General features: G+C 39.6%; 3 protein-coding genes across 3 annotated transcripts; 1 reads left to right on the top strand and 2 right to left on the bottom strand.

Annotated features, from left to right (window-relative positions):
* Positions 1 to 4,240: 4,240 nt before the first annotated feature.
* On the bottom strand, positions 4,241 to 5,185 carry LOC112584401 (olfactory receptor 2AP1). The gene has a single exon (XM_025282519.3). It carries the CDS (start codon positions 5,183 to 5,185, stop codon positions 4,241 to 4,243), a length of 945 nt encoding a protein of 314 aa, XP_025138304.3.
* A 33,966-nt stretch (positions 5,186 to 39,151) lies between these two features.
* LOC112584348 (olfactory receptor 6C2-like) lies at positions 39,152 to 40,420 on the top strand. The gene has a single exon (XM_045165199.1). It carries the CDS (start codon positions 39,363 to 39,365, stop codon positions 40,296 to 40,298), a length of 936 nt encoding a protein of 311 aa, XP_045021134.1. The 5' UTR covers positions 39,152 to 39,362; the 3' UTR covers positions 40,299 to 40,420.
* Positions 40,421 to 60,913: 20,493 nt separating this feature from the next.
* Positions 60,914 to 62,237, bottom strand: LOC112584347 (olfactory receptor 6C4). Its single transcript, XM_025282452.3, has one exon. It carries the CDS (start codon positions 61,838 to 61,840, stop codon positions 60,914 to 60,916), a length of 927 nt encoding a protein of 308 aa, XP_025138237.3. The 5' UTR covers positions 61,841 to 62,237.
* Positions 62,238 to 62,500: the final 263 nt, after the last annotated feature.

Below are 62,500 nucleotides of genomic sequence, written 5' to 3'. Positions count from 1 at the left end.
TCAACTTCCTAAAGAGATTCACTTCCTAAAGGCTTCTAATGAAAGCTTGTTGAAAGCTTGGAGGAAGCCGAAATCCAAAGCTACTTAAAATACTTAGAAACACTTAGAAGAGTGGACTTTAGTTAGAGTGGGTGGAAGGTTGTACTACTCAGAAGTTCAGCAGGTGGACTCTGGCATCAGACATATTTAGTATTTAAGTCTAACGCAGGCACTCAGCTGTGTGACCCTGCACCACTTATTTCACCTCTTTAATCTTCCATTCCCTCATTTGTAAAATAGAGAGGAATTTCCAGGCAGATCTAAGTCATCCATATGAGGCATGCCTTGCTAATTCATTGCTCTCAGTACATAAACTCTCAAAGGTTTGAGGTTCTTCACTTAAAAAGATTCAGTTCTGGGCTCCCTCATTCATTTGTTCACCCACCCACCCATCTACTCATCCATTATTCATTTATCCATTCAACTATGAATTATTGAACACCTATCACTGGTTGATATTGTAGATGGAACTGTGATCAAAAATATTAACTCTGAATTTTGCAATCTTACAGACAAGAAGAGAATGTAGTTTAATATAACCATTTTTATGATGTATACTGTGATATACTGTGTACTGTGAAAGCATAGATACTAGTAGTGAGAAATGATAGGGAGCACAACTTGGAGGTTGTTTTTATTTTCATTTCTCCACTCTTGACATTCCATTTTACAATTCCTAAATTTTTAGCTTTTACCCACCAGTATCCCACTATAGTCAGACTTCTTCCTGTCCCATCCTCAAATTCCACGTTTTTGAAGATGGTTATGATCAATAAGAACACCATAATTAACAACTAATCTCAAAAATATACAAGCAACTCCTACAGCTCAATTCCAGAAAAATAAATGACTCAATCAAAAAATGGGCCAAAGACCTAAATAGACATTTCTCCAAAGAAGACATACAGATGGCTAACAAACACATGAAAAGATGCTCAACATCACTCATTATCCGAGAAATGCAAATCAAAACCACTATGAGGTACCATTTCATGCCAGTCAGAATGGCTGCGATCCAAAAGTCTACAAGCAATAAATGCTGGAGAGGGTGTGGAGAAAAGGGAACCCTCTTACACTGTTGGTGGGAATGCAAACTAGTACAGCCACTGTGGAGAACAGTGTGGAGATTCCTTAAAAAACTGGAAATAGACCTGCCTTATGACCCAGCAATCCCACTGGGATTGTATACACACTGAGAAAACCAGAACTGAAAGAGACACGTGTACCCCAATGTTCATCACAGCACTGTTTATAATAGCCAGGACATGGAAGCAACCTAGATGTCCATCAGTAGATGAATGGATAATAAAGCAGTGGTACATATACACAATGGAGTATTACTCAGCCATTAAAAAGAATACATTTGAATCAGTTCTAATGAGGTGGATGAAACTGGAGCCTATTATACAGAGTGAAGTAAGCCAGAAAGAAAAACACCAATACAGTATACTAATGCATATATATGGAATTTAGAAAGATGGTAACAATAACCCTGAATGCGAGACAGCAAAAGAGACACAGATGTATAGAATAGTCTTTTGGACTCTGTGTGGGGGGGGATGATTTGGGAGAATGGCATTGAAACCTGTATAATATCATATAAGAAATGAGTTGCCAGTCCAGGTTCGATGCAGGGTACTGGATACTTGGGGCTGGTGCACTGGGACCATCCAGAAGGATGGTACGGGGAGGGAGGAGGGTGGAGGGTTCAGGATGGGGAACACGTGTATACCTGTGGTGGATTCATGTTGATATATGGCAAAACCAATACAATATTGTAAAGTTAAAAAATTAAAAAAAAAAAGAAAAAAAGAACACCCTAATTGTCATAATGTCATTCTTCATATTAATTGGTTTCTGCAGCATTTCACTTTGCCAACTATCTATATTTCTTGAAACATTCTCTTCCCATGAATTCCACAGATATATTGACTTCTTTTTTTTTATTTAAAAATTTTATTTTTGGCTGTGCTGGGTCCTTGTTCCTGCTCAGGCTTTTTCTAGTTGCTGAAAACAGGGGCTACTCTTCATTGTGGTGGCGTCTTCTGTTGCAGAGCACTGGCTCTAGGCAAGTGGGCTCAGTAGTTGCAGTACATGGGTTTAGTTGCTCAGCAGCATGTGGGATATTCCTGGCCCAGGGCTTAAAACTTTGTCCCCTCCATTGGCAGGTGGATTCTTAACCACTGGACCACCAGGGAACTCCTCTATTGACTTCTTATCATCTTCTCTGCATCTTCTGCTCACCTTCTTTTATTCATGACACCCTCAATTTTCACATCAATTTCTATTTCAATAGCTATGGATTGCTAAATCCATAAAAAAGAAGTAAAAGTGTTAGTCTCTTAGTCATGTACAACTCTTTGCGATCCCATAGGATTCTTCAGGCAAGAATACTGGAGTGGGTAGCTATTCCCTTCTCCAGGGGATCTTCCTGACCCAGGGAAGATCTTCCTGAACTCCTGTCTCCTACATTGAAGGTGAATACTTTACCATCTGAGCAAAAATCTTGTCCCCAATCCAAATGACTCTACATTATGAGCACTTAATTTACTTAAAATGGGATTTAACTTAAATCAAAACTAAAATATATTATCTCCTCAACTCTCTCCTTCTCCTTTTTATTTCACTGAAATGAATGACAACGTTTACTCAGTCTTGTAGGACAGAAATTTGGTATTCCTACCAACAATAGCCAAAGGCCAAAGCCTTTGACTGTGTGGATCACAATAAACTGGAAAATTCTGAAAGAGATGGGAATACCAGACCACCTGACCTGCCTTTTGAGAAATCTATATGCAGGTCAGGAAGCAACAGTTAGAACTGGACATGGAACAACAGATTGGGTCCAAATTGGAAAAGGAGTACGTCAACGCTGTATATTGTCACCCTGCTGATTTAATTTATATGCAGAGTACATCATGAGAAATGCTGGACTGGAAGAAACACAAGCTGGAATCAAGATTGCCGGGAGAAATATCAATAACCTCAGATATGCAGATGACACCACCCTTATGGCAGAAAGTGAATAGGAACTAAAAAGCCTCCTGATGAAAGTGAAAGTGGAGAGTGAAAAAGTTGGCTTAAAGCTCAACATTCAGAAAACGAAGATCATGGCATCCGGTCCCATCACTTCATGGGAAATAGATGGGGAAACAGTGGAAACAGTGTCAGACTTTATTTTTTTGGGCTCCAAAATCACTGCAGATGGTGACTGCAGCCATGAAATTAAAAGACGCTTACTCCTTGGAAGGAAAGTTATGACCAACCTAGATAGCATATTAAAAAGCAGAGACATTACTTTGCCAACAAAGGTCCGTCTAGTCAAGGCTATGGTTTTTCCTGTGGTCATGTATGGATGTGAGAGTTGGACTGTGAAGAAGGCTGAGCGCCGAAGAATTGATGCTTTTGAACTGTGGTGTTGGAGAAGACTCTTTAGAGTCCCTTGGACTGCAAGGACATCCAACCAGTCCATTCTGAAGGAGATCAGCCCTGGGATTTCTTTGGAAGGAATGATGCTAAAGCTGAAACTTCAGTACTTTGGCCACCTCCTGTGAAGAGTCGACTCATTGGAAAAGACTCTGATGCTGGGAGGGATTGGGGGCAGGAGGAGAAGTAGACGACAGAGGATGAGATGGCTGGATGGCATCACTGACTCGATGGACGTGAGTCTGGGTGAACTCCGGGAGTTGGTGATGGACAGGGAGGCCTGGTGTGCTGTGATTCATGGAGTGGCAAAGAGTCAGATATGACTGAGTGACTGAACTGAACTGAACTGAACCAACAGTATTCTTTCTACTCAAGTTTCTTCCTCTTATTTTTACTTGCTTGACCTATTCCTACTTGTTAAGACTGAATTCAAATGGCACTCCCTCTGAAAACATTTATCAACTCACTAATTCAGGTGGAACTTCTTTTTCATCGATAAAGCCTTATCGTTTCTTAAGTGAAGGTGAAGTCGCTCAGTCGTGTCCGACTCTTTGCCACCCCATGGACTGCAGCCCACCAGGCTCCTCTGACCATGGGATTTTCCAGGCAAGAGTACTGGAGTGGGGTGCCATCGTCTTCTCCATATATGAACACTTACAGGTTATTATTTATTTATTTTCCAGTCTTTCTCACTGGCCTGAAGTTTAACTGTGTATTGGAAGCCTAGTAATTGGCAGAGAGTTTGGTACATAGTAAGGACTCATCCATTAAGGCTTTAATTCTGAAATTCTTTAAGATTCACGAGCTTCCGGACTGTATCCTTGAAGGCTTGTTTTACCTGTTGATTCCTTAGGGTGTAAATGAAGGGGTTCAGCAAAGGTGCAGCTGAGGTACTGAGCAGAGCTACTCCCTTGTTGAATGTGTCCACTTCTTTTGCTGTGGGCTTAACATAAATGAAGAAGCAGCTTCCATAAGAGAGAGAAATGACAACCAAGTGGGAAGAACAGGTGGAAAAGGCTTTTGTCCTTTGATGGGCAGAGGGGAGTTTCAGAATAGTCCTGATAATGGACGTGTAGGAGAGAATGACTAGCACCAGCGTGACCACCAGGGTCACCGATGCCACAAGAAAGACCACCTTCTCTATGAGGTTTGTGTCTGAACAGGAGAGCTCCCGAAGGGGCTCATAGTCACAGAAATAATGATTCAGCCGATTGGATTCACAGAAGTCCTGCTGACTCATCAGAGTGATTGGTGGTATAATAACCATTAGCCCAGCCAGCCAAGAGCAGAGCACAAGTTGGGTGCAGACTTTGCTGCTCATGGTGGTTGTGTAATGCAAAGGTTTGCATACGGCCACATAGCGGTCATAGGACATGGCAGCCAGGAGGTAAAACTCTGTGGCCCCCAGGAATATGGCAAAGAAATACTGAGCAAAGCAGCCAGCAAAGCTGATGCTCTTGTTCCCTGTTGTGATGCTGATCAGGACCCTGGGAATGAAGATGCTTGTGAAGGAAATTTCTAAGAAGGAGAAGTTTCGGAGAAAGAAATACATGGGGGTCTGAAGATGAGAGTCCAGCAAGGTGAGGATGAGGATTGTTAGATTTCCAATGATGCTGAGTAAATAGGTGAGGAACAGAAAGATGAAAACCATCACCTGGAGTCCAGGGACATCTGTTAGACCCAGCAGGATGAACTCAGTCAACACAGTTTTATTTTTCATTGCTGAAAAAGTTTATCTCAATGTAGAAAAGTGATAGTGATGAAAGGTGATAAAGGAAGGGGAGCTCTGAAATGGGCAGATGGAATCTGAAAAAAACAAAAGGAGATGAACTTTTCCTCTGATAATATGACCCAGCCCAGTGGCCCAGCTGAACGGTGTTGGGTCCTTGCCAGTCTCTTTTGCCCTGCATAGAAAAGTTGTCATTATTTTCCTACATGGTACTCTCCCCAGTGCCAATATGAAATAAATACATGCCTCATAGATGATGTTTAAATAGCTTTGGAATGAGTTATTAAAGGAATGCTTCCAGCAGCTGCCTCTGAACTTCTAGAATAGTTCATAATTTTCTTTCTTCTATATTCTCTTTTCTTTCTTTCTACTGATTCCATTAATTGCTCTATGTCATTTGTCTAACTTTTCTCAGATTAGCTGTTTTCCTTACTCTTCCCTGCCATTTTTGCTTTTATTTTTCATGTGACTATAGCAGTCTCTCATTTTCCTTCTTGTTCAACTCCCTTGGATTCCCTTGGTGTCAAAAAGTACCAGCTCTTCACTTCTTTCCAGTGGACCCTCCATGCTTCTCTCTTTGCCTGTCCATTAGAATTCAAAGGTCCCTGTATTAGGATTATGTCATTCTGTTCTCTGAACCATTCCATATACTTGTCTGCTGCTGCTGCTGCTAAGTTGCTTCAGTCGTGTCCGACTCTGTGCGACCCCATAGACAGCAGCCCACCAGGCTCCCCCGTCCCTGGGATTCTCCAGGCAAGAACACTGGAGTGGGTTGCCATTTCCTTCTCCAATGCATGAAAGTGAAAAGTGAAAGTGAAGTCGCTCAGTTGTGTCTGACTCTTAGAGACCCCATGGTCTGCAGCCTACCAGACTCCTCCGTTCATGAGATTTTCCAGGCAAGAGTACTGGAGTGGGGTGCCATTGCCTTCTCCCATATGCCTGTCTAGGATTCAGTAAATATTCAGTCCAGTCCAGTTCAGTCACTCCGTCGTGTCCTACTCTTTGCGACCCCAAGAACCTCAGCACGCCAGGCCTCTCTATCCATCACCAACTCCTGGAGTTTACCCAAACTCATGTACATTGAGTCAGTGTTAGATTAGAATAAAAATTTGCATTTACTTACATAAGCACATTCAGAATATTTAGATCTAGAATTTTGCTTCCCCATAAGCACAAGGAGATTTTATTATTTTCTAAGAAAAATTAAGGAGCTTAAAAATATTTAAAGTAGGATTTCTAAACAATTCTAGATTGAATTTTCCATCTCTATGAATCCACTAAATCATGTATAAAGCATTTTTGACTTGTGAATATGGAAATTTTATGGGGAAAGTATATAAAAACTGTGATCCAAGGTTTTCTAGGAGATTTCATGTTTAAGCACTTCAAAAGCATTTCAAATCTCTCCTGTTATTAAAGAATCACATTATTTGAGAATGTCCTTATTGATTTACAATTTTTTTCCTATATGTTGTTTTATACGGCAGCCATTTTCAAGCATTTTTTGAGTATTCTACATTTTAGAAATTTTCTGGTAAGTACATCTATATCTAACATAAATAAGAGTTCTATAGAACACTCCTTCCTTACTGCATGTGATACAACCAGGTATTTTTTATTTTATTTTATTCTATTATTTTTTTTTCAAATACTGATTGCAACCCATTAAATTGATTCCATAAACTGCTAGTGGGTTGCAGTTCACAGTAGGCATCAGAGATCAAGTAAAGTTACACAATGCTCTGGATGCCCCTGCCCTCTAGGTTACCAACCTGAAAATTTCAGGGAAAGGTTGAATAGTCACATCTGTATCACTTTCAGGCTTCCCAATCACAGAGAAGTGAAGTCAATGTAGTGGTGAACAAAGAATATTCTTCCTCACTTGGCTATCCAAATGGCTTATAGTGGGATTTTAGTCCTAGATATTCTTAGAGGTGCATGAAAATTGTAAGGCAGTGCCATTACAAAATCATATAAAATGTATTGCATTTTCTACATTATCAGCCACCAAGTCCTATCCTGCGTTTCACAGGAATAATAAAAACTTCCGGGGGCTTCTCTTAGTAACAAATAGTCTTTTCCTGTCCCTTATCAGGTTAACGGGGACTTGCCCATTTCTGTTTTTCCACTAATTCAGATTGGAGCTGAATCAGAGTCTTTGGATGTCCTCTTAAAAGTGAAGTGGATATAGGAGGTTAAAAGAAGGACTTTGAGGAGCAGATTAGTCCTAGGTTTTTCTGTCCTAGGAAAAATGAGGTTGATGATCTCAGAAGATAGAATATAAACTCCACCTCCCAATCCAGGTTATACTTAACCCAAAGTGACACAGGTTATATTTGTTCTATTGAGAGCATGCACTGGGGAATTAATCGAGTGAAGAGGCGTAAGTTGCCCTGGGGATTCTTGTTGGAGCAGGCTAAAGACGGTCCTCTGTTGACAACTCTGGGAACAAATTTTAAACATATGGCTGTTGGATGAGGGTCCAGAGAGACTAGCTTGGAGGTGAGGTGGGTGTGGGGGTGCCATAGCATAAGAGCATCAGCTTTAGGGAAGAGGGAGGCTATGGAGTCATGGCATTTGACTTTCCAATTGGGTGGGCATAGTGGACTTGGCCATGGACAACCAGCCTAGTTGGAACCATTTGCAAGACATGAATGTCCTGAAAACTCACACTTTCTAAGCACCAACAGCCTGGTTGTAATTAGCCTAGTTATAGACACTACTGGCTGAAGACAATAAGCAGTAATTTTCATTTTTTGGAGTGTATGCATAAACCAAATGTAAAACAGATAAAAATGGAGTGCTCAGACTGAGGGAGAGCAGAGCCCACATTGACCTGTGGGCTGCTTCTGAGAACACACTTGCAAATGTCCAGTTTAAGGAGAGGAACTTGGGAAAATATGTATATATTACCTGGGAGGGCTAAACCTTTGCCACCCAAAGACACCTTCATAGCAGTTAATTCATCAGATTAATCACTTATTAATATCAGTATACAAAGAGGGAGGCCTGGTGTGCTGCGATTCATGGGGTCGCAAAGAGTCAGACACGACTGAGTGACTGAACTGAACTGAACAAACACCAGAAAAAACAAAGCTAGCCTTGGGAACAAAATGCCAGAATTAGGGACAAGTTACCCATTACACATATGTTTTACACATGGCTGCTTGTATTGGGTTGTGTATAATTCTCACAAAACTGTGGGGCCAAGGGAAGGAATGTGGTCTCACGAACTCTAACACAATAATCAACTCAATCTTGATTATTAATAATCAACATAAGAAACTTCATTCTCTGATTCTCACTTTCCTCTACTATAAAATGGGGATCATAAAGCCCATTAAATAGGACGATCATTGTTAAGTGTCTGTTACATAGTATTTGTTCAGTCCCTAAGTTGTGTCTGACTATTTGCAACTCCATGGACTGCAGCATGCCAGGTTTTCTCATCCTTCACCATCTCCCAGAGTCTGCTCAAACTCAGGTCCATTGAGTCTGTGATGCTATCCAACCATATTACATAGTATGTCTCACATATGGCCTTCCCTAGAAGCTCAGATGGTAAAGCATCCTCCTACAATGCAAGAGACCTTGGTTCAATCCCTCTGAGGGGAAGATCCCCTGGAGAAGGAAATGGTAACCCACTCCAGTATTCTTGCCTAGAGAATCCCATGGACAGAGGAGCCTGGTGGCTCACAGTCCATGGGGTCGCAAAGAGTCGGAGTGACAAAACACACGCACACATGTCTCATGAATATTTCCCATTTTCTTTTCTCTGATGAGGGAATTACTAAATAACTCTATTTGGAAACAGTTCAGTTGCTTCTTTCAAATGTGTTTAAAGAGAAGAAATCCAAAGTTATCGTTGGAAACTCATTGGACCTGACAGATTTCAAATACTCTTAGATTAGAGGGAATCTCTTTCCTAGGGGAGTTTAGGGGAGAATGGATACATGTACATGTATGGCTGAGTCCCTTCTGCAGTTCACCTGAAACTGTTGCCACACTGTTAACTGGCTATACTCCAATACAAAATAAAAAGTTAAAAAAAATAAGAAAGGAATCTCTTCCCTAGATATTCATTCTTAGCTAGAAAGCAGAGGGAGCGGAAGTTAAGCTGAGGGACAGGTTCTAGCTCATCGACGTGTCAGTCTAGGCTGCAGATTGTGCAGGCTTGGGATTTGAGAACAACAATCAGCATAAAGTAAGACAAGGAGAGCAAGAGGTGGAAATCTGCTTGGGAAGTGATCCATGGAGGAAATTATTCGATAATGAATTATTTGGAAATGCTACACTTCTTTCTTAAGTTTCAGATGTACCTAGATTGTGTGATAAAGAAGTGATTGAGGTAAATGTGACTGATGGAAGACAGTTATTTTGGAAATGATAACTTTTTTTCAGGAAGCATTTTAATGTCAGAAGTTTCTGTTTGCATGAGAAGCTGTAAGAAGAATCAAAACATTTGGTCATTTCTAACTTGATGTTGGAATATTTCAGCTCATAGTGTAACTAAGCATTTAAAGCTTTTGAACTTAAAGTGATTAGTGCCTTGTATCTTAAAGAACAGATCTCAATAGATAATAAGCTAACCCTTTATTCATTCAACAAATATTTATTGAGTACTTACCATGTCAGTTAGTTCAGTAGCTCAGTTGTGTCCGACTTTTTGCAATCCCATGAACTTAAGCGTGCCAAGCTTCCCTGTCCTTCACCAACTCCCTGAGCTTGCTCAAACTCATGTTCATCAAGTTGATGATGCCATCCAACCATTTCACCCTCTGTCCTCCCCTTCTCCTCCTGCCTTCAATCTTTCCCAGCATCAGGGTCTTTTCCAATGAGTCAGTTCTTTGCATCAGGTGGCCAAAGTATTGGAGCTGCAGCTTCAATACCATGTGCAACTAACATTTTAGGCACTGGATATACAGCTATCATGAAGAAGGAAATCACAACCCACTCCAGTATTCTTGCTTGGGAAATTCCAAGGACAGAGGAGCCTTGTAGGCTATAATCCTTGGGTTCACAAAGAGTTAGATATGACTTAGCTACTAAACAACAACAACAACAACAACATACAGCTATCAACAAAGCCACTGAAGTCCCTCCTAGATGTAGCATAGGGACAATAAATGAATCCACAGGTAAATATAAAATAAGTGAAAGTGAAAGTCACTCAGTCATGTCTGACTCTTTGCAATCCCATGGACTGTAGCCCACCAGGCTCCTCTGTCTATGGAATTCCCCAGGCAAGAACACTGGAGTGGGTAGCCTTTCCCTTCTCCAGTGGATCTTTTGAACCCAGGGATTGAACCCAGGTCTTCTGCATTGCAAGCAGATTCTTTATCATCTGAGCCACCAGGACGCCCATAAAATAAGTGAGATGATGATAAATGCAATAATAAATAAAGCAAGGTGGATTGGTGGATTGATTTCTGGTGGATTGATGCTTTTATCATTATGTAATTTCCCTTTACTTCCCATTTGCAATTTTATTTGCTTCTACTTTACCTAATATTAATATAGCCATGCCAGTTTTTCCTTAATTTTTTCATGAGATATTTTTCTTTATCCTTTACTTTCAACCTACGCATATTATTGAGTTTCTAATAACATTACATATTTGGGTAATTTTTAGGAATAAATCCACTCTGCCAATTTCTTCCTTTCAAGTGATGTATTTAAACCATTTATATTTAAGATAATTATGTATTCAGATTTATCTGTCTTTTATTTGTTTCTGTTTATTTCCTTTGCTTCTTGTTTGTCTTTTTCTGCACTTATCTAGATTGTTTGAACACATTTTAAGATTCAATTTTGACTAATTCAAGATTTTTGATCATATCATTTTGTATAATTTTCTCAGTGGTTACTTTGGGTATTACAATACACATATGTTACTTATGACAATCTACTGGTATCAAGGGCTTCCCTGGTGGCTCAATGGTAAAAGAATCTGCCTGCCAGTATCAGGTCTTACATTTAGGTCTTTAATCCATTTTGAATTTACTTTTGTGCATGATATTAGGGAGTGTTTCAATATCATTCTTCTTCATGTACCTGTCCGCTTTTCCCAAGCACCATTTATTGAAGAGACTGTCTTTTCTCCATGGAATTCTTATTTTTATTCTTGAACTGAGTTTGTTACTATTATATTATGCTTTTCTCTCTACAGAAATTATCCTCATTGGTGCTTAGCTTGGGATATTTTTTGGCAGAGTAACTTATATTTTAAATTCACTCGAGTGAATTCACTAGTGCTTTGAGTCAGGGCCTCTAAGGACTTTTTTATTTAGTTGTTTTATGCACTCCTGTTGCTGATGAAGGAAATAAAAGAGTAACTTGTTTGTCCAGTGACAATCAGAGTGCCCATTTTTGCAGAGCAAGAGAGGCTTCTTAACTCCTCCTTGCTCTTTGAACTTTAGCATCCTTTCAGCTACCTACAATGCACAGAAATATATCCAAGTTTTAAAATAGGATGGTATTTCTTTATAATTTTAGAAAGATGTGTCTATACAGTGAGTTTAGGTTCTGGGGGTAAGGGACTAGGAATGCATTTAGATGACCCTACTAGTATGTTTTTGTTAAACCATGAAGTTCACAAATATCATTGTGGCATAGCTTTCTGGTGAAACAATGAAGAATATCAAAGTTAAGTACTGGGATGTTTTCAAGCCAGGCATGTTTCTATGGGTAATTTATAGAGAAGATGCTTGTGATTATTTATATAGTAAAAAAAAAAGTAATTACTAGTTCAGTATTTGTTTCTGATATGTTATTAAGAGAACTAGTTATTTCCGGGATTATCTATAGAATTCATGAACTTTTCCCAATTGAAAATGTGGGCAGGGTTCATTTATGCTTCACTGAGTTGGTGCAGTCCCATATACAATGATTTGATTGACACATGGGGAAAACTTCCTAATTTCTCTCTCTCTACTTCTCCTCTCTCTTTGTCTGTCTCCCATTTATCTATATGTTTAAATGTGTCTTTCTATATGTTTAAATAATTTATCTCAATTACTACTGGTAAACACTCCATTTAAAAAAATATCTTCCCTCTTCCAGTGCCTGTGTCATCTATTTTCACTATTTGCTTCATAAATCCAGGTTAATGTTCTTTTTTCCTGTTATGATATCTGGCAATGCATGCCAGCAAATCTGTATTTGGTGAAAGTTGATATTATTCACTTCACAGAGACTAAAAAGAGCTTCATTTTCTCAGACTCAGGGAGCATACACTTCAAACATAGTTGAGGGTTTTATTGAAAAGAGAGTGGAAGACGTTTAGAAAACAAATTAATTTGTCTCATGAGTAGCTCTTTTTTTTTTTTTTAACAGTTCCCCAATGTGAAAAAATTTGAAAACCTAAAACAGTACAGTGCAACAAAAATTTATGTGAGCCACATTTGTAATTTAAAAATTTCTGGTTGTACCATTAAGAATATAAAAACAGACAGGTGAACTTAATTTTTATAATGTATTTTATTTAACTCCATATATCAGAAATATTAACATTTAAACATGCATTCAGTATAAAATAGAAGGAGTATATTTTACCTATTTTTTTTTCTAAGTCTTGAAATCTGATGTGCATTTTACAGCTATGGCACAACTCAGTTTGGACTAACCACATCTCAAGTGGTCAATGGCCATACGTGGCTGGTGGCTACTCTATTGGGTAGTGGAGGCCTGGAACATTAAATGAAGATGAATAGCTGAATAGACCAATATAACTATTAGGTTATTTCAAGAACAACTATTTAGTATGGCTATTTCCCAGACCCTGAGTGGCCATGTAATACTTGGGCATTGGTCTTAATATTGCATTGAAAGAAAAGCTGAGTAAAAATAGAAATGGTGTTAATAAAAAGAGGGTAAATTATCTGCTTGGCAGATATGATATTTTATTTTTAAATATGTATATTTACATGTTTCTTAAAGTCAAAACTATATAAAGAGTATACTGATGGAAGTGGCACTCCTTAATAATACTTTTACTTTTTTTTTAAAATATAGGAGAATACCAGAAAATATTTTTATGCTCATGAAATAAATCTAGAAAAGTGGAAGAAACTGATGATTCACAGATGGTCTGTGAGTGTGAGAGAGCGAGAGATGCTTCTTGTAGAGCAATGTGCCTTCTTGAGATGAGAGAGATTCAGAAATTAAAAAAAAAGTCAAATATGTATAATATTAATTATATGAAAATTACAATTATAATATAAATATAAAATTAATTATATTAAATTATTAATTATGCAAATATATGTATAATATTAATTCATGTTTGATTGCTAGAATTTTGTTAAGGATTTTTACAAAAAACCTCAAATAGCCAAAGCAATCTTGAGAAAGAATAATGGAACTGGAGGAATCAACCTGCCTGACTTCAGGCTCTACTACAAAGCCACAGTCATCAAGACAGTATGGTACTGGCACAAAGACAGAAATATAGATCAATGGAACAAGAAAGCCCAGAGATAAACCCACGCACCTATGGACACTTTATCTTTGACAAAGGAGGCAAGACTATACAATGGATTAAAGACAATCTCTTTAACAAGTGGTGCTGGGAAAACTGGTCAACCACTTGTAAAAGAATGAAACTAGAACACTTTCTAACACCATACACAAAAATAAACTCAAAATGGATTAAAGATCTCAACGTAAGACCAGAAACTATAAAACTCCTAGAGGAGAATATAGGCAAAACACTCTCCGACATATATCACAGCAGGATCCTCTATGACCCACCTCCCAGAATATTGGAAAGAAAAGCAAAAATAAACAAATGGGACCTAATTAACCTTAAAGGCTTCTGCACAACAAAGGAAAGTATAAGCAAGGTGAAAAGACAGCCTTCAGAATGGGAGAAAATAATGGCAAATTAAGCAACTGAGAAACAACTAATCTCAAAAATATACAAGCAACTTCTGCAGCTCAATTCCAGAAAAATAAATGACCCAATCAAAAATGGGCCAAAGACCTAAATAGACATTTCTCCAAAGAAGACATACAGATGGCTAACAAACACATGAAAAGATGCTCAACATCACTCATTATCCGAGAAATGCAAATCAAAACCACTATGAGGTACCATTTCACACCAGTCAGAATGGCTGCGATCCAAAAGTCTACAAGCAATAAATGCTGGAGAGGGTGTGGAGAAAAGGGAACCCTCTTACACTGTTGGTGGGAATGCAAACTAGTACAGCCACTGTGGAGAACAGTGTGGAGATTCCTTAAAAAACTGGAAATAGAACTGCCTTATGACCCAGCAATCCCACTGCTGGGCATACACACTGAGGAAACCAGAACTGAAAGAGACACGTGTACCCCAATGTTCATCGCAGCACTGTTTATAATAGCCAGGACATGGAAGCAACCTAGATGTCCATCAGCAGATGAATGGATAAGAAAGCTGTGGTATATATACACAATGGAGTATTACTCAGCCATTAAAAAGAATACATTTGAATCAGTTCTAATGAGGTGGATGAAACTGGAGCCTGTTATACAGAGTGAAGGAAGCCAGAAAGAAAAACACCAATACAGTATACTAATGCATATGTATGGAATTTAGAAAGATGGTAACAATGGCCCTGTATACGAGACAGAAAAAGACATCTACACTGATGTATAGAACAGTTTTTTGGACTCTGTGGGAGAGGGAGAGGGTGGAATGATTTGGGAGAATGGCATTGAAACATGTATAATATCATATAAGAAACGAGTCACCAGTCCAGGTTCAATGCACGATACTGGATGCTTGGGGCTGGTGCACTGGGACGACCCAGAGGGATGGTACAGGGAGGGAGGAGGGAAGAGGGTACAGGATGGGGAACGTGTGTATACCTGTGGTGGATTCATGTTGATATATGGCAAAACCAATACAATATTGTAAAGTTAAAAAATTAAAAAAAAAAAAGAACCACATTCTTATATATCAAAACAATCAAGGAAATTCTCAATATGTAAGAAAAAATATGGCGTGTGAAAGACTCTAAATACTTTGCTTGGAACCAAGGAGTTCCAACCCCATGGATTAACTTTAGATTTGCCACTGAAGGACACTCTTTGCCATCTCAACTCTTCCACATAATGATAGTTGATGGGCTTATTCAGGTTCAGTGGACACAGCTTTAGAAATACTATAAATAACTTGTGATCATTCCAACTAAAATTACAGATTCTTTGTACTTCATGTACAATGAGTTTACTATGTATGAATTGAAATATAAAATATTCTTTAAAACGTCAAATATATGTATAATATTAATTATATGAAAATTACAATTATAATACAATTATAAAATTAATTATATTAAACTATTAATTATACAAATACATGTATAATATGAATCATGTGAAAAAAATTAAATTAATAGTCAGTCATGTCTGACTCTTTATGACCCCGTGGACTGTAGCTTGCCAGGCTCCTCTGTCCATGGGATTCCCCAGGTGAGGATATTGGGGTAGGCTTCCACTTCCTTCTCCAGGGATTCTCCGAACCCAGGGATTGAACCAGGATTCTCCACATTGCAGACAAATTCTTTACCCTCTGAACCACCAGGGAAGCCCAATTATGTGCTAAGTGCTATTGTAAACATGTTGCATAGTTTATCTCATTTAACCTTACAGTAGGGATTCCCTCGTAGCTCAGTTGGTAAAGAATCTGCCTGTCATGCAGGAGATCCGAGTTTGATTCCTGGGTTGGGAAGATTACCTGGAGAAGAAAATGGCAATCTACTCCAGTATTCTTGCCTGGGAAATCCCATGGACAGAGGAGACTGCCCATGGGGTCGCAAGAGTCGGACATGACTTAGCGACTAAAAGCAACCTTATAGTATGCCTATGATGTAGTAATTTCTGTTGACTCTACTTTAGAAATTAGTTTAGTTAATTAAATAATATTTGTTGCACTGTCTTCATTGCTGCATTTGATCTTTCTGTAGTTGCAGTGAGGGCTACCCTTAGTTGTGGTGTGTGGGCTTCTAGTTGTGATGGCTACTTTTGTTGTAGAGCAGAGGCTCTAGAGCTCATGGGGTCAGTAATTGTGCTGCAGGAGCTTAGTTGCCTGGTGGCAAGTGGATCTTCCCAGACCATGGATGGAACCCTGTCCCCTGCATTGCCAGGCAGATTCTTAACCACTGGACCACCAGGGAGGTGTTACTTTACACATTAGGAGACAGGGAGTACAGAGAAATTAAATGACTTGCCCAAGGTCACTCAGCTAGTAGATGAGAGAGCTATGACTTGATGCCAGACAAGCTGTTCCAAGGTCCATACACTTATGCCCTGGGCATTACTAAAACATGTATCACATCCTGTTGTCATGAATGGGGGAAAACAAAGTGTGTCTTCATATCCTTCAGTTATTTAAACTTTTACCCCATGTTTTTCCAATTATATTAAAATAATCATATATTAAAGACTTCTCTCCTGAGAACAGAAATGGAAAATAAGGGAAGAATAGAGGAAGTCAGGAGAAATGAATGACAATTTTCTGGTGGAAATCTAACTTGATCTCTAAAGAGTAAATGCTTAGTTCACTGGAGGTGGGATGTGGAGAGATTATGCACCTATGGCATAATCACCATCCTTCATGTATTTGCATTTTATCATGGACCACAACTTTAAGCACAGGAATTTTAGAATTTAATCTTTCAGTACTGGTGTTTTGGAATAAGGAGAATCTATGATGCATCAATAAATTCTCCTTATTCCAAAACACCTGTATTGAAAAGTTAGATTCTAAAATTCCTGTGCTTAAAGTTGTGGTCCATGATGCATCAAGGAGAAAGCAATGGCAACCCACTCCAGTACTCTTGCCTGGAAAATCCCGTGGATGGAGGAGCCTGGTAGGCTGTAGTCTGTGGGTCGCTAAGAGTCGGACACGACTGAGCGACTTCACTTTTCACTTTCCACTTTCATGCATTGGAGAAGGAAATGGCAACCCACTCCAGTGTTCTTGCCTGGAGAATCCCAGGGACGGGGGAGCCTGGTGGGCTGCCGTCTGTGAGGTTGCACAGAGTCGGACATGACTGAAACGACTTAGCAGCAGCAGCAGCAGCGTGACACATCAAAGTATAGCTCAAAAGTGGCCAACTCTCGATCCAATAGGAGTAATCCCAACTAAAGAACAGACTTGAAAAAAAGTGAATTGAAAACAGTTACAAGACCTTCTAGAACTAACACTAAAATAAGATGTCCTTTTCATCATAGGGGACTGGAATGCAAAAGTAGGAAGCCAAGAGAAACCTGGAGTAACAGGCAAGTTTGGTTTTAGAGTACAAAATGAAATAGGACAAAGGCTAACAGAGTTTTGCCAAGAAAACGCACTGGTCATAGCAAACACCCTTGTTCAACAACACAAGAGATGACTATACACATGGATATCACCAGATGGTAAATACTGAAATCAGGTTGATTATATTCTTTGCAGCTGAAGATGGAGAAGCTCTATACAGTCAACAAACACAAGACTGGGAGCTGACGGTTGCTCAGATCATGAACTCCTTATTGCAAAATTCAGAGTTAAATTGAAGAAAGTAGGGAAAACCACTAGACCATTCAGGTATGACCTAAATCAAATCCCTTATGATTATAGAGAGGAAGTGACAAATAGATTCAAGGGATTCGATCTGAGAGACAGAGTGACTGAAGAACTATGGATGGAGGTTCGTAGCTTTGTATAGGAGGCTGTGATCAAAACCATCTCCAAGAAAAAGAAATGCAAAGAGGCAAAATGGTTGTCTGAGGAGGTCTTACAAATAGCTGAGAAAAGAAGAGAAGTGAAAGGCAAAGGAGAAAAGAAAAGATACCCATTTGAATGCAGAGTTCCAAAGAATAGTTAGGCGAGTTAAGAAAGCCTTCCGCAGTGATCAATGCAAAGAAATAGAGGAAAACAATAGAATAGGAAAGATTAGAGATCTCTTCAAGAACATTAGAGATACCAAGGGAACATTTCATGCAAAGATGGACACAATAAAGGACAGAAATGGTATGATCTGACAGAAGCAAAAGATATGAAGAAGAGGCAAGAATACATAGAAGATCTTAATACAAAAAAGATCTTCATGACCCAGATAACCATGATGGTGTGATCACTCACCTAGAGCCAGACATCTTGGAGTGCAAAGTCAAGTGGGCCTTAGGAAGCATCACCACGAACAAAGCTAGTGGAGGTGATAGAATTCCAGTTGAGCTATCTCAAATCCTAAAAGATGATGCTGTTAAAGTGCTGCACTCAACATGTTAGCAAAATTGGAAGACTCAGTAGTGGCCACAGGACTGGAAAAAGTCAGTTTTCATTCCAATCCCAAAGAAAGGCAATGCCAAAGAATGTTCAAACTACTGCACAATGTACTTATCTGACACGCTAGCAAAATAATGCTCAAAATTCTCCTAGCAAGGTTCACCAGTACGTGAACTGAGAATTTCCAAATGTTCAAGGTGGAACCAGAGATCAAATTGCCAACATGCATTGGATCATAGAAAAAGCAATAGAATTCCAGAAAAACATCTACAGCTTTATTGACTACGTTAAAGACTTTGTGTGGATTACAACAAACTGTGGAAAGTTCTTCAAGAGATGAGAATACCAGGCTGTCTTATCTGCTCCTGAGAAATCTGTATGTGGGTCAAGAAGCAACAGTTAGATTTGGACTGGAACAGCAGACTGGTTCAAAATTGGAAAAGAAGTATGTCAAGGCTGTATATTGTTACCTTGGTTATTTAACTTATATGCAGAGTACATCATGTGAAATGCTGGGCTGGATGAAGCACAAGCAGGAGTCAAGATTGCTGGGAGAAATATCAATAACCTCAGATATGCAGATGACATCACCCTAATGATAGAAAGCAAAGAGCCTCTTCTTGATGAAGGTGAAAGAACAGAGTGAAAAAGCTGGCTTAGAAACTCAGTATTCAAAAAACTAATATCATGGTATCCGGTCCCATCACTTTATGGCAAATAGATGGGGAAAAAGTGGAAATGGTGACAGACTTAATTTTCTTGGGCTCTAAAATCACTGTAGACACTGACTGCAGACATGCAATTTAAAGACGCTTGCTCCTTGGAATTATGACAAACCTAAACAGTGTATTAAAAAGCAGAGACATCACTTTGCTGACAAAGGTCTGTCTAGTCAAAGTTAAGGTTTTTCCAGTAGTCATGTATGGATGTGAGAGTTGGACCCAAAAGAAAGCTGAGCACAGAAGAATCGATGCTTTTGAACTGTGGTGCTGAAGAAGTCTCTTGAGAGTCCCTTGGACTGCAGGGAGACCAAATTAGTCATTCCTAAAGGAAGTCAACCCTGAATATTCATTGAAAGGACTGTTGCTGAAGCTGAAACTCCAATACTTTGGCCACCTGATGTGAAGAGCTGACTCATTTGAAAAGACCCTGATGCTGGGAAAGATTGAAGGCAGGAGGAGAAGGGGACAACAGAGGATGAGATGGTTGGATGGCATCACTAACTCAATGGACATGAGTTTGAGCAAACTCCAGGAGAGATGAAGGACAGGAAAGCCTGGTGTGCTGCAGTTCATGGGGTTGCAAAGAGTTGGACACGACTGAGCGACTGGAAAACAGCAGCAACAAAACCCTCTTGGTTCCTCTTCCGGTGATATATGTGACACTGTGACGTACATCTTTGAGTTTTTCTGCAGCAACTAAGCCCCTCCCCTCATCCCTCTCAGGGGGGATCATTTCTACATGCCGAGCACAAGTGTGCAGACCCCAGACTGGCTGGAACTAGGAGTCTGAGGATCAAGATTCTGAAACATTAGCATGTTACCTCACCAAAAATAGTCAGAAGAAAGTCCATGAACTTCAGCCCTCACCCCTATGTGACCTTTAAAAGTCTTTCACTGAAGTCATTCTTGCCTTGAGAACCCCATGAACAGTATGAAAAGGTAAAATGATAGGATACTGAAAGAGGAACTCCCCAGGTCAGTAGGTGCCCAAATTGCTACTGGAGATCAGTGGAGAAATAACTCCAGAATGAATGAAGGGATGGAGCCAAAGCAAAAACAATACCCAGTTGTAGATGTGACTGGTGATAGAAGCAATGTCCAATGCTGTAAAGAGCAATATTGCATAGGAACCTGGAATGTTAGGTCCATGAATCAAGGCAAATTGGAAGTAGTCAAAGAGGAGATGGCAAGAATTGACATTCTAGGATCAGATCAGATCAGTCGCTCAGTCGTGTCCGACTCTTTGCGACCCCATGAATCGCAGCACACCAGGCCTCCCTGTCCATCACCAACTCCCGGAGTTCACTCAGACCACGTCCATCTAGTCAGTGATACCATCCAGCCATCTCATCCTCTGTCGTCCCCTTCTCCTGCCCCCAATCCCTCCCAGCATCAGAGTCTTTTCCAATGAGTCAACTCTTTGCATGAGGTGGCCAAAGTACTGGAGTTTCAGCTTTACATCATTCCTTCCAAAGAAATCCCAGGGCTGATCTCCTTCAGAATGGACTGGTTGTATCTCCTTGCAGTCCAAGGGACTCTCAAGAGTCTTCTCCAACACCACAGTTCAAAAGCATCAATTCTTCGGCGCTCAGCCTTCTTCACAGTGCAACTCTCACATCCATACATGACCACAGGAATCAGCAAACTAAAATGGACTGGAATGGGTGAATTTAACTCAGATGACCATTATATCTACTACTGCGGGCAGGAATCCCTCAGAAGAAATGGAGTAGCCATCATGGTCAACAAAAGAGTCCGAAATGCAGTACTTGGATGCAATCTCAAAAACAACAGAATGATCTCTGTTTGTTTCCAAGACAAACCATTCAATATCACAGTAATCCAAGTCTATGCCCCAACCAGTAACGCTGAAGAAGCTGAAGTTGAACGGTTCTATGAAGACCTACAAGACCTTTTAGAACTAACACCCAAAAAAGATGTCCTTTTCATTATAGGGGACTGGAATGCAAAAGTAGGAAGTCAAGAAACACCTGGGGTAACAGGCAAATTTGGCTTTGGAATATGGAATGAAGCAGGACAAAGGCTAATAGAGTTTTGCCAAGAGAACACACTGGTCATAGCAAGCACCCACTTCCAACAACACAGGAGAAGACTCTACACATGGCCATCACCAGATAGTCAACACTGAAATCAGATTGATTATATTCTTTGCAGCCAAAGATGGAGAAGCTCTATACAGTCAGCAAAAACAAGACCAGGAGCCGACTGTGGCTCAGATCATGAAGTCCTTATTGCCAAATTCAGACTGAAATTGAATAAAGTAGGGAAAACCACTAGGCCATTCAGCTATGACCTAAATAAAATTCCTTATGATTATACAGTGGAAGTGAGAAATAGATTTAAGGGACTAGATCTGATAGATAGGGTGCCTGATGAACTATGGACAGAGGTTCGTGACATTGTATAGGAGACAGGGATCAAGACCATCTGCAGGGAGCCGGCAAGAGACATTCCACTCGTGACAAAGGTCATGAGGAAGGGGGCTCGGCATACGCAAAGGCGGGATCGAGCCTCGGGAGTGCCCCCGGATATTCTCGAGCATCTACCCCCCAAAAAACCAGAGTCTGCCTACTTTATTGCTTTGTGCTCTCACCTCTGACTTTACTGGGGGCTGTCCCCCACCACCATCTCGCTCTCTCTGTCAAAGAGTTAACTTACAGCTCCAATTAATAAAGTTCCTGGGCAATTAGGAGTGTTTAAATCCAAACCCCTCAGATGGCTCTCTAACTCGCCTGACAAGTTTACCCGGACACCTACAGCTATGCATACGATTGTTTACAGTCTCCCAGCCTCCAGAGGCACGGGAAGCTTAAGATATCCAAATAGCTTAGAGCCTCTCAGAGAATTAGAAACTGTCAGAATAAAGCTAGTAAAAGATTTCATTGATGAGCCAATGTTTGTTGCCAAGTTTTCACATCCCCTGAATTGTATCCTTGAATGTGCATTAATTAATATAGTTGGTATGTAGAAAAAATAAGTAGTGGCCTGGTGTTAGTAACTTTAGACCCTTAAGGTAGTAAATTCTTTCCTTTGTAAACCCATTACACATCCACCCTATAGGAACGTAATCTTATCTTCGGAAGATGGCGCCAAACTTTAAAATAATTACTCTTAAAGAAAATAAGTCTTTGTTGATAAGTGCTTGTCAAGAGTCATAAAATGTTAATAGGCCTCTGGCCAGAAGATGATGTAAATCACCTAAACCATTTGTATACGATAAATCTGCAGGAAAGAAACCCTGGTTTTTGATAAGCATCAAAGACTGCTGACTTTGCATCCCCTATTATCCTCTATGTGTAACTTAGGGTATAAAAGCCCCTGTTGAAAATAAAGCTATGGGCCTTGCTCACCAACGCTTGGTCTCCCCATGTCATTCTTCCCTTTAACTTCCAGCTGAGTGTCCATCTGGAGCGTGGATGTCCTCTGCGACCATTTATTTGCCTGGGCTTCTAAGATCCACTCGAGAAGGTGTCTAAGGTGGGGCACCTTCCGCTATTCGAGAGGGCGCCTGCGGCCTCCGTGGTCAGAGCTAACCTGGTGTCACGGGTTATATTGATTTTCTGCGTAAACCAAGCCACTCAGCTTCTTTTCTCCACTGAAAATTCCTACTGAGCTATCCTCATTCTATTCCTCTTTATTATCTCTAATTAACATTTGAATAGGTCGCCTAGCCGTCTCTCCTTCGAATACCCTGGATCAGCCGGGGCTGGACCCCGGCAACCATCCCCATGGAAAAGAAATGCAAAAAAGGAAAATGGCTGTCTGGGGAGGAAAGGAAAGATATATGCATCTGATTGCATAGTTCCAAAGAATAGCAAGGAGAGATAAGAAAGCCTTTCTCAGCGATCAATGCAAAGAAATAGAGGAAAACAACAGAATGGGAAAGACTAGAGATCTCTTCAAGAAAATTAGAGATACCAAGGGAACATTTCATGCAAAGATGGGCTCGATAAAGGACAGAAATGGTATGGACCTAACAGAAGCAGACGATATTAAGAAGAGGTGGCAAGAATACACAGAAGAACTGTACAAAAAAGGTCTTCACGACCCAGATAATCATGATGGTGTGATCACTGACCTAGAGCCAGACATCCTGGAATGTGAAGTCAAGTGGGCCTTAGAAAGCATCACTACGAACAAAGCTAGTGGAGGTGATGGAATTCCGGTTGAGCTATTTCAAATCCTGGAAGCTGATGGTGTGAAAGTGCTGCACTGAATATGCCAGCAAATTTGGAAAACTCAGCAGTGGCCACAGGACTGGAAAAGGTCAGTTTTCATTCCAATCCCAAAGAAAGGCAATGCCAAAGAATGCTCAAACTACCGCACAATTGCACTCATCTCAGTTCAGTTAAGTTCAGTCGCTCAGTCGTGTCCGACTCTTTTCGACCCCATGAATAGCAGCACGCCAGGCCTCCCTGCCCATCACCAACTCCCGGAGTTCACTCAGACTCACGTCCATCGAGTCAGTGATGCCATCCAGCCATCTCATCCTCTGTCGTCCCCTTCTCCTGCCCCCAATCCCTCCCAGCATCAGAATCTTTTCCAATGAGTCAACTCTTCGCATGAGGTGGCCAAAGTACTGGAGTTTCAGCTTTAGCATCATTCCTTCCAAAGAAATCCCAGGGCTGATCTCCTTCAGAATGGACTGGTTGGATCTCCTTGCAGTCCAAGGGACTCTCAAGAGTTTTCTCCAACACCACAGTTCAAAAGCATCAATTCTTGGGCGCTCAGCTTTCTTCACAGCTCAACTGTCATATCCATACATGACCAATGGAAAAACCATAGTCTTACATACTAGTAAAGTAATGCTCAAAATTCTCCAAGCCAGGCTTCAGCAATACGTGAACCATGGACTTCCAGATGTTCAAGCTGGTTTTAGAAAAGTCAGAGGAACCAGGGACCAAATTGCCAACATTTGCTGGATAATCGAGAAAGCAAGGGAGTTCCAGAAAAAACATCTATTTCTGCTTTATTGACTATGCCAAAGCCTTTGACTGTGTGCATCACAATAAGCTGTGGAAAATTCTGAAAGAGATGGGAATACCAGACCACCTGACCTGCCTCTTGAGAAACCTGTATGCAGATCAGGAAGAAAGAGTTAGAACTGGACATGGAACAACAGAATGGTACCAAATAGGCAAAGGAGTACGTCAAGGGTGTATATTGTCACCCTGCTTATTTAACTTATATGTGGAGTACATCATGAGAAACGCTGGGCTGGAAGAAGCACAAGCTGGAATCAAGATTGCCGGGAGAAATATCAATAACCTCAGATATGCAGATGACACCACCCTTATGGCAGAAAGTGAAGAGGAACTCAAAAGCCTCTTGATCAAAGTGAAAGAAGAGAGTTAAAAAGTGGGCTTAAAGCTCAACATTCAGAAAACGAAGATCATGGCATCTGGTCCCACCACTTCATGGGAAATAGATGGGGAAATAGTGGAAACTGTCAGACTTCATTTTCTTGGGCTCTAAAACCAGTTCAGATGGTGATTACAGCCATGAAATAAAAGACACTTACTCCTTGGAAGGAAAGTTATGACCAACTTAGATAGCATATTCAAAAGCAGAGACATTACTTTGCCAACTTATGTCCGTCTAGTCCAGGCTATGGTTTTTCCAGTGGTCATGTATGGATGCGAGAGTTGGACTGTGATGAAAGCTGAGTGCCGAAGAACTGATGCTTTTGAACTGTGGTATTGGAGAAGACTCTTGAGAGTCCCTTGGACTGCAAGGAGATCCATCCTGTCCATTCTAAAGGAGATCAGTCCTGGGTGTTTATTGGAAGGACTGATGCTAAAGCTGAAACTCCAATACTTTGGCCACCTCATGCGAAGTGTTGACTCATTGGAAAGGACCCCTGATGCTGGGAGGGATTGGGGGCAGGAGGAGAAGTGGACGATAGAGGATGAGATGGCTGGATGGCATCATTGACTCGATGGACATGGGTTTGGGTGAACTCCGGGAGTTGGTGATGGACAGGGAGGCCTGGCGTGCTGCAATTCATGGGGTCGCAAAGAGTTGACCACGACTGAGTGACTGAACTGAACTGAAGTCATCCAGGAGGTCAAGTCTTCAGAGCACGAGCAGCCCGTTTCTGTTGCTTGGCCTTGCACTAACACTGTAGTCTCCTTCACCACAAGCTTGTGTCAGTAAACTGACTTTGCTGTGTGACAGGCCAGGGGTCCCAGTCTTGTTTTCATAACAGAACCACCTACTTGACCCCAGTCAACCTCTAGGACCAGAAAGAGTAACAATCTGATGTTCTAAGACACTAAGATATGGGCTGATTTGTTACATAGCAATTGATGAGTTGGGATTCCCTGGTGGCTCAGATGGTAAAGCGTCTGCCCCCAGTGCGGGAGATCCGGGTTTGATCCCTGGGTTGGGAAGATCCCCTGGAGAAGGAAATGGCAACCCACTCCAGTACTCTTGCCTAGAAAATTCCATGGATGGAGGAGCCTGGTGGGCTACAGTCTATGCGGTCGCAAAGAGTCGGACACGACTGAACAACTTTACTTCACTTCACTTCAATTGATGACTGAAATGACTGCAGAGAAAGAGGCACTAGAATTTTGGTGGTTTCCAGGGCTCAGGAAACCTCTTGGACTTTGAGGAGCCTGAATCCCATGCAAATTCTTTAAGCTGTATACTCTCGACTTTGCTCCTTTTAGAACATATATTTAATCTAGAAAAACACTAAAATTTAGATATATAAATATTAGAGAGAAAAATGAACCCAGTCCCATTGAAAATATATTTCATTTTCAAAGAACATGTTAAAATGACTGGAGCCCATAGGAAATATCTATTATGGTGAGATTCTAAAGTGGTTATGAAGCTATTGGTTTCAGTCAGACCGTTAGGAGTTTGCCATCTTGTATATTATTATGAATCGTTAAAATTACATTGTATATGATAATTTTAAAATCCCATTTAAAATGAGGGATGGTATGGGGAGGGAAGAGGGAGGAGGGTTCAGGATGTGGAACACATGTATACCTGTGGCAGATTCATTTTGATATATGGCAAAACCAATACAATATTGTAAAGTTAAATAAAATAAAATAAAAAGATATAAAAAAAATAAAGTGTAAAGAAAATGAGGCTCATGGAATTAACAAGTTTTATGAGTGACAGATCAATGGATGGACTCCACTTTTATGCAACACCAAAGCAGTGTTAATTGCAGTATGTGGTGGTAGCTCAGAGAAACACATTTCCTTCAGCAGATGATACAGTGACGAGCTCACCTATTGAAAACTACACTAATCGCAACAAACAGAGTAGAAATCATGACAATGTCACAACATTTCAGAGCACTTTTCCATGTAGAAGTCCAGGACGTCCATCCACCCACACCTGCTCTGTGGTCTGGTCTTGGCCTCTATAGCTCCTGTGGTCCTGGGGGAGGTGGGTGAAGGGCAAGGAGGCACAGGAGGCACAGCTGCCCTGGGTTGGGGCTTATGTGTTTTCCCTACCCCCAAGGCTAGAGCAGGCGAATCCCTGCAGGACAGGAGTGTTGGGGATTTTCTCTCCGGGACTTGGAAGTGACGAACCTGAAAGAATGACACTCGGACAGTCTCTTGCAAGGACTGACAAGTTTATTTCTGCAGTCAAGCCTTTTTATAGAAGCAGGAACAAAGAGCTTAAAGTATACGGCCAGCAGAGCGTATACGGGGTTAACACATAATCAGTAAAAACATTTCAAGAACAGCGCACTCTAAGTGACTCATGTACTTATAGCACAACCCGTTTTCTCAAGTAACATCCCTATTTATTATTAAATCTTGGCGCTGAGCATAACCAAAGGCAGGAGATGTTTTTCTGTCTGCAGTACAAAGCCAGGTACTTCTGGCCCTTTGCCATTTTCCCAAGGACTTTCTCCTTTTACGGCTATTTTGTACTACGCTTCCCAACAAGAAGGAGGAGCAAAATCTCCACAAGGAAAAACTCTACAATGAAAATGAAGGAGAGCTGAAAGCAGGGAAAGACTGAAGATGAAGGAAAGTCAGATGAGGCAGCCGAGGAAGGGAAACCAGTACATGAGGCGGGGAGCAGGGTGAGGGGAAGGCAGTTGGTGAGGGGCAGCCAGATGAGGGAAAGTAAGGAAAGCACGGAGGATCTGAAGGTGAGGGAACTTCACCAGGTGAGGGCTGGTGGGAATCTGAGGCCAGCAGGGACCCAGTGTGGGCTGCCAGATAGCAGCAGGCTGAGAGTTGTGTGGCAGGAGAGCAAACAAAAAAACAGGCAGGGAAATGGGGAGTGGAGGATTCTTTGGAGCTCTCTTTAGGACTTCCAGAGGAGGCCTTTGTGCACTGAAGAGACAGTGAGAGAATAAGGAGCCATGTCAAAGATTCAGGAAGAGCTAAGCACCTTCTGTTTCTGTTTTGCATATAGGGTCAATTGTATGGCTTTATTTTGATTTTTATTTTAGATTTTATATATGAGTGATATCACATGGAATTTGTCTTTCTCTGTCTGGCTTACTTCACTTAGTGTGATAATCTCTAGGTCCATCCATGTTGCTATAAATGGCAGTATTTCATTCTTTTTTTGTGGCTGAGTAACATTCCATTGGTCTTCCCCAGTGGCTCATCAGTAAGGAATCCACCTGCAGTTCAGGAGCTGTAGGAGATGCAGGATTGATCCCTGGGTCTTGAAGATCCCCTGGAGGAGAGCATGGCAACCCACAATAGTATTCTTGCCTGGAGAATCAATGGGGAGAGAAGCCTAGTGAGCTACAGTCCATAGGGTCACACAGGGTCAGACATGAGTGAAGCAGCTTAGCGTGCATGCATGCATATATATACAAATAACTTTGCTATACTCCTGAAACAACATTTTAAATCAACCAAACTTGGAAAAAAAAAAAACCTAAGGAAAACAGTTTTTGTTGAATAGAGAGGGATGTACAAACTCCATTCTGCTCAACGGGCTCACGGATGTCAGGGGAGTGAGGGGGTATAGGTGGGGCCAAAGGGGTTTCAGTTCTGATTTCTCTGGTGGGAATATTGCTGACTCTGCTTTCCCTGATAGCCAATTGCTGGGCCCTGTGCTCTAATTTCTTGCCTGGAGAATCACAGGGACAGCGGAGCCTGGTGGGCTGCCGTTTATGGGGTCGCACAGAGTCGGACACGACTGAAGCGATTTAGCAGCAGCAGCAGCCGTGCTCTAATCTAAGCAGATACTTTGCTTTATATGTCACTGTTGTTACCAGTGTAGCACACAGTTAACTTCTTCCATTGGGTGGGAGTGTCAGTATCTGGAAAACAGCTCAAGGATATAGTTTAAAATATTATCTATAGTCCTTGAGGAGGAACTAAAAGTCCTTGACTTTTTAAATGGCTGAACTATTATTATTTTGCCTTGCTTGACTGTTTTCCTTTGTTTCCTCATTTTCTCTCTCCTCTAGTTAAATTTGCTCTTGGAACTTGGGGAAGGCTGAGGAGGCTAAAGTTTTTCTACAAAGAAGAGGCAAGCAGAGGACATGGAGGGGTGTGTGTGTGTGTGTGTGTGTGTGTGTGGTCTGTCCCAGAAAGGCCCCATAGGGTCTTGCTTGGTTACAATACTGCTAAATGTATTGTGGGACTACAAAATTTAAGTACATGGGATATTTCTCCTGACTGTAAGGAATATTCCAATACAGAATTAGCAAAAATAGAATAGTGGTAGTGGGTCACATGTGCAAATGCATGTCCACAGGCTTCCCCAATCCAGTTATGTAGTTATCATAAAGCAGTGCAGAACAGGAAGTATGAAAGCTGGCAAAAGCAGCGGTGAATAAGAAAACCACCTGAAAGACTGTACAGTTAATTCTAACGAGACTGGCAGCTGATATCAGTCTTTGGTTCACACACTCTTGGTAAGTTTTGGTTATAATCAATCAATATTTTTGGTGGCTTCTTATCTACCCTACTTTTAGGACCAGTATAGTCCATTAACCATTACCATATATCCAGCAGATCGGGTATTCTTTTGAGCATTACTTTCTCTTCTGGCCTTGTTTCCAGTCACGATAATTATGTAACCTTATGTCTGTGACACTGAAGTTCCACCATCTGGTGTCTGTTGTATTGGAATCCTATTGTCTCTATTGTCCACAGGGAGCCCAGTTCTAAAATGGCCTCTACTACTCCTTCATGAGAGTAGAGGACTCTCATGGACAGCCAACATTGAGTATTTCTGTGATGCCAATTCTCCTCTCATCAATGCATGATTTAGTGCTCTAAAGAATGTAGGATCCTTTTGGGAAATAGTCAGTTGATGCTTTCCCTAGTTTTGGATAATAAATTCTTTTATTTCTGCATCCCATCTTTTGGTTTCCTTGAATCTTTATTCCTTATTCCGACATGACAGTTTTAGCATCTCTACCTTTAAAATCTAAGTTCATTATTTTACACATTCAGAGAGTCATGCCAGCAATATCTTAACATGTCCAGGTGTCAAAGTCAAAATATTAGATCCTGAATTCCTCTTTGATATCAAAAAAGTTATCCTTATGCAGCCTTAAAATGTGCACTTCTCTCCAAATTCAACATTGTCAAGATTCATTCTCAGTTCTATCAGTCCAGCTTCTGAAATCTGTTCATTTTTGGAGATTAAATCCATTTCTTTCATAACAGAAAACTACTATGAAAAATGTGGATATTAACATAGATGGAATTCTTAGAAGATAACAAGAGGATATCATGGAAAACATCATCTCAATATGTTTGGATACTTAGACAGTGGATAAATTCTTTGAATTAGTTATCTGTAATGTGTAACAAATTACCCCAAACATAGCAGTTTAAAACAACAGATGCCTCACAGTTTCTGTTATGTCAGGAGTCTAGGCAGAGCTTAACTGGGGCCGGGGACTCACACGGCTCTTCTAGGGATGCAATCAAAGTATTATCCAGGACTGTCTCAGCTCGAGGGTTGATTGTGAAAGGATCTGCTTCCAACTGTACTTATATGGCTATTGTGCATGTGTGTGTGTGTGTGTGTGTGTGTGCATGCACGCACATGTGTGTATGCTCACGGCCAGTCATGTCTGCCCCTTTGGGACCCAATGGACTGTAGCCCACCAGGCTCTTCTGTCCATGGGATTTTCCTTGCAAGAATACTGGGGTAAGTTGCTATTTCCTCCTCCAGGGGATCTTCCTGACCCAGAGATTGAACCTGCATGTCTTGCATCGTCTTTATTGCAGACAGGTTCTTTACCACTGAGCCACCAGGAAAGCCCCATATAACTGTTGGCAGCCCTCAAGTCTTCATTGGAAAAGACCCTGATGCTGGGAAGATTGAGGGCAAGAGGAGAAGGGGGCGACAGAGGATGAGACAGTTGGATGGCATCACTGACTCAATGGACAGGAGTTTGAGTAAACTCTGGGAGACAGTGCAGGACAGGGGATCCTGATGTGCTGCAGTTCATGGGGTTGCAAAGAGTCAGACATGACTTAGGGACTGAACAGCAACAACAGCAACAACGACAACAACAAAGTCTTCACTTGCTTTGGCCAGAGATATCAGTCCCGTGCCACGTGGACCTCTCTACAGGATACTCACAGCATGGAAGCAGTTATCACCCAAAGTGAGGGCTTTGACAGAAAATGAAATGAGAAGAAAGCCACATACTTTTTATAACCTAATGTCAGAAGTGATATTTTCTGTTTTGTTGCAAGTCACTGTGTTTAACTCACACTTAATGAAAGGGTATTGCTTGAGTAACAGGAATTGGAGATGATGGGGAGGTGTTTTAGGGGCTAATCAGAGAAGGCAATGGCACCCCACTCCAGTACTCCTGCCTGGAAAATCCCATGGGTGCAGGAGCCTGGTAGGCTGCAGTCCATGGGGTCACGACGAGTCGGACATGACTGAGTGACTTCACTTTCACTTTTCACTTTCATGCAGTGGAGAAGGAAATGGCAACCCAGTCCAGTGTTCTTGCCTGGAGAATCCCAGGGACAGGGGAGCCTGGCGGGCTGCCGTCTATGTGGTCACACAGAGTCGGACATGACTGAAGCGACATAGCAGCAGCAGCAGCAAGAGTGCTTACCTCACTCTTAGCACTGACCTCAAAATATAAAAATTGTCATAATCTATAAGGGGATGAATATGGTCAAGAAATTTCATAAAACATCCCAGGCGGTTGGTTGAAATAGCAAGTTCTACCAATCATTAAGGAAACTGATAACTTACAACCTTTCCAGAGAAGAGATGTATCCTCAAGTCATTGTAGCATTAGATCAATAGCTAAACCTGATAAGGGGTGTCAAGAATAGAAAATGATAGTGATCTCTCTCTCTTAAACATACTTGCAGAAATCCTGAAGGAAGTATTAATAAATGGAGCCAGTAATACATTAAAAGTATAGTATAGTTCAAGCAAGATGAATTCATCCCAGAGATGCAAGTTTGGTTTAATATTTGAATATTCAAGACCTAAAATGAAATGATGATCTTCATAGATGTAGAAAAGACATTGGTAAAATTCTGTGTCTATTCAACAATTTTTAAAATATCTAAGCAAACCAAGAGCAGATATGCACTTTCTTGATTTCTTTAAATCAGAACCTACAGCAAATATCATAGTGAAGTATAAAATTGTAGTTTACATCTCTTTTTAACTAAATGGGAAGAAATATGTTTATCATTACTATTAACAAATAATAAAGAGTAGATTCTGATTTATAAATAGTATCTTAGCATCTTGGACTGAATTTGTTATTACTGCATCTTATTCTCTAGAAGGACATTACTCCCATTGGTGCTGGATTGGGATTCTTTTGACAAAATAAATTATATTAGATAGATTAGAGACTTGGACTGAATTTGTTATTATTGCATCTTATTCTCTCGAAGGACATTAGTCCCATTGGTGCTGGATTGGGATTCTTTTGACAAAATGAATTATATTAGATAGATTAGAGACTTTTGAATCAGGTCTTTCAAGGACCTTCACCTCAGCCCTTTTTTCCCCTGGGAATCTGTTGCAGATGGAGGTTATAAAAGAGGCCTTCAATGTAAAAGTCTGTTTGCTTGAAAGCATCTCAATTTCTCTTTGTTTTGAATTTTTTATCTTTCAGTTCCTCAGTGTGCAGAGAAATGTTTCTTAATTTAAAAATAAGATAGTCTATGTTGTATTTTAGAAGCCAATATATGTTAGCAATGAGTGTGTATGTGTTTCTAACAGCAAGGGGCTAGTAATGCATTTAGATGCTCCTACTGGAATGTATTTTTTCAAATGGAGGTTCACTTCTGTCATCAGACGTACAGCTTCCAGACAAAACAATGAAGAATGTCAAAGGTAAGAACTGAGTATTTTATTAGTTGAGTAACCTTCCGTTTGTAACTGATGGAGAAGATATTTATGTTTTATTTATATAAAACATTTTACTCTGTATGTTCTACTGTAGAAAAGGAAAATGTACTAGTTTCAAAATTTCTTTGATATTTCACTAAGAAAACCACTAATTTCTGGGATTATTTCTAGAGTGATGAACTTTCATTAGCTTGAAAATATGGGTAGTTTTCACTTCTGCATCATTAACTTGGTGGAGTCCCAGGTACAGGGACTAATATCTTATCTAGGGCTTCCTCTCATTTTTTGATTGGGTAATATTTTTTGGATATTGACCTCCCATGAACTGGTTATATATTTTGGAGATTAATCTCTTGCCAGTTGCTTTATTTTCAAATATTTTCTCCCATTCTGAGATTGTCTTTTCATCTAGTTTATGGATTCTTTTGCTCTGCAAAAAATTTTTAAGTTTAATTAGGTCCTATTTGTTCACTTTTGTTTTTATTTTCATTACTCTAGAAGGTGGATCAAAAAAGGTCTTGCCGCAGTTTATGTCACAGAGAGTTCTGCCTATGCTTCCCTCTAACAGTTTTGTAGTATCTAGCCTTGTGACTGATTGCTTTGATAAAAGTGTATTTGATGGTACAGTATGGTGGAGGCAAGACTGATGCAGAAAGACTAGTGAAATGGAGAGTCACGTTTTGATGGATATGGTTTCAGTTATGCAAAAAGAATATAATCTAGAGATCTGTGTGCAATATAGTGCCTATAATGAGCAAGAAAGTGAAAGTGAAAGTATTCATCAAACAGTCATGTCTGATTCTTTGCAACCCCATGGGCTGTGGCTTGGCAGGCTCCTCTGTCCATGGGATTTTCCATGGCAAGAATACTGGTTTGGGTTGCCATTCCCTTCTCTGGGGATCTTCCCTACCCAAGGATCAAACCCAGATCTCCTGCATTGCAGGTGGATGCTTTACTATCTGAGACACTTAGAGACATGGTACACTTAAAAATGTAAGAGAGCAAATCTCATGTTAAGTGTACTTTGTTGCTGTTGTTCAGTAGCTCAGTTGTGTCTGACTCTTTGTGACCCCATGGACCGCAGCATGGCAGGTTTCCCTGTCCTTCACCATCTCCCAAAGCTTGCTCAAACTCATGTCCATTGAGTTCGTGATGCCATCCAACCATCTCATCCTCTGTTGTCCCGTTCTCCTCCTGCCTTCAATCTTTCACAGCATCAGGGTCTTTTCTAATGAGTCAGGTTTTCACATCAGGTGGCCAAAGTATTGGAGCTTCAGCTTCAGCATCAGTCCTTCTGATGAATTTTTCTGCCATATCCCTAGGCACAGTAATCATTTGTGGATGTGAGAGTTGAACCATAAAGAAAGCTGAGGGCTGAAGAATTGATGCTTTTGAACTGTGGTGTTGGAGAAGACTCTTGAGAGTCCCTTGGACAGCAAGGAGATCAAACCAGTCAATCCTAAAATAAATCAGTCCTGAATATTCATTGGAAGGACTGATATTGAAGCTGAAGCTCCAATACTTTGGCCACCTGATGCAAAGAACTGACTCATTGGAAAAGACCTTGATGCTGGGAAAGATTGAAGGCAGGAGGAGAAGGGGACGGCAGTGGACGAGATGGTTGGATGACATTACCAACTGGATGGACATGAATTTCAGCATGCTCCAGGAGTTGGTGATGGAGAGGGATGCCTGGTGTGCTACAGTCCATGGGGTCACAAAGAGTCGGACACAACTGAGGGACTGAACTAAACTGATCCTTAGCAATTCATTGTGTATGTCCAAAGAACTGAGATATTTACTTGGAAAACCACAGTATTGTTCAGTAAATTTCACACTAATAAAATAATTTTATCTAATTCATTATCCACATTTCCATTTGTCACTGACACAGTAATGTAATTTTCCCTTCCTTTTGCCAAGTATACAAACTGGATAAAGTATTGCATTTATTTGACATGATTCTTTATTCTCTTTTATTTGGAACATCATATGTGTATATGCTTTTTTTTTTTTTAAGATAGGCATTTTTGCAGAATTCAGTCTCTCTTCTTTTTCCAATAGAATTTCCTCAGTTTGATTTTCTCTGATGATCCATCATAGTTAAGTTCAGGTTATTTATCCTCGACCAGAGTATGAAACAGATGATATTATATTATTCTCACAGAGACAAGTCCGATCACTAGGTTTGATCATTATTCCATTTATCCATTATATAATCATTCCAGTTTCCTTGGCTAATAAAGGTCTCTGAGAATATACCTTAAGACCATGCAAGTATTATGCTTCTCAACAAAAAACATCCCTTGATTTTGCATTCTTGTTGTTTTTTGTTTGCCTGTTTCCATCTTTCAGTTCAGTTCAGTTCAGTCGCTCAGTAGTGTCCGGCTCTTTGAGACCCCATGAATTGCAGCAGGCCAGGCCTCCCTGTCCATCACCAACTCCCGGAGTTCACACAAACTCATGTGCATTGAGTCGGTGATGCCATCCAGCCATCTCATCCTCTGTTGTCCCCTTCTCCTCCTGCCCCCAGTCCCTCCCAGCATTAGGGGTCTTTTCCAATGAGTCAACTCTTTGCATGAGGTGGCCAAAGTATTGGAGTGTCAGCTTCAGCATCAGTCCTTCCAATGAACACCCAAGACTGGCCCCTTTTTGGATGGACTGGTTGGATCTCCTTGGAGTCCAAGGGAGTCACAAGAGTCTTCTCCAACACCACAGTTTAAAAGCATCAATTCTTTGGTGCTCAGCTTTCTTCACAGTCCAACTCTCACATCCATACATGACTACTGGAAAAAACCATAGCCTTGACTAGACAGACCTTTGTTGGCAAAGTAATATCTCTGCTTTTGAATATGCTATCTAAGTTGGTCATAACTTCCCTTCCAAGGAGCAAGCATCTTTTAATTTCAAGGCTGCAATCACCATCTGCAGTGATTCTGGAGCCCAAAAAATTAAAGTCTGACACTGTTTCCACTGTTTCCCTATCTATCTGCCATGAAGTGATGAGATCGGATGCCATGATCTTAGTTTTCTGAATGTTGAGCTTTAAGCCAACCTTTTCACTCTTCTCTTTCACTTTCATCAAGAGGCTTCGTAGGTCCTCTTCACTTTCTGCCATTAGGGTGGTGTCATCTGCATATCTGAGGTTATTGATATTTCTCCCAGCAATCTTGATTCCAGCTTGTGTTTCATCCAGCTCAGCGTTCCTCATGATGTACTCTGCATATAAGTTAAATAAGCAGGGTGACAATATACACCCTTGACGTATTCCTTTTCCTTTTTGGAAGCAGTCTGTTTTTCCATGTCCAGTTCTAACTGTTGCTTCCTGATCTACATACAGGTTTCTCAAGAGGCAGGTCAGGTGGTCTGGTATCCCCATCTCTTTCAGAATTTTCCACAGGTTATTGTGTTCCACACAGTCAAAGGCCCTGGCATAGTCAATAAAGCAGAAATAGATGTTTTTTCTGAAACTCGCTTGCTTTTTTGATGATCCAGTGAATGTTGGCAATTTGATCTCTGGTTCCTCTGCCTTTTCTAAAAGCAGCTTGAACATCTGGAAGTTCACGGTTCACATATTGCTGAAGTCTGGCTTCATTCTGGAGAATTTTGAGCATTAGTTTACTAGCGTGTGATACTATTACTACTACTACTAAGTCACTTCAGTCATGTCCGACTCTGTGCGACCCCATAGACGGCAGCCCACCAGGCTCCCCCGTCCCTGGGATTCTCCAGGCAGGAACACTGGAGTGGGTTGTCATTTCCTTCTCCAATGCATGAAAGTGAAATCGCTCAGTCATGTCCAACCCTCAGCGACCCCATGGACTGCAGCCTTCCAGGCTCCTCTGTCTATGGGATTTTCCAGGCAAGAGTACTGGAGTGGGGTGCCATTGCCTTCTCCTACTAGTGTGTGAGATGAGTGCAATTGTGTGGTAGTTTGAGCATTCTTTGGCATTGCCTTTCTTTGGGATTGGAATGAAAACTGACCTTTTCCAGTCCTGTGGCCACTGCTGAGTTTTCCAAATTTGCTGGCATATTGAGTGCAGCACTTTCACACCATCATCTTTCAGGATTGAAATAGCTCAACTGGAATTCCATCACCTCCACTAGCTTTGTTTGTCATGATGCTTTCATATTTAGTGATTGCAAAAGACTGATTTCCAATGCCACCCCTCTTTCTCATCTACCAGCTTGTCCTTGGCATTCTACTATAAGCAAGAGCTTTTCCTTTTCATTGACTTTTACTTGATCCATTGATTGTTTATTTGTACAGACTCATGCATTCCAAGTTTTCAGTGGGTTATAATTCATTGTTGTATTTAATAATCCTGATCCTCAAAAGGTCTCCCATTTTCTCAATTAGACATCTTTAAGCTGACTTCTGTAGGCCTTGAGACAAGCTCCCATTTATTATCTAAGGATTTCCTTATCTTCTGGCATAATAAGATGTTACATGTTCACTTTTTACCTCCTCCACTCAGCCTTAGTTGGCCAAATTTTAGGGAGTCCTGGTTCATTTTAATGAGACACAAATATGGACTGTAGGTGAGCTCAGTGAACTGTGGTATCTTTCTTCTCAGCCATTTTAGTTATCTAAAGAAATATATAGAATCATATACACATGTACTATAATAAACATTAAAATATCCCCAGATATAAGCATACAAGAGCCTCTTGATGAAAATGAAAGAGGAGAGTGAAAAAGCTGGCTTAAAACTTAACATTCAAAAAACTAAGATCATGGCATCCAGTCCCATCACTTCATGGCAAATAGATGGGGGAACAATGGAAACAGTGACAGACTTTATTTTCTTGGGCTCTAAAACCATTGTAGATGGTGACTGCAGCCATGAAATTAAGACATACTTGCTCCTTGGAAGAAAAGTTATGACCTAAAGTAGAGACACTACTTTGCTGACAAAGGTCTGTCTAGTCAAAGCTATGGTTTTTCCAGTAGTCATGTATGGATATGAGAGTTGGACCACGAAGAGAGCTGAGCACTCAAGAACTGATGCTTTTGAACTGTGGTGTTGAAGAAGACTCTTGAGAGTCCCTTGGATGGCAAGAATATCAAATCAGTCAATCCTAAAGAAAATCAGTCCTGAATATTCATTGGGAGGACTGATGCTGAAGCTGAAACTCTGATACTTTGGCCACCTGAAGTGAAGAACCGACTCATTAGAAAAGACCCTGATGCTGGGAAAGAGCGAAGGCAGGAGGGGAAGGGGACAGAGGATGAAATGGTTGTATGGCATCACTGACTCCAATGGACATGAGTTTGAGCAAGCTCTGGGAGTTGGTGATGGACAGGGAAACCTGACATACTGCAGTCCATGGGGTAGCAAAGAGTTGGACACAACTGAGGGACTGAATTGAACTGAACTGATGTTGGGTGCATAAATATCTACAAGGGTTATATCCTCTTGTTGGACTGACCTTTTTAATCAATATATAAACATCTTCTTTTTTTCTCATTCCAGGTTTTTTTTTTTTTTAAGGTCTATTTGTCTGATGTAAGTATAGATACCCCTGCTTTCTTTTGGTTTCCACTTTCATGAAATATTGTTCTGCATCCATTCACTTTTGTGCTGTGTATGCCCATAAAAGTGAAGTTAAATTTTTGTAGGCTTCACACGGTTGGGGCTTTTTTCTTTTTTAAGATGTATTCACCACTCTATTTTTAAACATTAATAGAAGTGCAGTTGATTTACCACTCTGTGTTTTTTGATTGGAGAAATGTCCATTTACATTTAAAGTAATTGTTGATAAATATGGATCTACTATTGCCATTTTGTTATATGTTTCTTTCTGTTTTGCAATTCTTTATTTTCTTTCTTCTTCTCTTCCTTTGTAATTGGATGATTTTTTTGTAGTGATATACTTAGGTTTCTTTATCTTTTGTATATCTATTAGAGATTTTTGCTTTGTGTTTTCCATGAAACTTATAAAAATAGCTCTGTAGCAATATTTTTAAGATGAATAACACTTAAGTTTGAAGGCATAATGAAAATCTCCATTTTACTTTCTGCCAAATAATATGTTGATAAATTTGGATTAGGTCTTCTTTTTTTGTCATTGTATAGTTATATATCTTTTAAGGTAAAAATGGGTTGATTTTTTTTCAAACTGCTTTCAGTTTTATATCCTCCCTCTCATCTTTCTTGATATAAATTGCTTTTATTTTTGAATATTCAGATTAATGTGTTTCTAAATGTCAAAACTATATGAAAGCTATAGGAAACATTAAAATTATGATAGAAATGTTACTCCTCAATGGGAAAGATTTAAAATATTATATGTGGAATACCAGAGAGAGGTTGTATGCTGATGAAATTAATCTAGAGATGAGGAAGAAAATAATGAGAGAGGAAGAGATGCTACATGAGAAACTAAATGTGTGTTAAAAAATTTTTTTGAGATTATGAGATTGGCATCAGAAAATAAGAAAATAACATTTATACAGAGATTATTATCTCCTAGTTACTATTATAAGGATGTTATATGGCATAGCTTATTTAACTCTCAGAATAACACTATGATGTAGTATTATCATTAAAGCCATCTTATTAAGGAAGACAGTGGGAGCACAGATCAGTTCAATGACCTTCCCAAGTTTTCTCATGCAGTAGAGGACAGAGATATGATTGAATCCACACAAAATGCTTTTATCTTCCCTGTGGTACATTCAGTGGCTTTTGAGGGCATCATTTCATGAAAGATGAATCAAGTTATAGAAGGAAATGCATGTGACTGATTTAATTGTTATTTAAAGGCATCATTTGATCCTGTCTTATTTTGAAATTGTTCCTCAGATCCAATTTCTGTGACTTTCATGTGAAGATTAGACAATACTACCAAGTCAGTGATGAGAAACCATTCAGCAATAACAGCATTCATCATACTGGGTTTGACAAACGACACACAACTAGAGATTTTGATTTTTGTCTTTTTGTTGGTCACATATATGTTAAGTGTAATTGGGAATCTGACCATAATTTCTCTCATCTTTGTGGATCCTCATTTAAAAACAGCCATGTATTTTTTTCTTCAAAATTTCTCTTTCTTAGAAATCTCATTCACAACGGCCTGTGTGCCCACATACCTCTACATCATATCAAGTGGGGACAAAATGATCACCATCAATGCCTGCTTCAGCCAAATCTTTTTTATTGTCCTTTTCGGAGCTACAGAATTTTTCCTCTTGACTGTGATGTCTTATGACCGCTACTTGGCCATCTGCAAACCCCTTCAATACCTGACCATCATGAACAGCAGAGTCTGCAGGAGCCTCATTCTCTCTTGTTGGGTATCTGGCTTCTTGATTATCCTTCCACCCCTTGGCCTGAGTGTCCACCTGGAATTCTGTGACTCTTTTATTGACCATTTTGTCTGTGATGCTTCTCCAATACTGAAGAATGCATGTTCAGATACATGGTTCATAGAGCAGCTGGTTATATTCTGTGCTGTGTTGACCTTTATAGCAACCCTTGTGTGCATAGTTCTGTCCTACATACACATTATTAGGACAGTTCTAAGATTACCCTCTGCTCAGGAAAGGAAAAAAGCCTTTTCCACCTGTTCTTCCCACATGATTGTGGTTTCCATCACCTATGGCAGCTGCATTTTTATGTATGTGAAACCTTCAGCTAAGGATGAAGTGGCTCTTAATAAGGGAGTTTCTCTGCTGACTACATCTGTTGCCCCTATGTTGAACCCTTTCATTTATACCCTGAGGAATAAACAAGTAAAGAGGTCTTTCCATGGCATTCTTAAAAGGTTAATATTTTATTCAAAAAAGTAGCAGAACAGTACACCGGAAACTCTAAAGTAACATATCTCATTGGCATGTGGGTGGCAATTTGTGCCATGAGAGTGACATATTTGGGCAAGCATTAAAGAAAACTGAGAACATCTAAGAAAGAATCCTGAAGGGACTAACATTATGTAGCTGAGCGTTTTTCTAATCCTCTGAAACTGCTAACCCTTTCTATATCTGCCCAATCTGCAATTTAACAATTCCACTTAGCATTCTCAAATTCATTAGTTTTGCACATGTAACCTGTTCTGGACATATCACTGCTTTTTCCTCTTTGCAGTAAAATCTGTTCTGAAGTTCCTTTATTTTTCAAGAGAAGTATGTCAATTTTCAGGAAATGTAAGCAGACTTAATTTTAACTTTAAGCCCGTCAATATTGCTTCGCAATAAATAATATGTTAATTTATATAACTTCAGTTCAGTTCAGTTCAGTCTATCAGTCGTGTCCAACTATTTGCGACCCCATGAATCACAGCACGCCAGGCCTTCCTGTCCATCATCAACTCCCACAGTTCACTCAAACTCATGTCCATTGAGTCAGTGATGCCATCCAGCCATCTCATCCTCTGTCATCCCCTTCTCCTCCTGCCCCCAATCCCTCCCAGCATCAGAGTTTTTTCCAATGAGTCAACTCTTCACATGAGGCAGCCAAAGTACTGGAGTTTCAGCTTTAGCATCATTCCTTCCAAAGAAATCCCAGGGCTGATCTCCTTCAGAATGGACTGGCTGCATCTCCTTGCAGTCCAAGGGACTCTTAAGAGTCTTCTTCAACACCACAGTTCAAAAGCATCAATTCTTCGTCGCTCAGCCTTCTTCACTGTCCAACTCTCACATCCATACAAGACTACTGGAAAAAACCATAGCCTTGACTAGACGAACCTTTGTTGTCAAAGTAATGCCTCTGCTTTTGAATATGCTATCTAGGTTGGTCATAACTTTCCTTCCAAGGAGTAGGCGTCTTTTAATTTCATGGCTGCAGTCACCATCGGCAGTGATTTTGGAGCCCAGAAAAATAAAGTCTGACACTGTTTCCACTGTTTCCCCATCTATTTCCCATGAAGTGATGGGATCAAATGCCATGATCTTTATTTTCTGAATGTTGAGCTTTAAGCCAACTTTTTCACTCTCCACTTTCACTTTCATCAAGAGGCTTTTGAGTTCCTCTTCACTTTCTGCCATAAGGGTGGTGTCATCTGCATATCTGAGGTTATTGATATTTCTCCTGGCAATCTTGGTTCCAGCATGTGTTTCTTCCAGTCCAGCATTTCTCATGATGTACTCTGCATAATAGTTAAATAAGCAGGGTGACAATATACAGTCTTGACGTACTCCTTTTCCTATTTGGAACCAGTCTGTTGTTCCATGTCCAGTTCTAGCTGTTACTTCCTGACCTGCATACAAATTTCTCAAGAGGCAGATCAGGTGGTCTGGTATTCCCATCTCTTTCAGAATTTTCCACAATTTATTGTGATCCCACAGTTATTTTAATATCCCTTCCTATCTGAATGTAAGATAAATAAATGTATCTAAAATGAAGATAGAAACAACTAGCCACCCCCTTGGCAATACATAAAAATTGTAACTACATAGTCTTTAGAGTTTATGGATATATTTCCTCCTCCTCTACTAACTTGTGTAAGGGCACTTAAAAAAGGCAGATACCAAGCAAAAATCATTGGATTAAAGCATCAGATGGTGGTGAAACAGTAAGGATCTGAAAGTCCAGGAATTTGCAAAGGGCAGAACTGTTGAATGGTGAGCTGAATGCATGCGGATACTTTTGGCCTTTAGAGGTCTTTTCAGAGTCATGGCTGTGGTGGGTTAATGGTTGTTTCATATTTTTCAATCTCATTTCCTCATCATGCGATGTAATTTACTTCCTCTCCCCTTTAACCTGCCTGGGTCTATGTTTTGATCATGAAAGTGTGGTAGAAGTGAAGTTGTATGACTTAAGAGATAAGAAACTTTGCAACTTCTACCTTCTTTTTTGGGAACACCCTCCCTGGGGGGTAGAATCCAGATGCCAAATGAAAAGTCTGAAAAACCTTAATCTTGCCAAGCAGTGAGGAAACCTAAGCTAGCCTCATGGAAAGACCATAAAAAGATGCCTGGGCAGCCCATCTCTTCCAGGTCTCTCAGCTGCGGTGTCAGACACTTGAATGAAGATGACATTTTAGATAAACAGTCCACTGCAATCCTCGTGTCATTCCAACCCAACTTATTGTCTGATTACAGCTCAATGACAGACTCAAGTGTGATCTGAAACTGTGTCCCCCTAAAACTGAGTTCCCTTGCCAAGTTAATGATTAAACTCTCTATCCAAAACTTTATTTCCTTTCTTTTCTCACCCTTGTTCACTTTGGGATTGAAGAGTAGCAGAGAAAAGGGGACAAGCAGGACCCCAAGGGGACACTCCAGGGTCAAAGCCTTTCTGGGTTCCATGTTTCTTGTTTGTAGAAAAAGGCACTGATCTCCTAGAGCTTCACTGAGCACCAAAGAGCAGACTTGAAAAGTTACTAATTAGGGAGTGAGGGAATGGGGAAAGAAAAGTGTTGCGGGAAGGGGGATCATTTCCAGGGCCTAAATATGGGCTCTTGTCTAACACTCGGAAATGAATTGTCTGAAGAGACACATGCACTAGCCAAGCAAGAGACTTTACTGGGAAGGGGTGCTCAGGTGGAGAGCAGGAGGGTAGAGGAACCCAGGAGGGCTGCTCTTCCATGTGGCTTGTAGTCTCGCATTTTATGGAGGTGGGATTAATTTCTGGGTTGTCTTTGGCCAATCATTCTGACTCAGGGTCCTTCCTGGTGGCACATGCATTGTTTAGCCAAGATGTATTCCAGTAAGGAGGATTCTGGGGGGTGGCAGGACACATGGTATCTCCTTTTGACCTTTCCTGAACTCTTCTGGTGTGCAGTGGCTTGTTAGTTCCATGTTCCTTATTAGGACTCCTGTCATAAAATAGCTCATGAAATGATTACTCAGCCATCCCCCCAGTGCACAAATGCCTCCCCTAGAAGTCCTAAAGGTAGCTCTGGAGAATCCCCCTGCTCCCCATCTCCCTGCCTGCTATTTTGTTTGCTTTTCTGCCCCATAACTCTCAGCCCGCTGCCATCAGGCAGCCCATTCTCAGTCCCTGATGGCCTCAGATTGCCACCAGCCCACACCTGGTGATGTTCCCTCATCTTCAGAGAAGATGATGAGGGAATATAGAGCCATATCAAAGGTTCAGGAACTGCTAAGGATCTTCTATATCTGTTTTGTATATAAGTTCATATGTGTATATATATGTGTATGTATATATATATATATATATTTTAGATTCCACATGTAAGTGATAAAAATTTGTTTTTCTCTGTCTGGCTTACTTCACTTAGTATAATAATCTCTAGGTCCATCCATGTTGCTGCAAATAGCAGTATTTCATTCTTTTTTTAATGGCTGAGTTATATTCAATTTCCTATATATATGTATATGTCTTCTTAGACCAATTGTCTGTAGATGGACACTTGGGATGCTTCCTTTGTCTTAGCTGTTGTAAATAGTCATGCTCTGAACATCAGGGAACACGTGTCTTTTCAAATTATGGTCTTCTCTGGGTATATGTTGAGGAGTGGAATTGCAGGATCATATGATAACTCCATTTTATGTTTTCTGAAGAAATAATTCTTTTGGTTATTTCAGATGTATATATATGGGTTTGCGGTAAAGAACCTGCCTGCCAATGCAGGAGATGTCAGAGACATGGGTTGGATCCCTGGGTTGGGAAGATCCCCTGGAGGAGGGCATGGCAACCCACTCCAGTATTCTTGCCTGAAGAATCCTGTGGACAGAGGAAACTGACAGGCTACAGTTGATAGGGTCGCAAAGAGTCAGACAAAACTTAGTGACTGAACGGCAGCAACAACACCACCTCTCTGCATGTCATCTGTCTTAGAAACCCAGGTTAATGTCTCCTTGTTTATTTTTCATGATTTGGCAAACTTGGTGCTGTCTTGGGGGACTCCACCTGGTGGGATCTAAACACTTCACAAGGAGAAAGGATAGCTTCATATCCTTGGTGTAGGGAACATACCCTTCAGGGATGTTTGTGGGAATGATTAAAAGTGGAAAAGCTAATTAGGAAACAATGTAATCAGGTCCTGTGAGGTTTTAAAAAATCATCTAATAGAAAGGATTTGGAATTTCTAACAACTTCAGTCAATAGGAGTAAAATGGAGCCAAGTTTGGAATTTAAAGCTTTCTAGTAGTACTTACAAAAACTGAAATAAAATAAGAAAAGTGAATTTAAATTGCATATTTTCTTTATATCAATATATTTAGCATAATACATTCATAAAAATGTTGTTAATAAATGATAAAAAGAATATGAAAAAGAAGTGTATATATATTCATAACTGAATCACTTTGCTGTGTACCTGAAACTAATATGATGTTGTAAATCAACTGTATGCCAATTAGAAAAAAAAGAAAAGAACATCAGTTATCTGCTTGGAAGTTATGGCAGGGAGGATAAATCCAGAACATTTGATTATTTTTTCTCCTCATTAGCATGAATATGAAAACATTATTTAATGTTCATCATCATTATTATTATTATAAAATATTATTTAATAGATACTGGCAAATAGCATCTCATGAGAGACTTTCCTTTGCCAAGTAGCTCCTAAAAATGTTCTCAGAGTTTCTGTTGTAATCTTTTTGCTTACATTATAATGTCTGTTTAAATGATTCTCTTTGTAAAAGTATAAAAGTCAGTATTTCAGCAAAAGTTGTCATGCAAAGCTCTATGCCTGACACTGTCCTGAGAAATGGGTATAGGAGAGAGTGCAAGGTATTTGAGTTCCTTTCCCAAGTGGAACTTATAGTTGGTGGTAAGTGAGGGGAAGACAGATAATTTCAGAATTTGTTGATTATTAGGAAAAGATGAAAAACAGCTGGTGCAAATTTTAGTAACTAAATGATGAGGGGCCTCACTAAATCTGATGATCATGGGGGGACCTAGAAATAGGTGACCTTTGAGCCAAGCCCACAGTGACAAGAGGCATCCAGGAGCATGCATACAGGAGAAGAATAATCTAGGAAGACGGCTCAGTGTGTGCAATGGCTCAGAGCAGGGCTTCCTTGAGGATCAGAGAGAAAACCAGATGATTAGGGAGTAGTCAGGGAGAGAATGATTGGAGATGGTTAGGAAGCAATGGCTCATGAGTAATAAGAAGGTGCTGTTGCATTTTAATAGGGAGAGATACGGACTAATTTACCTTTTAAAAATGACTCTCCAGCTTCCACAAAGGAAAATATTTAGAGAGGGGATGAGAGGGTACACTGAAGATCAGTTGACAGACAGGATGGGGATTTTGCTCCATGTGCTGGTACTGGTAAGCTGTTGTTGGATTATAGGTGTATTTTAATGTAGAAAATACAGTATTTGCTGATGTACTGGTGTGAGGAAGATGGAAAATAGGGAGCCAAATATATTTCTTAAGTTTTACATTGAATATCTAGTTGACAGTGTTGCTAAAACTGAGATCAAAGGGAGGAAAATGGGTGGGCAACTGAAGAATTTCATTTTGTGAATGTTAAAGGAGGCATTTGACATACAAAAGGAATTCTATATATATTTTATCTATTGCATCACCATCATTATTGTCATCACCTAAGCATCAATAAGTATTAGATGTCACTGAAATAATGTGATTAGTAAGGTCACCTTGGGACAGTATGTAATATAAATGCAAGAGGGCAGTATGGTCCTTTATTTTTTGATAATTTGTATAAGGGAAGTGGTGGCTCCCCTGGTGGCTCAGAGGTTAAAGTGTCTGCCTGCAATGCAGGAGACCCAGGTTCAGTCCCTGGGTTGGGAAGATCCCCTGCAGAAGGAAATGGCAACCCACTCCACTGAGAAGGAAGGAGCACTGAGCTAAGGATTTCAAGGGTGTGGTAATAAAGAAGCTAGGAGTAAAAAGAGTTTTTGAGAATCTGTTTAAGAGTAATTGAGTTTGAAATAAGTGAAGATTAATGACTGGTTACTGCATTTGATTACTCCTTGGAAGGAAAGTTATGACCAACCTAGATAGCATATTAAAAAGCAGAGACATTACTTTGCCAATAAAGGTCCGTCTAGTCAAGGCTATGATTTTTCCAGTGGTCATGTATGGATGTGAGAGTTGGACTGTAACGAAAGCTGAGTGCCTAAGAACTGATGTTTTTGAACTGTGGTGTTGGAGAAGACTTTTGAGAGTTCCTTGGACTGCAAGGAGATCCAACCAGTCCATTCTAAAGGAGATCATCCCTTTTTGGTGTTTTTTGAAGGAATGATGCTAAAGTTGAAACTCCAGTACTTTGGCCACCTCATGCCAAGAGTTGACTCATTGGAAAAGATTCCGATGCTGGGAGGGATTGGGGGCAGGACGAGAAGGGGACGACAGAGGATGAGATGGCTGGATGGCATCACTGACTTGATGGACGTGAGTTTGAGTGAACTCTGGGAGTTGGTGATGGACAGGGAGGCCTGGCGTGCTGCAGTTCATGGGTTCGCAAAGAGTTGACATGACTGAGCGACTGAACTGAACTGCATTTGATATCAAGGAAGTGACTGTTTCTTTTGATAAAAGAATATTTGATGTTATAGAACTGTGAAGGTGAGATTGATGTAGAAAGAATAGTGAAAGGAAGGGTCACTATTTAACAGATATAGTTTCAGTTATGCAACATGAATATGATCTAGAGCTGTGCCGTACAATATAGTGTCTGCAGTCAGCAATACTTAAACATTTAAGAGAGCAGATCTCATCTTGTGTTCTTACCAGAATATAAAATCTAAATAGAGGAGTAGGAAACATTAATTTCTAAAAACAATCCAAGTACTTCCTGTGAGAAAAAAAGAGCAGGTAGGCAGCAAAGAGATGAAAACAGACTGAAAATTCTTTGGAGGAAATTTGCTGTTAAATGGAGGACAGAAAATTATGAAACGATAGATAGGCAATAAGGTAGTATGAGGGTTTTTCTTTAAATTCTTACATGGAAATAATTTTAAATTTACATAAAACTTGCAAAATTAGCAATTATGTCAAGAATATGTGAATATCCAGGTGTACCCATTGTTAATATTTTCCTCATTTACTTTGCTATTTGCTGTCTAATTTTCTTCATAATTCTCTTCCCTGATGGCTCAGATGGTAAAGAATCTGCCTGCAGTGTGGGAGACCCAGGTTCAATACCTGGGTCAGGAAGATCCCCTGGAGAAGGGAATGGCAATCCACTCCAGTATTCTTGCCTGAAGAATCCCATGGACAGAAGAGTCTGGTGGCCTACAGTTCATGGGGTTACAAAGAGTTGGACATGATTAACACTTTTGTTTTTTCTCTTCACAATAATTTTTTCATGATATATGTGAAGGAAAAATATTTTCATCATCGCCTTTTACTGCTGCATCCCTAGACAATTTACTGTATAAGTCCAAAGAATTGAGAGATTTACTTGCAAAGTCATAGTACTGTTCAGTAAATTTAACACTTAGATAAAATAGTTTTTCCTAATTCGTCACCCATATTTCCATTTTGCACTAACCCAATATTATAATATTTTGTTCCCTTTTACCTAGTATCCACATTAGATAAAATATGGGATTTAGTTGTCATGATTGGCTGCTTATATTTGGTGCATCATGTGCGTATATATTTTAAAGATGTACATTTTTGTAGAAAGCAGTCTCTCCTCACCTCCTTTTTTCAATAGAATTTCCTCAGTTTGCTTTTCTCTGATGATCCTTCAAAGTTATATTCAGGTTATTTATCTTCGGCCAGAGTACTACCGGAGAAGGCAATGGCGACCCACTCCAGTACTCTTGCCTGGAGAATCCCACGGACGGCGGAGCCTGATACAGTCCATGGGGTCGCTAAGAGTCGGACACGACTGAGCGACTTCACTTTCACTTTTCACCTTCATGCATTGGAGAAGGAAATGGCAACCCACTCCAGTGTTCTTGCCTGGAGAATCCCAGGGACAGAGGAGCCTGGTGGGCTGCCGGCTGTGGGGTCGCACAGGGTCGGACACGACTGAGGCGACTTAGCAGCAGCAGCAGCAGAGTACTATCAGTTCAGTTCAGTCGCTCAGTTGTGTCCGACTCTTTGTGACCCCATGGACTGCAGCACTCTATGCTTCTCTGTCCATCGCCATCACTTGTCTATCACCATTAGATTACTACACCCATGGTATTTTATTGTTCTCAAGGAGACACTTCTGATCACTATGTCTGATTCCTATCTGCCTTTTCCATTGTATAATCATAACAGTTCCTTCAACTAATAAGCAGTCTATGGGAATATACCTTATGACCATGCAAGTATTCTACTTCTCAACAAAAATTTCCCCTCATTTTTGCATTTGTTGATATTTTTTGCCTGATTCAGTCTTTTTTTTTTATACTTCAGTTTTTTTATTAGTATTATTATTTTTTAAAATTTATTTATTTTAATTAGAGGCTAATTACTTTACAATATTGTATTGGTTTTGCCATACATCAACATGAATCTGCCATGGGTGTACAACGTGTTCCCAATCCTGAGCCCCCCTCCCACCTCCCTCCCCATACCATCCCTCTGGGTCATCCCAGTGCACCAGCCCCAAGCATCCTGTATCCTGCATCAAACCTGATTCAGTCTTAAGTGATTCTAAAGGACTGATGTCCAACTCTGACAATCAACGTGTATTTATTTGCTTATTCCTATAATAGATATAAAATAATGTCAGCCTAACTTTTCCCAAAAGTTTGATTTTACCACCAAAATCTCAAACTCAGAACTTTTTTTTTACTAAAAATAGTTCAGAATTTATTTACAATTCTTCATGCCCTCCTTTCAGACTGAGACTGAAGATGTATGGTTAAGTAATTTCTCTCTCTTATCTCAGTTTTATTGAGATATAATTGACATATAACACTGCATTAGTTTTAGGTATATAATGTAGTGATGATATTTTGCATATTTGATATTATAAAATGATTGCCATAAGTTTAGTCAAGTTTACCACTTCACATTTTTCCATATTTCATTGTGGTTGGAAATGATATTTGATATGATTTCAATGTGCTGAAGTTTATTAATAATTGTGGCCTAACATATGATCTTTCCTAAAGAATATTCTAGTTTTGCTTGAAAAGAATGTGTATTCTGCCCCTTTGGGATGGAAGCTTCAGTAAATATTAAGTCCATCTGGTCTAATGTGTAGTTTCAGTTTAATGTTTCAGTATTGACTTTCTGTTATGACGATCTATCCATCCATGATTGATTGTGGGGAATTAAAATCTTCTACTATTACTGTATTGCTGTCTATTTCTCCCTTTAGGTCTGTTATTTGTTGAGTCCCACGTTGGGTGCATAAATATTTACAAATGTTATATTCTTTTATTTTATTGACTTTGTAATCGATATATAAACATCTATCTCTTATTACAGACTTTTTATTAATGTCTGTTTGATATAAGTGTAGATACCTCTGCTTTCTTTTGGTTTCCATTTTAATGAAATATCATCCTCTAATACTTTCAGGCTGACCTTAAAAGTGAAGTGAAAGTTTTGTAGGCCTCATACATACAATTAGGGTTTTTTGTTTTTAAGATGTATTCAGCCGCTTTATTTTTTAAATTGAGGTATAGTTGATAAACCACTCTATTTGTTTGTTTTTGTTTTGTTTTTTGACTGTTTTTTGATTGGAGAAATGTCCACTGACAGTCAAAGTAATTGTTGGTAATTATCAACTTAGTATTACCATTTTGTTATATGTTTCCTTCTGTTTTGTAATTCTTTTTTCCTTTTGTCTTCTCTTGTTCCCTCCCTTTATGACTGGATGATTTTCTGTAGCGATATACTTAGATTTCTTTCTCTTTCTCTTTTGTGTATCTATTACATGTTTTTGCTTTGAGTTTACCCTAAGACTTATAAAAAAGCTTACATTTGTAACAGTCTATTTTAAGTGAATAACAACATAAATTTGAAGGCATAATCTCAGTTTTATTCTTCCTCCAAAACAATATGTTGATAAATTTGGATTAGTTCTTTTTCTTCTCTGTGATTGTAACGGTTAAGGTATTTATTTGAGATAGAAATGGGTTAATTTTTTTCAAATTGCTTTCAGTTTTACGTCCTTCCTCCCATCTTTCTTGACTGAAATTGTTTTTGTTTCTGAATGTCTAAATTAACGTTTCTAAGTAGCAAATCTCTGTGAAAACTATATGAAACATTATGATAGAAATATATGATAAAAGTATGATAAAAATTGTATGTGGAAAACCATAAAAAAATTTGTATGTTGATGAAATTAATCCTGAAGTGTGGAAGAAAATACTGATGGAACAAATCTACCTGAAAAGCTAAAGGCATTTTTGATTTCTTGTGAAGGCTGAGTTTTGCATGTATATTCATTGGTGAACTTAATTAATAGACATGTAACTTGTTAAGATTATAGTGCCAATGTTATGTAATGAATCTAGTAATGAATGGAGTAAAGGCTAACTTTAAAAAAAAGAATTACAATTTATGTGTGAGAGAATCTGATCCATGAGTTTCTCATGCAGGAAAAAATTTGTTGCTGTTTTTAGATTTATTTTAATTAACAGTATTAAAATTTTCTATTTCTAAAGATATTTAGATACCTACTTTTTTTTACAGGCCATCGACCATTTCTAATCATCAAATTTATTAACCCAGAATTATAATGTATAAAAAAGCTAAATACATTTTTGAGATTATCAAACTGGCTTTAGAAAATAAAAAATTCCACTTATACAGTGCTTACCATCTCCTATGTATCACTGTAAGATTGTTATGCCTTATCTCATTTAACTCTCACAATAACGCTACAATGTCATATTATCATTAAACTCATCTTATTAAGGATGAAATTGGGAGCACTGATTGGTTAAGTGACTTTCCCAATGTTGCTCATATAGTAGATGACAGAGATATGATTTGAAACCACAAAAAATGCTGCTAGCTTCCATGTGGTATATCAGCTCTTCTGTGGTCCATTCAGTGGCGTTTGAGGTCATCATATCATGAAAGATGAATTATCAGGTTACAGAAGGAAATGCATGTGATTGGTTTAATTGTTATTTGTAGTTATTTTGATCCTGTGATATTTTGAAATTGTTTCTCATATCCAATTTCTGTGTTTTTTATCTGAAGATTGGGCAATATACAGAGTCAGTGATGAGAAACCATTTAGCAATAACAATATTCATCATACTGGGTTTGACAAATGACCTACAACTAGAGATTTTGGTTTCTATCTTCTTGTTGGTCACATGTATGTTTAGTGTCATTGGGAATCTGACCATAGTTTCTCTCATCTTTGTGGATTCTTGTTTTAAAACAGCTATGTATTTTTTTCTTCAAATTTCTTTTTCTTAGAAATCTCATTCACAATGGCCTGTGTGCCTAAATACCTCTACATCATATCAAGCGGGAACAAAACCATCACCACCAATGCCTGCTTCAACCAGATCTCTTTTATGTCCTCTTTGGGGCTACAGAATTTTTTCTCTTGGCTGTGATGTCCTATGATCACTATGTAGCCATCTGCAAATCTCTGCATTATATGACCATCATGAGAGTAGAGTCTTGGAAATCTTATCCTCTGTTGTTGGGTGTCTGGCTTCTTGATTATCCTTCTACCCCTTCGCCTGAGTCCCTACCTGGAATTCTGTGACTCTGTTATTGACCCTTTTTTCTGTGATGCTTCTCCAATACTGAAGAATTTATGTTCTGATACATGGTTCTTAGAGCAGCTGGTTATATTCTGTGCTGTGTTGACCTTTATAGTGACCCCTGTGTGTGTAGTTCTGTCCTATGTATGTATCATTGGATGATTCTAAGTTTATCTTCTGCCCAGGAAAGGAAAAAAGCCTTTTTCCATGTTTCTTCCCACATGCTTGTGGTTTCCATTATCTATGGCAGTTGCATTTTTATGTATGTGAAACCTTCAGCTAAGGATGAAGTGCCATTAATAAGGGAGTTTCTCTGCTCACTATATTGTTGCCTCTGAGAAATAAATTTCTCATTTATCCCCTGAGAAATAAACAAGTGAAGTGCTCTTTTCTGGCATTCTTAAAAGATTTGCACTTCATTCAAAGAAGTAGTAGAACAGCATACTGGGAATTCAATCAAATCATGCTGTCACTCCCCCTGTTGCAGCAGGGTCCCTAGTAGAGCCTTGCCTGAAAAAAAAAAAAAAAAAAAGGAAAATCAAAGATATATCATGAGAATATAGATGGAAATTGAAGTCATGAGAATGACACATTTTGATAGGCATGAAACAGAGTTGAGAAGAAAGAATGCTGAAGGACCCAGCATAAGCGCATGAACGTTTCTCTTCTCTGAAACTGCTAAAACCTCTCTCTTCTTAATTTGGAATTCAGCCAATTCTTCTTAGTCATTTCAAATATGCATCTGTCATGAGACTTGTGTGTCACTTTTGGTATTTATCACTTCTTTCCCATTTTTGCTATACATTCTGTTTTGAGGAGTCTTCCCTTTTCAAGAGGAAAATATGTGAATTTTCAGGAAATGTAAAGCTCTCTTCTTCCTCAGACCAGCCTTGTCAATATGTTGCAGTATAGACTTTGAAGATTATTGATAGATGTCCTTCTTGAGTAATTGCTCAAAGAACAACTAGAAAAGCCAAAATACAATACAAAAACCATTGGCTTAAAGTACTCAGGTTGCTACTGAAACAAGATTCTGCAAATGGTGAAACTGTTGAAGAGGCAGTTGATTGTATGCAGCTACTTCTGCCCTTAGAGGCATTTTCAGATTCATGGCTGTGATGGATTAAAGATTGCTTCACATTATTTAATGTCAGCTTCTCCCTCAGGGCACAAAAGTTTCCTTTTCTCTGTTTTGGCTTGGCTGGGTTTATACTCTGCTAGTCTATAATCTGTGATGAGAGTGTAGTAGAAGTGATGCAACAATGGCTGATCAGTATACAATAGCCCCACAACTGGGATCCTTGAAATTAACTGTCATTTTGTCAGGATTTTGGACCATCTGCAGTTGACATTTTTGCACCTATTGACACAAAGCCACCAAGTAATCAGCTGGTAATCAAAATATGTGATGGACATTTTACATATTCAAGTGTTTATAGCTGATACTCTGAATGTCTTTTGGAACTAAATGTTTTAAGTAGGGAAATATTTCTACTATTTATACGGGATGTTCCCAATAAGCAACTCCCACCATATGGATAATGGTAATGAGATGAGTGCATAACCTGAGTGTATGACCTATCAAGTGGTTGATGCATATAATAAACAAATATAAATGAAAGCAAAAGTGCTCAAGAAAATCATCCAAATAATTTTACAGACTGCTCTCCAATCAAGTAAGTTAGTCTTTTTTTCCTTTCTTTGGTAGAGGGAGGTATTTATCATTTATTCATTGTGATAAATGAAGTTCAGGCATTTCCTTTGCAATACAAGGTAGGAAATATTCAGTTCTAGAGAAAAGTGAAAGTCCCTCAGTTGTGTCCGACTCTTTGCGATCCCATGGACTGTACAGTTCATGAGATTCTCCAGGCCAGAATACTGGAGTGGGTAGCCTTTTCTTTCTCCAGGGGATCTTTCCAACCCAGGAATGGAACCCAGGTCTCCCTCATTGCAGGTGGATTCTTCACCAGCTGAGCCACAAGGGAGGCCCCCAAGTTCAAAAGAAACATATCACCAAAATAGCACTTTTTCTCCACTCCATTTCATAAATTACATTCAAGCAACAACTGCTTTAGAATACAAATAGATATAATGACATTTTGTATTTTGATTAAAATGTCTTAGTTTTGAACACATTTCTGAAACTTTGATAGTAGCATCTAAATTGTTTTGTAGGACCAAAGTACTATTTATTTATTTGGCTGTGCCGGGTCTTAGTTTATGGCACGTGGGATCTTTGATCTTTAGTTGAGGCATGGAGGATCTAGTTCCCTGATCAGGATTTGAACCTGAGACCTCTGCTTTGGGAAAGCAGAGTCTTAGCCATTGGACCACCAGGAAACTTCCAAAGTGCTGTTTTTAAGCCTTACCCTTAATTACCATTTCTTTCCTTTCATTTCATAATTACCAGAGTACATGAAAGTAAAATTTATGTTCTTAATAAAGTAGCAGACTGTTGTATGATTAAAATTTTGTTTACTGTCTTCACCATTTATTTTAGTTTAACTACTACCTTCTAATTTGCTTAATGACACAAGCATTTGAATATGTCTTTTTAAAAATTTTTTTAAATTTTATTTTATTTTTAAACTTTACATAACTGTATTAGTTTTGCCAAATATCAAAATGAATCCACCACAGGTATACATGTGTTCCCCATCCTGAACCCTCCTCCCTCCTCCCTCCCCATTCCATCCCTCTGGGTCATCCCAGTGCACCAGCCCCAAGCATCCAGTATCGTGCTTCAAACCTGGACTGGCAACTCGTTTCATACATGATATTTTACATGTTTCAATGCCATTCTCCCAAATCTTCCCACTCTCTCCCTCTCTCACAGAGTCCATAAGACTGTTCTATACATCAGTGTCTCTTTAGCTGTCTCGTACACAGGGTTATTAAGGGTCTTCAAATTTGTCTTTTGTGTGGCAAGGCTTCTGAGGTGTTCTTTTATTTTACGATCACATTTAAATGTCTGATTTCTCAAGATGTAAAATTTGGTTCTCTGTCTTGTTTCAGGGCTTCGCCAATGGCTCAGTGGGTAAAGAATCTGCCTGCAATGCAGGAGACGCAGGAGACTTAGGTTCAATCCCTGGGTTGGGAAGAACCCTGGAGAAGGAAATGGCAACCCACTCCAGTATTCTTGCCTGAAAAATCCCATGGACAGTGGAGCCTGGCAGGCTGCAGTCCATGGGGTCACAAAATCGGATACGACTGAGCGACCAAGCACATCTTGTTTCAGCATTCTTGGAGATATCCATCTTTCTCTAGTGTAGGAATATACTATTATTTCCTTCTGTTAATCTTCTCTCCACCTGTAACACTTATTATCTAGATTTTGGTATCTGCATTTGTTTTTTGGTGCTTACCTATCTACCTATCTATTGGTTTCCATTATTAACTTAATGTCTTGTTTCCTACTGCTTTCAGTTCAATTAAGTTCAGTCACTCAGTCGTGTCTGACTCTTTGCCACCCCAGGGACTGCAGCATGCCAGGCTTCTCTGTCCATCACCAACTCCTGAAGCTTGCTCAAACTTATGTCCATCAAGTCGGTGATGCAATCCAACCATTTCACCCTCTGTCGTCCCCTTCTCCTCTAGCCTTCGATCTTATCAGGGTCTTTTCAAAAAGGCCAATTCTTTGCATCAGGTGCCCAAAGTATTGGAGTTTCAGCTTCAGCATCAGTCCTTCCAATGAATATTCAGGGCTGATTTCCTTTAGGATTGACTGGTTTTATCTCCTTGCAGTCCAAGGGACTCTCAAGAGTCTTCTCCAACATCACAGTTCAAAAGTATCAATTCTTTGGTGCTCAGCTTTTTTTATGGTCCAACTCTCACATCCACACATGACCACTGGAAAAACCATAACTTTGACTATATGGGACTTTGTCAGCAAAGTATATTTGTTTACTTTTCTGTATCAGAGACATTACTTATTAAAAAAAAACAGCTTTTTAATATGTCTAGGTTGGTCATAGCTTTCCTTCCAAGAGCAAAAATTGTTTAATTTCATGACTGCAGTCACCATCTGCAGTGATTTGGGAGCCCCCCAAAATAAAGTCTCTCACTGTTTCCATTATTTCCCCATCTACTTGCCATGAAGTGATAGGACCGGATGCCAGGATCTTAGTTTCCTGAATGTTGAGATTTAAGCCAACTTTTTCACTTTCCTCTTTTACTTTCATCAAGAGTCTCTTTAGTTCTTCTTTACTTTCTGTCATAAGGGTGGTGTCATCTGCATATCTGAGGTTTTTGATATTTCTCCCAGCAATCTTGATTCCAGCTTGTGCTTCATTCAGCCTGGCATTTCACATGATGTACTCTGCATGTAAGTTAAATAAGCAAGGTGACAATATACAATGTTGACATACTCCTTTCCCGATTTGGAACCAGTCTGTTGTTTATCTACTGCTGAATGGAAAGGTTTATCAGATCTGATCTTCTAGCTCCTTATTTTTGTTTTATTTCTTTCTTTCCTGGTATTAGTCTCATCTTTATTTCATTTATGTTTTTCAGCAGTATTTTTTACCTAGTTATTTTTGTAATGTTTTATCCTTCATTTAATCAGTATCATTCCTATCTTTTTGAGGAACTTATACTAATTTTAAGCTCCTGATGCTTTTGTTCTTTGGATCATATATTGTCTTTTGTGTAATCTTGTCCCCAGCCCTTACCATACCCCACAGTGGATGCATTCCTCAGATGGGTAGTTCTTTTGGCTTCTGAACTCATGACCTCTGCATAGCTTCAGCTATCCTGTCCAGTGATGTGTGGACTGAAGCTTAAGCCCTGGTCTGTGACCTTCTGAATGAATTTAATGAAACGACAAAGCTGATCCTCAGGGCAGAATGTCCAAGTCATTATGGAACAGTTCTTACCTTACTTGGCTTCTTAAAAAGTTCTTCAGAAAATTTCTAAGTTTTATTTTAAACTCTTTGCAAGAAGCAGCATTCAGAAAAGACCATCTGTTTAGATTTGTAATTCATAAGTCCACAACCTTGGGGATTTTGGGGAGAGGATAGAGGAATGAATGCCCAGTGTTTTTATTATCTCCTTACCCTAGCACTGCTCTGATATTATCTTGAGAATACTAGGTAGGTAAAGCTGTTTCTTTTGATTCTTGTCTACAGTGGTGACAGGAGAGATAAAGCCTACCAACCTACACATTTAGACATTGAACATTCCAAAAGTTCAGCTGCAGAATCAGTAAATTCATTCCTTTGCTTTGTGACTTGAGTTACATACCCAGTAAGTATTGACATAAAGCTAGCAAGATGAACAGTTTCAGAAAAGCATGGCTTGTCTTTTTATTTTTATTTCTCTCTTTTTTGAACAAGTACATTTAAAAGATGATACATTCCTTCCAAAATTCATTTCTAAATGTTTGTATTATGAAGGCTGGGTGAAGCCCTGGCCAGTGTCCTTGTACTTTGATTTACACCAAGTGCTCTTCTTCATCTTATTTATACACAGAGATATCCAGGTCACATGGGGTTGATGGTAGCCTAGTCCTAAGAATCTGCTGCCAAGTGTTCTGCCTTGCTTTATCAAATGTGTGAATAGCTATTCAAGGATGCAAGTGGACATAAGAGGAATGGAAATAAACTGGTCTTGTTGCACAGGGATTTCAAATCGAATGACCATCATTTTTACAGTCCTGCTTATGTTAAACCAATCAATTTAATACTTATTCTTACTAGTTAAGCCTGAGTTTCTTGAAAAAGACATTGATTATATTGACATCCATATTGTTATAATGGATGTCATTTCTTAAACATAATAATTTCTTACAAATTTTATGCCTATTATTTTATTTAATTCTCAAAACTACCCTATAAGATAGACACTATATTATCCACATTTTAGAGTTGAGAAAAATAAGCTTTAGGCAGGTGAAAACTGTTCCAAGGAGACTTGGGTAGAAGGTTGAAAATCTGGGATTTGAACTAAAGCCTGTATTTTCAACCACTATATGGCGTTGTCTTCTATTTCACCACGGGCTTTGGTAGAAATGTGCATATGGGGAAGTTAATGAGTCAGGTGTGATCATTTGAGAACACTTCTCTATTAATTAATAATTCAGTAAATTTGGAATAAATTAAAAGGCATCATTAATCCCTAGCTCAAATGGTAAAGAATCTGCCTGTGATGCAGGAGACCAGGGTTCAATCCTGGGTTGGGAAGTTCCTCTGGAGAAGGGAATGACAATCCACTCCAGTATTCTTGCCTGGAGAACTTCAAGGACAGAGAAGCCTGGCAGGCTACAGTCAGTGGGGTTGCAAAGAGTCAGACACGACTGAGCAACTAACACAATCCCTAGCTTAGCCATCAAGGAAACCCAGATATTCAAAATAGCCATGGTTTACAAAAAAGGTCATTTATTAAAAATATTATACACTCTTCACTATCTTCTGTGGTTTTGGAAATTTTCTCTCATGGTCAGGCTGGTACAGTTTTTTCCTTAAGTGATTAAGAAGCATCATTCCACTCAATATTATTACCTCATATAAAACATGTGAATACATCAGATGATGTTCCATTTGCATCTCAATCAGCATTCTGCAATGAATTAGGATGTTACTAAACTATGTATAAATAATCAGCTTTCCAAATGTCCTAAGTTCCATTGACATTGAGTTCCTACCAACACCTCTTCAAATTCAGTTTGTTTTTACCTAAAATCCATGTGTGGAATTCTTGGTAGGGTAGTCTGTTCCCAGTTGGTTGTGAAGATTGATAATTTGGAACATTCTAGATATAAAACTTGTGATACTTTATATTTTTTTCACTTTATGAAACAGGTATCCATGGGTTATGTAAAAAAAGCAAAAATTTGGAGAAAAGTTGAAAGAATGAAGCCATATCACAAAATTTGTCCTTTATAATACCTAACAAAAGTAAACAAAAAGATGAAAATTAAATTGTGATTGAAAAAAAATTTTTCAAAGACTACCAAAGAGAGAGAGAGACAGAGTGGGTAACTCAGTCATTAACTTAGAAAGATGTCAGCTATGAACAGCAAAACAGGCAAGAGGATGGAAACCTTGCCTCTAGAATTCTAACCACAACTTCTAGAGAATGAATGTGTAAGTTGACAAAATCTTGAGAGCTTTTGCCTCATTTGGAGAAAAGTGGACCTAATTTACAGGAGGATGGTAGTTTCAATGGCTACAGTTGTAAGATAAATGAAAAAGAGAAGGAGAATAAAAAATATTTTCACTTTAATAGAATCATAGCTCCACAGCTCCATAATGAAGAACAGTAACACGAGATTTCTTTAGAAACAATGCTCATAGCATCACTTCCTTTCTTAAAACATCTCTTGACTCACCAATGTCCAGTTTACTCCAGAAAACAGCTAATTCTTTCCAGTTGTTCTTTTTAGACTTTCTCATTCATCCTTCTCTATTAACACTTACCATATTCTTTTATATTTTGTAAACTTATGACTTCTCTTGAGAAATCTGTGTGCAGGTCAGGAAGCAACAGTTAGAACTGGACATGGAACAACAGACTGCTTCCAAATAGGAAAAGGAGTACGTCAAGGCTGTATATTGTCACCCTGCTTATTTAACTATTATGCAGAGTACATCATGAGAAACGCTGGACTGGAAGAAACACAAGCTGGAATCAAGATTGTCGGGAGAAATATCAATAACCTCAGATATGCAGATGACACCATCCTTATGGCAGAAAGTGAAGAGGAACTAAAATGCCTCTTGATGAAAGTGAAAGAGGAGAGTGAAAAAGTTGGCTTAAAACTCAACATTCAGAAAACGAAGATCATGGCATCTGGCCCCATCACTTTATGGGAAATAGATAGGGAAACGGTGGAAACAGTGTCAGACTTTATTTTTCTGGGCTCCAAAATCACTGCAGATGGTGACTGCAGCCATGAAATTAAAAGACACTTACTCCTTGGAAGGAAAGTTATGACCAACCTAGATAGCATATTCAAAAGCAGAGACATTACTTTGCCAACAAAGGTTCGTCTAGTCAGGGCTATGGTTTTTCCTGTGGTCATGTATGGATGTGAGAATTGGACTGTGAAGAAGGCTGAGTGACGAAGAATTGATGCTTTTGAACTGTGGTGTTGGAGAAGACTCTTGAGAGTCCCTTGGACTGCAAGGAGATCCAACCAGTCCATTCTGAAGGAGATCAGCCCTGGGGTTTCTTTGGAAGGAATGATGCTAAAGCTGAAACTCCAGTACTTTGGCCACCTCATGCGAAGAGTTGACTCATTGGAAAAGACTCTGATGCTGGGAGGGATTTGGGGCAGGAGGAGAAGGGGATGACAGAGGATGAGATGGCTGGATGGCATCACTGACTCGATGGACGTGAGTCTGAGTGAACTCCGGGAGTTGGTGTTGGACAGGGAGGCCTGGCGTGCTGTGATTCATGGGGTCGCAAATAATTGGACATGACTGAGCAACTGATCTGATCTGATCTGATCTAAGACTTGGAGCTTTCCAGGTAGAGCTAGTGGTAAGGAACCCGTATGCTAATACAGGAGACATAAGAGATGCTGGTTCAATTCCTGAGTGGGGAAGATCCCCTGGAGGAGGGCATGGCAACCCACTCCAGTATTCTTGCCTGGAGAATCCCACGAAAAGAGGAGCCTGGCAAGCTACAGTCCATAGTGTCACAAAGAGTCAGACACACTTGAAGCGACAGCACACATGCACGCACGGAAGCTTATGACTTATAAGTAAACTGCAAACTTGACAATTTACAGTTTATATACATTTCTATCACATTACACCATAGATTCCCTGAAATTAGAACATATGCCTTTCATATTTTTATCCTTAAGTGCCAGGTCAGCACTTGAATTATGGTAGACACTCAATACATATTTACTAAATGAAGTATATCTTTCCTTGAAGTGTATTTTGTTTTGTTAAAGCTTTACAATCTTTTTGATGGTGTCCTTGAAGGCTTGTTTCACTTGCTGATTTCTCAGAGTGTAAATGAAGGGATTTAACAAGGGAGTAATTGAAGTAATGAGCACGGCTATTCCTTTGTTGAAAGCACCTTCTTGTTTTGCAGAAGGATTAATGTACATAAACATGCAGCTGCCATAAGAGAGCGAGATGACAATCATGTGGGAGGAACAAGTGGAAAAAGCCTTTGCCCTTTGCTGAGCAGAAGGAATCCTCAGAATGGTCCTGATAATATATGTATAAGAAAGTGTCACCAGCACCAGAGTAACCACCAAAGTCACAACTGCCAAGGAGATGACCATCAGTTCTAAGAGGCTTGTGTCTGAGCAGGCGAGCTCCAGGAGGGGCCCATAGTCACAGTAATAGTGATTCAGAACATTGGAGGCACAGAAATCCACCTGGCTCATTAAGATGATGGGGGGAAAGATAGCCAGGAATCCCCCTAGCCAGGAGCAGAACACAAGTTGTATGCAGACTCTGCTGTTCATGACGGTCAGGTAATGCAGGGGTTTGCAGATGGCCACATAGCGGTCATAGGACATAGAAGCCAGGAGGTAAAACTCTGTTGCCCCAAGAAATATAGCAGAAAAATACTGAATCAAGCATCCAGCAAAGCTGATGGCTTTATTTCCTGTTGTCATGCTGGTCAGAAATCTGGGAATAAAAATGGATGTGAAGGAAACTTCTAAGAAGGAGAAATTCCGGAGGAAAAAATACATGGGGATCTGGAGGTGAGAATCTACTAGAGTGAGAATGATGATTGTCAGATTTCCTAGGACACTTAGCATGTAGGTGAGAAACAGAAAGATGAATATCAGTGCCTGGACCTCAGGTTGATTTGTGAGGCCCAACAAAATAAACTCAGTAAATGTTCGGTTTTTCATTGTTGACCTTCAGTAGATCTAAAGGGAATAGGTGAAAATGATGAAAACTAAAGTTTCTTGGGGCTGGGGAGATAGAACTCATTGTAATCAACAGAATCAGATCATATATAACTCTCCATCCGGTTGGGCCAAACCAGTATCCATTGGACTAGACTTGTTCCATGGGAGCCCCCCTGTTGCTCATGTATGACCTTATTCCTAAAGTCTTTGTAATTCCTCAAGTTGATCTATTCCTGCACACATAAGAGAATTATTACAGAATAATTGCTTAATTTTTTTCAGAAGAATAAGTTTTTGTACCCATCTTTTCCTTCTAAAATGTTTACAAGTTCTCCATATTGAAGTCATATTTCTCTGACTCTGTTAATCTCATACTTCTGGGCACTTGGTAGAAATATCTCTGATTCTATTTTCTGTGCTTCCCTCTCCCCTCTGGTGCTTTCCCTATACTATTTCCCCTTCCCTGCAATATTCCCCCTCCTTGTACTATTTAATGTTTAGATGGATACCTGCCATAGATCCTCATCTCCACTACTATATAAATCTCTGACTTCCCTTGTTCCAGCAACCAATAGAAATTTCCCCAAGTAGATAATTCTGAAGATCTTGATGCATAACTGATATTTCTAGACCCTTCCCCCTTCCCAGGTGGCACATTTG

Source organism: Bubalus bubalis, chromosome 4, assembly GCF_019923935.1.
Source record: "Bubalus bubalis isolate 160015118507 breed Murrah chromosome 4, NDDB_SH_1, whole genome shotgun sequence".
NCBI classification, from domain to species: domain Eukaryota; kingdom Metazoa; phylum Chordata; class Mammalia; order Artiodactyla; family Bovidae; genus Bubalus; species Bubalus bubalis.
Note: the sequence above shows the minus strand (reverse complement) of the source record. Positions and strands in the feature narration are given on the sequence as shown.

Bases quoted from the DNA above. Each gene is read 5' to 3' on its own strand.
- LOC112584348 (XM_045165199.1), top strand. From the start codon at position 39,363: ATGAGAAACCATTCAGCAATAACAGCATTCATCATACTGGGTTTGACA.
- LOC112584401 (XM_025282519.3), bottom strand. From the start codon at position 5,185: ATGAAAAATAAAACTGTGTTGACTGAGTTCATCCTGCTGGGTCTAACA.
- LOC112584347 (XM_025282452.3), bottom strand. From the start codon at position 61,840: ATGAAAAACCGAACATTTACTGAGTTTATTTTGTTGGGCCTCACAAAT.